We start from the raw sequence: 72,089 nt of genomic DNA on the forward strand, positions 1-72,089 counted from the left end.
TTCAAACCAAGCCATAATTAGAAATAACTATATTGATTTAACTAAATTAAAGATGAAATAATAAGTTCACTTATAATTTCAATTAATTTTATAGTAATTACATGATCAACTAAGTGTTTAGTCTTAAGTAGAATGATCAATTGACCAATTTTAGTTGAAATAATTATATTAAGCAATTATTAATTTAACTAAAATTAAAGATGAATTGATAATTTTAATTACCATTTTAATTAATTTCATAGTAATTACATGATCATCTAAGTATATTCGTCTTGAGTAAAGTGTTAATTGACAAATTTTATTTGAAATGGTTCAAATTAAGACATTATTAGTAATAACTACATTGATTTAACTAAAATTAAATATGAATTGATATTCAATTACGATTTCAATTATTCTCATATTAATTACACGATCATCTTAGTGTGTTCGTTCTGAGTAGAGTGATCAATTGACTAATTTTATTTGAAATAATTCAAATTAAGTCATTATTAGTAATAGCTAAATTGATTTAATAATTACAATTTCAATTAATCTCATAGTAATTACATGATCATTTAAGTGTATAACCTATTGCAACAAATTTAACTTGTTGCAACAGATGAGTCATCTGTTGAAAATTATCAAACAAATATACACATATGTTACAACAAATTGGTCATCTGTTGTAACAAATGTCTTTATCTGTTGGTCTTTTCCAACAGATGACCAATCTGTTGGAACATATGACTTTGTCTATTTGTGATTTCCGTCAAATTACTAATCTGTTGCAATAGATGACTAATCTATTGCAACAGATGTCTTTATCTGTTGCAACAGATGTCTTTATCTGTTTGATCATTTTCAATAGATTACTCATCTTTTGCAATATGTTAGTGATCTATTGATTCATATTAATCATTATATTAGCAAAAACTAAATTAATTTAAGTAGAATTAAACATGAATTAATAAGTTCAATTACAGTTTCAATTAATCTCATGGTAATTACATGATCAACTAAGTGTGTTCGTCCTGAGTAGAGTGATCAATTGATCAATTTTATTTGAAATGATTCAAACCAAGCCATAATTAGAAATAACTATATTGATTTAACTAAAATTAAAGATGAATTTGTAAGTTCACTTACAATTTCTATTAATTTTATAGTAATTACATGATCAACTAAGTGTTTAGTCTTAAGTAGAATGATCAATTGACCAATTTTAGTTGAAATAATTATATTAAGCAATTATTAGTAATAACAAAATTGATTTAACTAAAACTAAAGATGAATTGATAATTTTAATTACAATTTCAATTTATCTCATAGTAATTATATGATCATCTAAGCATATTCGTCTTGAGTAAAGTGTTAATTGACCAATTTTATTTGAAATAATTCAAGTTAAGACATTATCAGTAATAACTACATTGATTTAACTAAAATTAAAGATGAATTGATGAGTTCAATTATGATTTCAATTATTCTCATATTAATTACACGATCATCTTAGTGTGTTCATTCTGAGTAGAGTGATCAATTGACTAATTTTATTTGAAATGATTCAAATTAAGTCATTATTAGTAATAGCTAAATTGATTTAAATAATTGCAATTTCAATTAATCTCATAGTAATTAGATGATCGTTTAAGTGTATTACCTATTGCAACAGATTTAACCTGTTGCAACAGATGAGTCATCTGTTGAAAATTATCAAACAGATATACACATATATTGCAACAGATTGGTCATCTATTGTAACAAATGTCTTTATCTGTTGGTCATTTTCAACAGATGACCAATCTGTTGCAACATATGACTTTATTTGTATGTCATTTCCAACAGATTACTAACATGTTGCAATAGATGACTAATCTATTGCAACAAATGTCTTTATTTGTTTGGTCATTTTTAACATATTACTAATTTATTGCGACAGACGATCAATCTGTTGTAATAGATGTCTTTATCTACTTGGTCATTTCCAACAGATTATAACCTGTTGCAACAGATGGGTCATCTGTTATCAATCTATCTTTAATTTTACTGTATTAGTAAATAATCTTGTATTGTTATTTAATTTTAGTGTATGACCTTGCTCTCAATCAAATACATTCTTTCTTGTAATTGATTCTTTCCACTCCCGAATGCTAAAAAACCTACACCTCACAATATCTTACAAATAGGCAGAATGAAAAAAAATAAGAATAAAGTCAGTCAATCAAATATAGATTTTCTCATTTATTACATAAAAAATATTTACAACATTAGGTAGATTCGATAAAATAAACTACATATGATAAAAAATATATATAACCTAATTATTATTATTATTATTGTCAATCGAAAATCCATTGGGCAGCAGACCCCTCAGCCTTCGAATCCCATGAAGCACCCTTGCTCTCGCAGCGCCCAACTCTCACTCGAGTTCATGAACCAGCCTTTCAAGTTCCTACACGGTGTCAAGTAGAATCGCCATGTACCTAATCAGATCAGTCATATCTAGAACATGCATGAACAAATAACGTAAAACACTAAACCACATATACTACCTTAACGGACGAACAATAAATTTACTTTTGAAAGAAAAGTGATTGAAGATATAATAGCGTTTTTATGCAAGACAAGATTCAAGAGATAGAGCTAAGGAGACCTATTTTTAAAATATTGAATGAGTGAGTAGTGCAGTGTGTTAGACAAAAAATCACGATCGTTTACCTTTTTTTAATAATTATATCTCTTAATTAAATCAAACTTGGTGACTTTTCGATTATTTAAATTAAAAAATAAATTTAAATACAAAAAAGGTGAAAAGTCATAACTTTTCAGATTTTTGGTATTTTAGTTATTTAAATTAAATAGATACAAAATTGTGTTTATCATATCTTTTTCATATTATTTATTTTTGAATTATTTTTTAATTAAATGATCGAAAAGTCATGACCTTGAGTTCTTCCAATAGATGATCTATTTGTTGCAACATATGGTCCATCTGTTACAACAGATGACCCTTCTGTTGCAACATATGACTCATCTGTTGGAGTAATTGATTCATTTTTGCAACATCTAGTTCATCTGTTGCAAAAATTTGCTCATTTATTGCAATAAATTATTCATTTATTGGAAAAATAAATCAATAGCAACATTTATTCAATAGAAATAATAACAAATTATCATTTATCAATACATCATTTTTACCATGAGATTAATTAAAATCGTAATTGAACTTATTAATACATCTTTAATTTTAGTTAAATCAATATAGTTATTTTTAATGATGGTTTATTTTGAATTATTTCAAATAAAATTGGTCAATTGATCACACTACTCAAGACGAACATACTTAGCTGATCGTGTAATTACCATGAGATTAATTAAAACTGTAATTGAACTTATTAATTCATATTTTATTTTAGTTAAATCAATCTAGTTATTACTAATAATGACTTAATGTGAATCAATATATGACTAACGTGTTGCAATAGATGAGTAATCTGTTGGAAAAGACCAAACAGTTAAAGACATCTGTTGAAAAAGATCAAACAGATATAGATATAAACATCTATTGTAATAACTAACTCATCTATTAAAAATTATCAAACAAATATAGACATTTGTTGCAACATATGACTCATCTGTTTGAAATTATAAAATAGACAAAATATATGTTGAAAAGCAATTTAAAATACTAAAACTTAAATATTTTTAGGAGAACTCAAACATTTGTCCTCTTGTCTAAGGTCTTGTATTAAAGACTTGTCTTCAATTTTAATTAAATTAATTTAGTTATTATTAATAATTGCTTCATTTGAATCAATAAATGACTAACTTGTTATAAATATCTGTTGCAACAGATGACTAATTTGTTGCAACAAATAGGTCATCTGTTAGAAAATAATTAAAATACTAGGAAACTCAAATATTTTTAGGAGAACTCAAATGTTTGTCCCATTGTCTTAGAAATGTCTTTAATTTTAGCTAAATCAATTTAGTTATTATTAATAATTGCTTAATTTGAATCAATAGATGACTAACATGTTGCATCAGATGATTCATCTGTTGAAAATTATCAAATAGATAGAAAATCTATTGTAATAGATGAGTCAACTATTAGAAAACAATTAAAATATTAGGGAACTTAAACGTTTTTAGGAGAACTCAAACGTTTGTCCCCTTGATCCTTTTGCATTTGATATATGATATATTATTTTACTTATTCGTTGTACCCCTGTTGAAATTTTTGGAATTTTTTTAGGTCAAATTTTGTCCGTATATCACTTGGACATTACTTCATAGGTGATTTTGTAAGTAAAATTATGATTTTTTGTTGAATTTCTTATTTGGTGTATTTGCTACTATTACAATGGATAGAACCAGCAACATGAATCCAACATATGAGTCATATGTTGCAATAAGTGAGTAATCTGTTGCAACAGATGATCTATATGTTGGATTCATGTTACAACACTGTAATAAAAATCCAACAAATGAGTAATCTGTTGCAATATATATCGCATCTATTGCAACAGATTACCCACATGTTGTTGAAACATATGACTCATCTATTGCAACATATTAGTCATATATGTTGCAACAGATTACTCATCTGTTGTAATAAATTAGTCATATATGTTGCAACAGATTAGTCACATATGTTACAACAGACTAGTCATATATGTTGCAATAAATTACTAATCTGCGCAACAGATTACTCATATATATTTTAACAGATTAGTCATATATGTTACAACAGATTACTAATCTGCACAATAAATTAGTCATATATATTGCAACTGATTACTTATTTGTTGAATTCACATTACATGTTCTATCCATTACTGAAAAAATAGCAGTAGCAGATATATCTAGATGAGAAATTCAACTAAAAAATAACAAACATAAAAAAATAACAAACACCAACAAATCAAGTTCCTCGTTTTCTTCATAACTAAAAAGCCTTAATTTTTTACCTGTAAAAATCGAAAAGAAACTATGAAGAACTCAAAGTTATTGTCGCCGGAATGTTGCAATAGATTACTCATCTGTTGCAACAGATTAGTCATATATGTTGCAACAAATTAGTAATATGCACAATAGATTAGTCATGTATATTACAACAAATTACTAGTCTGGGCAACAGATTAGTCATATATGTTGCAACAGATTAGTCATATATGTTGCAACAGATTACTAATCTGCACAATAAATTAGTCATATATATTGCAACTGATTACTTATTTGTTGAATTCACATTACATGTTCTATCCATTACTGAAAAAATAGCAGTAGCAGATACATCCAGATGAGAAATTCAACTAAAAAATAACAAACATAAAAAAAAATAACAAACACCAACAAATCAAGTTTCTCGTTTTCGTCATAACTAAAAAGTCTTAATTTTTTGCCTGTGAAAATAAAAAGAAACGATGAAGAACTCGAAGTTCTTGTTGCCGGAGAATGTTGTCACGTCGACTGACGGTTGAAAATAAAAAAGAAACGGGTAAGAACTCAAAAATATTTGTCGCCAGAGATTAAAGTTGCACAAGATTGAAGGGGAAAATTTGGAAAGTTGTTGGTTGGGAGAAGTTAGAGAGAGAAACTATCGAGAGAAAGAAAGAAGAGAGATTGATTTGCAGAGAGATGAAAGTTTTGTGGGTGTGGGTTGATTTGTATTTTTGAAAAGATTAAAAAGTTTGAAAAATATTAATCAATTCCACAATTAACCTAATCAAGTTTCTTAATTATGTTTGACCCTTTAAGTTGGTCAATATCACCAATCCTTCGTTCAAGACTTAAAAGTCACCTTTCCTTCAATTTTCTAAACTTACCATAATACTTTATAAATACCTTATAATAAATGGCATTTAATAGTAAGAATAACATAAATCTAACACTTTAAAAATTGATTATCTGATATATAATATTTAATAATAAGAATAAAATAATAAATAATATTTAATAGTAAGAATAACATAAATCTAACACTTTAAGAAATTGATTATATGATAAATAATATTTAATAATAAGAATAAAATAAATGTAAAATAATAAATTATTTATTAATTTTTAAAATTAAATAATTATGATTAAATATTTACACTGTTTAAATTTTCTTATCACATTTTAATTTGACACATATTAAGAAAATAACAATTGATAGATTAACTTTATTATATTATCACTATTAATTGATGTTTAGTAATATGTATTGAAAAATAATTTAAAGAATAAAGAATTAATTTTAAGAATAAAATATAAAAAAAAATTATCTTTTGCTAACTTATTAAAGAAATAAAAATACAAATAAATTTAAAGACAGTGACAGACAAATTTAAACGGAAAGTGTATTTTTAATATATTGATTAAATAAAGATGCAAAGAGGAAATATTAGTGTGAAGGACATTTGGGGGAAATTTAAAAGCAAACGGTGCCGTTTAGTTCGCTAAATTAGGACAAAAATCTGTGGGCCCAAGCTAGTCCCGGGTTTTCTCTTTCTCTTATTGATTGCTTGCGGGAGAAGAGAAGCCTCCATCGTGCGCCACGCCATCAATTCTTGTTATATATCGTAAATTCGTAATCAATTCGGGGTCGAGGCTATAAGAATATTAATTAATAGGGTGTATTAGTAATATTTATATTATTAATGTGGGTATTAATAATATTAATATTAGTCATATAAATATTTTTTTATGCATAATATTTGATTTGATGTATTAAAAATAATATATATTAATATAATTTTTATAAAAAAATATTTATTTATCAAAATATCTTTTTTATATACTATTATCTTTTCAAGCTTAAGAGGAAAGCAGCAGAGCAACACATTTGTAGATTTTAATTCTATACTAAAACCAACACTTTTTCTAACAAAATTAAAAAAAAAAAAAAATGAAATCTGAATGTTTGTCCTGCAAACCAAGACGAATATGAGCACACACCCATGTTTTCAAAATTGAGTGAGAATGCAGCAAGAAAAAGTTAAAAAAAAAAAAGAAAAAAAAAACAACCATCAACCATACTATTGTACTCAAATATTCAATTTTTATTTACTCATTTTCATTGCAAAAAAAAAAAAAAAACTGTGAAAGTTACGCAATCTTGAAAATTTAATTTTTACTTCTTCGCTAAATCCACTTTTATTTGAAAACTAAATTTCAAGTATTCTCTATATCCAAATAACTTAAGAATGAGATTGACGAAATTTGATCGAAATAAAAAAGAAGGAAATCAGAAAACAAGATGTTTGATTAAGAAGGAAATCAGAAAACAAGATGTTTGATGAAGAAGGAAGAAGATGTGGAGAAATGATGGGAAAAGAAATTGGTTATTTTGAATGGTAAATTTATCATTTAATAAATTAGTACATGTATTAAAATGCATTGTATTACTAATACATAAAAAAAAAAAGGTATTAGTAATACATGTAATACCCAATATAGTATATAATTTAATGCAAGATATTAGTTATACATAGACAAAAAAAAAATATCAAATAAGACATTAATAATACCACATTAATAATAAGACATTAACAATGCATGCATTACTTTTCTTAACACACTTTACCATATGGCCCCTTTCAGTTCTCCTACTGCATTTATGGTACTAGGTACTACAAGTGTTGTACTTAGTTGGAGTAGTGTTATATTATAACAAGTGGAATTGGCCGTACTTCGCGTGGTGATAAACTATTTTATTAAATAAAAATGTAATTTTTACTTATTCAAGTGCAATAAATACGTTAAGATTTCTTTTAGTTTTCAAATTCAAAAAATGAAAGTTAATACTTTAAATTCATAATATTATTTATAATTAGTTGTGTAGTTTATTTAAAGTTTTCACTTTTTGAAAATTTATTAGCTTTTAGGAATACTTGATTTTATCTATCTCTATGCAAATGATATAAATTTATATTTTTATTAAAAATTTTATTTAACATATACAAATAATATATCAAAACAAAATAAATATAAGAATTGTAATTAAAAGTTCAAATATTAAAAATATTATTTCGATTTTGTATATGTGTGTATATAATGTTTAAATATAATGCTAAAGCAATAAAATTTTAAAAGACACTACAAAATAAATTATCAGGATTCTTAGATATTATTAAGATTCACATTCTCTGAATTTCAAAAAATATATTAAACTTATATTTGGAAACTCAAACTTTCAATTCTCACCATCAATACATAGATGAAGCTAGGCATTAGAAAAGTGATGTGACATCTCTATTTGGCCAAAAAATTATTTTATTTTTCTTTTTTTTTGGATAATTCCTTCAAATTTAATTTACTTATTATTATTATTATTTTACAAAAATAAATATGTCAATTACCGTTTCCTCTAGTCATTTACATTTCTCAGCAATTATACTAAAATCACGAGAATTGCATTATTTTTCATGAATAAGAAACTGTCATAATTGATATGTGAAAAGGTGGTAGCATTAATTTCTAATTAATTTCAAAATTAAAAAATAATTAAAACTTACAAAATTCACGAATTAACTAATAATGAAATTTAAGGAATACAAAAATATATGCTTGCACTAATACTTTATCATAAAGAATTTGAAGGGGTACACCACATGATTATAATATATATCAACTTAATTGTAAGTACATCTTTTTAATGTTGAGTTGTAACTACCAATAATTATAATGAGAAATATGAAAAGGATAGTAAATTACTAATTGTAATGATTAAGGAATCAATTTTTGCATTAATTACTTAGAAAATAGAAAAAGTCAAAAAATAGAGGGAAAAATAAATTATGTATTGTATTAAAATATAAAAATAATTAATTATTAAATGAACTAAAAGAGATGTTTTTATATAACTTTAAAGAGGTTATATAATTACATAAATATAAATTTATGACCTCATATGCTATTTGTCTTCTTCTTTTCTTTTCAAAACAAAAAATAGTGAATAATGTTTTAATTTCTTTTATTTTTTTCGCTCAAATACCCTATTTTACTGTCAATTTTTTTAATTTAATGCTTGACAAAGAGGGTATTGGATTTTTTTTTCATTTTTTTAAAAAATATCCAATAAACTAAGTGCTAAAGTTATAAGTTGGACATATTCATTTTTTTTTTACTTTTAGCTTATTTTTATACTTTTCTGACTTGAAAATAAATGTTTAAAAATAATTTTTTTCTTCAAACACCAAAAAAATAAAAGCAAAAAAGGAGCGTCAAAATCTAAATAAACGTAAAATAAATTAATCCAAAAACTCTCAAAGTTCTTGAAGTTGTTAAATTTTCGTTCTTCAAAATGCTTCTAACGATGGTTTTTAACCTCAATATCGAATTTAGAAATTAGGAATGCACTCACATGCAAAAAACAATAACATCAAGCACATAATGTTCATTTTAGAATGTTGCAAGAAATATCACAATAAAAATTTACAAAATCTAATCACAACTTAGCATAATGAAATATGTGTGTACAACTATAGTCATATGAAAGAAAGTAAAAAATAAAAGGAGGTCATTTATGTGTTTCAACATTATATTTTGTCTTATCTATCATTCTATTCTTGTCGTCATTATGTTTTTAAAATACAATTTTAAGAAATAAGAAGAAAAAGTATCACAATAAAAATTGACAAAGTCTAATTATAACTTAACATAATGATATATGTGTGCACAATTATAGTCTTATGAATGAAAAAAAAAATAAAAGATCATTTCTCTTTTTCGTTACTATTTTAGTCATTCATTATAATTATTTATTCTTTATTACCTTCACTTTTTTTACATTGACATTAATTTTACAGTTACAACTACATAGTACATAAAAAGAAATTAATTATCATTACGATTATGTTATATAATTTCTCTTGTGTGAATTGTCTTAAGCAAATGGTGAATTGGGTTCTATTGCAAAAGATCTATTTTAAGGATAGTTTTGATTTATTTTATGAATTTTTTAATAATTTATTTATTTAGTAGATTATATAAAAAAATAAAAAAAATTAAGGTGTCATGTCATCTTCTCTATATTTCTTCTTTATATCTATTTTTAGTATAACGACAAATAAAAGTGAACAAATTATGTAGTAATTTAAACTATTTAGAGAAAGCAAAAAAGAATATATATAATTTTTTTTTTTAAAAAAGACATTCATCTCAAGTGATTCTTATGTCCTTCTCCTCAAATCTTTACATAGTCATCATTTCATCTTTACTTCATTCGTTCACTATATGATCTTCTTCTTATTCCTGTAAAAAATAATACATCACAAAATTAATATATTATGAAAAAATTATAAGAAAATAGATTTAAATTATACATGTTCTTGCTTAAAAGTTACAAACAATATAAGATAACATTAACAACAAATTTAATGTAATCTCGTGTATGAGTTTAGTAAATCAATTAAAATGTCAAAGGAACAGTACATGTACAAGAAGAAGAAGCAATAGCATACCCAAAAGAAAACAATAAGAAGTACATTTTAGAAGGTATACAAATGATACTTTTTAAAGAATATATAAAAGTTCAAAAAATATACAGTGAATGAAATATCCTTAGTTTTGATAATGGAGGAAAAAAGACTTATAATACATCTATTTATAAGGCAGCAATATGGAATATCAAAGATATCATGAACATAACTATCAATACAATTTAGGAGTTATGGTCATTAAAGGTCATGAGAGTAATGATAAAGAAATATTAAATTTCTATATTAAAGAATAAAAATAAATGAAGCAGTAGTAATTGATTCATTTATTTTGATTATTAAAAAAAATTGATTGATTAATGAAAAAAAAAGAAGAAAAAAAAAGTTCAAAAACACCACAAAAAAGATAAATAGCATTAAAGGCTTCTAAGATATGCCACATAGGATTGACTATAGTTTTCCTTTATATATATATATATGTATGTATGTATATATATATATATATATTAATTATTTTATCTTATAGAAAAGGACTGCATTCAATACAATGCGAGACATTCTTGGACTACAGTTACAGTAAAATTGAATGTTACTTTTGACAGAATATTTGAATGAAGTAGAAGTTGGAACCAGGATACATGATCATAACCTTTGGTGGCCACCTCGTCATTGTTTTCAAAGATAGAACAAAAGTATTTTCATGGCAAGCGTGAGATATCCTCTCTTCCTCGCATCCAGCATATGAAGTTTCATATCCAGGCTCATCAAAGAAAGGGTTTACATTCAAAATTAGAGCTTGTATCGAAACCTAGACTTGCAGCATGGTTGATGTCTTGGGCAACCACTTCTCATTACCTTTACCACTCCAAGTGTTAAGAAGTCCGAGGCAAACTTTCCCATAATTATACAAGTTGGAATTTAGTCTCAAACCGCCAGAATAGTAGGAAACCATCTAATGAAAAGGGAAAATAAGTAAATAAATATTTTTGTATTTTAATATTACAAAGTAAAGAAAAAAAACAAGAACACCCCAATACTTACTGATGGCACATCAGGATAATTTTGCGGGAACAGGACATCAAAGACAAAGAGACCATCATGGTATGGAGTGCCTTGTGGTTCAATGATGACTGCCCTAAGGAGATCCTTCTTTGCTTCACAGAACCTTACATATATTATATCTGAAAGTGAGAGAGAGTATGACTTCAACATTAATCTAAAAATGGATCAGAGATTGATTTAGAGCAATCTACCAATGAGAGGATATCCCATAAAGTTAATTGACATAATTTTTCTATAATTCCAGATAAAAAGGACAGTGCAATATGCCAAAAAGAGGATACAGTTCTAAATTTAATAGCTGATAAGGGAGTTGAGGTTTGTGGGGTGAGTTTTGGGGCAGGGAGGGATCTGGGAGAGCAAGGATATCAATTCTACCATTTATTTGTGACAAATAGATGTGTCAAAAATACTTGCAATGGATTTCACCTAAAACCACACATATCTTTTCAGGAACCACAAATATCACATGAGCCAATTGCTGCATTTACCATTACAACCAGCAAACGGAGGTTAGACAGAGAAAACAAACCAGGTCCACAAGACTTCTACATCAGGAAACCAACATTGATACATTAACCAAGACAAGATAAGAAACATGAAACCAATAGAAAAACAAATGATGAGTGACTAACAACATCTGACTCACTAGGTAAATCATTTTCCAATATTTTTAACTCATCTTGAACCTTCTTACTCTAGGCCTTAGGTGGCTGTTCGAAAAGTAACACCAGAGGTTAGTAGAGTCACATTTGTGATTTAACAAATAACTAAAATAGCAGAAAATGATCTGCCCAGCACAAGAAATTCCCTTACATACCTGTTGTCCCTGGAAGCCCAAGTTAGTGTAATGATGATCTGAGAAGTCTTCTACCACATCAAAATGCTTAAAACTTTGATATTTTTTCATGAGTTCATCTTCAGTCGCCTCTTTCTTTCCACGAGAATTTGACCATCCATACACCAGAGTACTGCTTGAAGAAGGGACCTGAGGAAAGTTACTACTTACATGCTCAGAATTTATAGGAGTTGACGTCTGACCACTTGCTAGATGACTTGAAAAGCTAACTTGGGAAGACACTTTTGAATTAGAAGCAGGTTCATTTAACCAAGAAACCGTTGCCTCAACACCAACAGGCAAATTAGCATTATCAAATTGTGCCTGCATACTCAAGTAATCACATTTATCATCATCATCATTTTCATAAAACAAATAGTCATCATCATCATCATAGTTTGATACATCATCACAATTATCCATCCCTTCATCTCCGTCATTCTGATCTTCATGAAATGTGAGGTCTGAATCGGAACTGTTGTTATTGCCAGAGTCTGGACATCTGGATATGGTCCCAGCTACTGTATGTGGATTATCCTTAGTTATAGCCTCCTGTAATTCAAACAAACTTAATAGATAAGGCAAAGGGAAATCACTGATTCAATATTTGAATCATAAACTAATTTAGGCATGCTAGAAATTACAGTACTGTATGCTACTCTAGTACAGTAAATTTCTGAAGCAGAGTAATCAACTGATGCATGCACAATTTCAAAATCCCTTTTTGAAATTCTAAACTACCCCAGCCATCTCTTTCCTAATTTCAATAGCTGCATGCATAATTTTAGAATCCCTTTGTCAGAGCCCTCCTGCTCAGGTCATCATCGACCCACCCACCCCCTTTTCCGCTCATTTTGCTCCATTCTAGCCCCAAATTGTCAACCTCTTGATCTCGTGTATTGCTCTTACCATTTAGCAAACTCTCTTATGCACTACAACATACCATATGTAGTCCCACAATATGGAGTCTGGGATGCGGAGGGTAGAGTATGCCAAAACCTTACCCCTTAAAAACTCTTATAGAGAACAAATAAAAGAAAAGGGGCTTCTGATATGCACAGGGACTACAAGAGTTTATTGTATGCTGACTCTAATGGACACAATTTTCAAAATTCTTTTCTAGACCATTTAATTTATTCAATATTTTTTTTTCTCATTACAAAGATCAATTCAACAGACTCATAATTACAATTCTTCGATGATGGATCATACTCATTGATGGATCATGCTCTAATATTCACACAACAACCTATCTAACCACATTATACGAGCAATTCTTTGATTGATAATACTCTAATACTCACACAACAACATATCTAATCACATAATGCAAACAACCCTAGCCAGAAAACTCTACCAATGCAATGCAGGTAGAAGTTCGTAAGCAAATAGGTTAGACTACACAAGCAACATATATAAGCCACATGTTTGGAAAAATAAAACATACTTTAAAAAATAGTAGTGGCAATTATTGACGTATTCAATTAAAATAACAGAATAGAAGTCAAAGAGGTAAAATTGAGAAAATTTACCATGGGTAGATTACTTGGTGAGGACCCAAACCGCATAGACTATACCAGGTAGCCATCCAAAGAGGGTCAGCAAAACACAGATCCAGAGCTCTTCCTATTTTGTTTTTCCAACACAAATACATACACGTACACGTACTCAATAACACTTAAAAGGAAAGAAAGTGCAAAATTTTTAGAAACTATAGGAAATTCGTACCTAAAGACACCATATTCCTTGTCACAACCTTAGCAAACCACGCTTGAAAAATTGAAATTTTTGTGGGATGATGTCGATGTCTTTTGAATCGACAATTAAAAGAAATTGATTTTGATTTTAATCCTAAGCAAAGAAGTTTTTTTTTAGCTGTAATTGAATTGAATGAAAAGGGGAAGGGAACGGAGGAATCTCTCCATTAACTATCGGAAAATCCGTTGAAGGCTATCGCTGGAGACTCTCGCCGAAAAACTCAATTAACACCACCTAGCAACACTTTACCCTCCATTTTCCCAAGCAGTAATAGTAATCGGAGGCCCAACTGCGTCTGAGATCGTGCCAGCGACTCTTGTCGGAGAACTCTATTAACACCACCCAGCAACACTTTACCCTCTATTTTCCCGATCATCAACAGTAACCGGAGGCCTAACTGTGTCTAAGCTCGCGATTAAGGCTTTCACTGGCTGTGAGAGCCCATCGGTGCTTCGGAAGTAGCCACAGTCTAGCCCCCTCTGAACACGCTGCCATACCCCCTGTAAAAAAAAACCAACCCTCCAACGTTATCTCTCTATTAACGATCGAAATTCACCAAAGAGTTGTCTCTTTCCCTTCCTTTTAAACAATTGGATTTCCAGCTGTTAGTGCGCATTTAATTGCATTAAACACTAATTTATTGATTTAATTATTTATTTAATATATTAAAATGAGAGAAGAAAGTCAAAAATCTGACAAAATAGATAAATAGATTTCTTGATCATTGAGGCATGCCACATAAGAAGCCTCCAATGATCCCTTTATATATATATATATAGATTTTTTTGTTCGTGAATTATTATTAATACTAATTTAGGTTACGCACGTTATACGTGTATCAAATATTAATTAATAATAAATATATATACAAAATAAATTATTATGTGAAAGTTATTTTATTAAGTATAAAATTTTTGAAAATATAACGTAAAATTTTGAAGATAAAAAAAAATATAGTTAATTAAAGAGCAACATGATAAATCACCACGTAGACAAAATAAATTTTCATGTTTAAAATTATATTTTTTAGTTTTCTCCTATAAATTGAGATTATTCGAATTAATGACAACCAGAGTTTAGACATTCTATATATTATCTAATCATTATACTTATTTCTTAATTATAAAAGCACTTTATTTTAATGGAAAGTTTTTTGTTTTTTCTCAAAATGTATATTTCTATTAAAATTAAGAGCATTTTAGATTATTATACATCTTGAAGATGTTAGAAATTATTTGGTTGCTGGATAAGAGTAGAGTTATTCATTTATTTAAACTATGTATAACTTATACAATGTCTGATAGGTGGATAAGAAATAAGTTATAGACGTATAAAATTAATACAATATTTAAAAAATATCTTAACTTTGTGGGCGATCTATTACCCCATAAAAATTATAAAGATAATTGTAAATGGGTCATATTGAATTGGGGGTTGCAGCCAAATTTTTAGATTCATGCGAGTCATTTGCGTGGATGCAAACACAAGCTCAAAATTGATCAAAATAGCTCATTTACGACGATCCTTATAATTTTTGTGGGGTAATAGATTGCCCCAAAAGTTAAGCTGTCTTTTAGCAAATTCGAGACAAATTTGATAGTTACTTTATGTCTTTTCTCTAATATTTATTGAGTAATAAGTTTAAAAATAAAAATTAATAATTAATTATATTTGACTCCCAACACTACTAATCCCAACATTATTAATATACTATATTTAATACTATTCTTATACACTTTACTAATCGACCCCTAATTAATAGTTGTACCACTTGATATTTAATCGAGGCAACCAACAATTCATTTACTACATTGAACCCTCTGATGGAGTCTAATTAGTTAGGAGTACTATTAAGTACTTTCTTCATTTTAAAATAGTTGGCTCTTGTTGATTGAGAGTTTATTTGATCAATTTAATCTTATCAATTATGATTTGAGAAAATAAATTTAAGTATATACACTTTTCTATAGTTATTTAATAATAGTGATAGTATTGGAAGAATATAATAAAATTCTCTTGATTTCACAAATGAGACAACTATATTTAAATAAATATTATTAGAATGAGCGCCAAATACTTTGAAATGAAGGGAGTATAAAATTATTTTTTCTAGACATCATTATCTCTTTCTTAATTAAAAAGCAAAAAAAGTGATATGCTCTATGTGCACTTAGTAAAGCGGGGTTCAAATGTTTAATTACTAATTGAGTCTTTGTAGCATACATTGCTCAATCATTTTGACAAAGAAACTAATAATCAAATTATAGGTCCAGTTATATAAAGATCTACAGCCAACTAGAGCCTATTCGGTGTTCTCATATTGGAGATTGATTTATTCAAATTTGTGTCGAGTAGAGCCCATTTGGGGTGATACTCACTCTCCAGAATTTTTTTATAACCACCCCACCAATTCTAAGTAGATGAAATAATAATGAATGACCCTAAACATACATTTAATTTAATTTAATTTTTAAAGAGTGTATTTTTTAAAATTATTTTATGAAAAATCATTATAGTTTCATTAATTTTATTCTGAATCACAATTATCATATTTTGTTTAAAAATGTAATCTTAAAAAATTATGTTATTTTTTGAAAGATACTTTTTATCACAGTTCTTCAAAAATTAGGTGTAGAAGCCCGCGCTAGCGCGAGCCCAATAATGGCGACGTTACTATGATTTATAATCATTAATTTTGTACGTCGCTGTTAGAATTGCATCAGATTTTCACATAAGCATTACAATAAGAAATTGATTTCATCAATCCACTGGTGAAGTAAAGGCATTGCAGCTTTTTGAAGGTTCTGTTGTTGGGCTGGTCTAGATTTGTCAAGCGATTTTCTTTCCGTGAGAAACTTGAGAAGAATACGACCAAAACTATAAACATCACTCTTAGGATGCCAATATGATTGTGTCAGCATATTTGCACCAAATACAGCTTAGTTGTTGACTACTTTTTGTTATAGGAAAAAAGATCCACAATTCAAATAAGCTAATCATCATACAATAAACTACTATACAGGAATCACTATAAGCGGTAAAGAGACCGGTAGCCCATCTCCCGATCAATGTGGGCCTCTAGTGCACTTTAAATCCACAAGATTCAAGTGTTTACTTTCTTGAACACCGTACCAAGTCAAAACTAAAACAAATAAATTGAAACAGAGAGAGTATTAAACTGAAAGTAGCTTTAAATTAGTCCCCGGGAGAATGTCTTCCAAATGGCTTACTCTGCTTTAGTTTTATGGTGATTCCACCAATGAGCAGTGTTTAAGACCAGAATATCAACCCCTCTTTATATTGATGAAGATTTGTCAATCGTATCGATATGCAGGGTCTGCACACATTTGCTGTCTATTCTTGCCTTACCCTCATGAACCAAAAAATGAGTTATACATAGTATTAAACTGTATAGTTCTTGTGGGAGCTCATTAAGATAATGGAGTGCATTGACAACCAAGGACAGGAATTCTTCTCGGCGTTCTATCATGCAACTACATCAGAAGTATCAGGTATCATTGATCAAGTGTTGGATCAATTCATTGCAGATGATATCATTTTTTCTTACACAGTGGAGTTGGGGCTTAAAAAGGACAATTTTTCTTTGGAACTTAGCCGTTGGTGAGTAGCAACTCAAAAGAACTATGTTATGTAGTAGTAGTTTTTAGAATAAATAATGTTTTGCCGGACATATCTATTAGCCCCTTCTGTTTTATCAGTAGCATAAAGGATATGATATTTAATAGATTGGACCAAAAAAAAGCTGCTATGAGATTTAAGGTATGTTTTTATGTATGCTTATAATGTTTTGAGTTGGTTTTAGGAATTAGGTCATCTGTGATGGTGCTATTTGATGCCATTTGGACCACATAAATACCTCTATTTTGGTCCTTAGGTTAGGCCTACTATAAAAGTTCCAATTTGTAGGAAAGAATGATTTCTCTTTGGCTACTAATACTTCATAAAGTTGGTTATTGATAGTTCATAACTAAATTAATGTCAATTTTTGTGTCCACTTTCCAGCTAAGAGGTTGCTGAAACTAACTTGGACACATCCACTGTCAATTTTCACATTCTTTAATTGAGGTGTCTAGATGTGCATTTTCAAAGTAAGAGTATTTAGTTGCCATATGAGGTCAAGTTAAGTATCTATTTATGTATTAAGGGAGGAAACAATAAGGGGCAAAAGTATTAAGATTTTATTGTTTTACCTTGGAATGTCACAATCTTATGCATAGCTCACTCCCCTGTATTCCAAACTTCCTGCAGATTAAGTGACATTGAGGTATGTGCACAAACTCTTCATTTGAGAAATTCTGCATATTGATCACAAGACGACACCAATCAACTAAATTCAGTATCCTAAGTGAGAAACATGATTTCAATATTAGCTGGCTATGGTGTTAGCTATAGCACACTTGCTTTAGAACATTGTGATAATCACTGTAGCCCATTCTGAGTTCATATATAAATGTCATATTTCAAACTTTTAATTCTTAATTAGAAATGGCTAAGTTATATAGTTGAATAGTAAACCATATCAACAATAAAGAAGAGTTTATTAATGAAGGTAGCAACAGTAAATATTAACAATATACTTGAAAGACAATGCGCAGTGTCAGTATATTCGGGAATCTAGTACAACTACCTGAGAAAAAAGATCTACCTAATGTCCTCGTGTGTCTAGAGAAACTGTCCATTACCACAACTACGGATCATTAAAATGAATATCTAAAGTATCACATAGAAAAGAACTGAGCACACTTACTCGAGATGAAATTGTTCTCAATATTTCCCTGAGCCATATACTCATATATAAGAACTTGATGATCAGCTTCACAGCAGTAACTGATCAACTTTATAAAATTTGGGTGCGAAAGTTGGCCCAGAGATATTACTTCAGTCTAGCAAACAGGAAAGTTAAAAACCTTATGGAGAATTTTTCATGAGGTTAATTACCAGCCATTCTCTATGGCCCTGATAATAGTTATTTCCATCATGAATCTTGACAGCTACTGTAATTGGTTGGAAGCATTCCCTCAAATCTTGAGTAATATATCCTTTATAAACTCTTCCAAATCCTCCCCTATCCATCATGTAATCATATCTAAAGTTTTCGGTCATTATCTTAAGTTTATAGAGAATCAAACATTGCATATAAGCATCAAAGCTCACATAAAGAATGAAACATCATATATAAGTATTAAAGCTTTCCATATTAACCGTGCTAAACAGAAGCTACTGATTAAATGATGCAGAGGATGAGTAACCACGTACCATTTGCAGTTTGTTTCTTCAATTTGATCAGCAAGTACAAAAGGTATACGTCTTTATTTTTGGCAATCATCACACTGCTCCTAGGCATTTCTTAGCTGTAAAAAAGGCTGATTCACCTCATTCCGCATGATGTCCAACTCCGAAATGCCTTCACTTAAGGTTTTATTTCTGAATCCAACTTCTCCAAACCCGTATGGTGCTTCATTTTCTAAAACATAAATTTAATATGGTCATTTAATACTACTTTGTAATGCAGAAGTATCAGCATAACACGAGCTCTCTTGTACTTTTTCTCCTTGGATGAGTTGATGAAATATTTAAGAATCGCTCATAGTATCTGAACTAAGCAGATTTTTTAAACCAGAGCTGGGAAAGTTTGGGAGTCTATCTTTTTTCCATTCTTTCTTGCTCCTGTGACATACATGCAAACTCGGAACATTCCAAATTTTCATGGCAGCAAAGTGAAATTGATCGCACTAATATAAAACTCTATCCAATAAGTGATAAAATATTCTCCATTTATCCTAATTTCGATGGAACTTTTCACTTCTCGAGATTCAAATTTTAAGAAATTTTACCTATACTTTAAAATGTCTGTCTTTTCATCATATGAACATGAGAGAACCACCAAAATGCTTAGGAAGAAATGCAGTTCAATTAGCCTGTAACATAGTAATACTCATTAAATGTTTAGAAAGTAAAACGAACTAACCTGTGAAAAATGTCACTCAGAGAAAATTAATGTCCATAAGCAGATATGTAACTTATCCCAAAAAATCGATCAAGAATAAGAAAACATGAAATTTAGAGGACTTGACATCCCAAATAAAATCAATAATTGTGCAACAACAATAGTACTGTGACATTTTTTCTCTCCCGAGGTTGAATCTTAACATCCGAAATCAACATTAATTTTCAACGTCAGAATTATCATAACACTTTAATCTATTACAAAGCTTCAAGTAAAACCGAGGTAACCCTTTGTTAGCAAGAAGAAACATTTTGCAATAGTCTCAACTTTTGATTTTATTTGTTTCTAGAACTTTAGTAAGATATTTTGTAAGGTATAATAAGAGTTCAAGAAACTATTAGAGTACAAAATTTAAAAATCACAAAAGCAACTATTATGTAGTGAACAAAATTGAACATAGAAATGAAAATACGATAAAACGATCACAATAATAATTGTGGACAAATTAATTTACTATAGGCTGATTTAATTGACATACCTGAACATAGCAAATGGTATGATGTTACAAAAAGGCTTTTTGAATGATTTCATCATACACTATATTATATGTACACTGGTCATCATTGTTTCAGCCGTAGGTGGTCGTATTAATAATTTTATACAGTTTGAATTTTTTGCTCTCGATAAAGCCACATACAATTGACCATGAGAGAATACAGGCTCACGCAAATAAATTCCAACATAATCTAATGTTTGTCCTTGATCTTTATTTATTGTTATAGCAAAACATAGGCGTATTAGAAATTATTTTTTTTTAAATAAAATCGGTAATTTTTCATCATTTGAAGATAATAATGGTATTTTGGGAATAAATACATGTGTATTCTTAAAATTGCCACTGGCAATTTAGCACTTATGACACGATTCTTAAAATCACAATATATTAATCGTGTACCATTGCATAAACCTTCACAACGATTTAAATTTCTGAGTAAAATAATAAAGCAATTTTCTTTTAACGTTAGTTTATAGGGAGGCAAACTAGGAGGAATTAATGAATGTAAAAAATCTTCAAACTGACTTTGATGACTTGGTTCAATAGTTTTATCAAGCGAAACAAATATCTTGGCATCTTGAGGAAATTAGTTTATAAGTCTATAATTTAGTTCATCAACAAAGTCATTTTTTGTTGTTAACATAACACGAGAAGTCCAAAAAATAGAATCATGAAAAGAGTTGTAAAAATTGGGGTGTACTATTTTGAATAAAAGATCTAGTGATTCTTTTTCAGTAGTGTAAGAAACAATGAAACATTTTGGGATATTATTGTATCATCGATATTTGTTTTTTCTTTTCCATTTCGGATTCGCATTAGATACTCACAGAAAGAGGGATTAGTTTTTGCACGCATATTTTCTAATAGATGTAGTTTTTCAAGATGATTTCATATTTCTGAGTTTAATATGCTTTCTCGAATGAAGTCTTCTTTTTTCTCACTTCGAACCACAAACAGAGTTTGTCTAAAATCTCCTCCAAACACAGTCACTTTTCCACCAAACAATGCATTTGAATCCATTATATCTTTCAAAAGAGAATCAAATGTTTCAATCATATTTTTTTTTGCCATTGATATTTCATCCCATACAATTAATTTAGCGTCACGAATTAAAGATGCCAATCAACTTTGCTTGCTAATATTACAAGTGAATTTTTCATCAACATTAATTGGAAATTTAAAACATGAATGGGCCGTTCGTCCTCCTGAAAGAAGAGAAGCAACAACACCAGAAGTTGTTGTTGCTAATGCTATGAATCCTTTGGATCTAACAGTTGCTAATAAAGCACAGTATAAAATGTTTTACCCCTTCCACTAGGACCATCTATAAGGAATGCCCCTGATTTATCGCTAAATATTCTCTGAAGGATTGTATCATATGCTTTTTTTTGTTCTGTATTTAGCTTTTTGTGTAATAATAATTCTTCAGTGCTCACAATAATATTTCTCTCGAAATATATGTCTTATATTTCATTTGCGATTTTCGAAGAGGTGATGGTTTCTGGAACAAGATTAAACTCATTGATATCACATTCCATAGAATGTAATATATCATTGATATGGTTTAAAACTGTTAGGTGGATATCTTTTGTTATAATGTTCCCTACATTCTTAAAGTCTTCAGACATTGAATCTTTAAACTGTTCCCATAATTTTTTTCGATTATCAGGGTTACAATATACTAATATAGTAGCAATAAACGTCTTAAACTATAAGGTATTTTATAACATATAGCTTCTAACATACATTCAACTAAGTTGTTATCACAATGTAATAGTCTTCTTTTTTCATTAGATTCTCTAAAAGTTTTGCAACATATTCCATTTACTTTAAGAAGATCATTATATAATTTTGGTGCTTTTACATTCATTAGCAGTAATCGAAGATAATATTTTTCTTCTTTCATTGGATGACAAGTTACAATATGTCCGATAACATTACCACGTATTCGTCGAGTCCATATTTTATAGCTAGGTGACTACACAAAGTGTTGGGAAATCTTTATACAATAAGCTAAGCTCTTTAGCATATTTATTTGTTTGGTTCATTAAGAAAAACTCGGTTAACATAGTTTTCTTAAGCATAGGATTTTTTAAGATGCTATCTATACTATCGATTTTTTTAAAAGAAACAAATTATTATCCTTCAAGATGTAGTTGCAAGTGATAAACACTTGAAGTCATTTCACTGATAGAAAATGCGAACAAACGCCACATAGCTTCTAGTGGAGATACCCATCTAGCTGATTGATATTCTTTAATCTCATCTATTTCTATATTTACGTTCTCTTCATGTAAATGAAATAAAATTTTATCATGTCCTTTGCAGATATATTTATATAGATATTTGACAACTTTAATATTAGAACAAACTTTAACATTTATATGACAATTATATTTGCACAATAGATAAGGATTGTAAGAGACAACCCATGAATTATCTAGCAAATGCTCTCTAACTTTCACAAACTTACCAGTGTTTCTTCTTTTATAAATTGGATAAGTGTTTTTTCCTTTTGATGTATTGTCAACAAAACTCTTGGGGTACTTAAATTTACAAACTTTTTTTTTCATACATGAATTTGTAGGATTCAAGTGACCACAAGGTCCATGCATCATATGTTTAATGACAAGTTTATATAAGTAAGGTTTGACTTTAGGATCAGATATCTCAGCGGAGATAAATTTGTCATAAGCCTCAAGTGTCAATAATTTATAGTCATCATTGAGTATAACAAGAAAATGAGCATGAGGTAATCCGCGCTTTTGAAATTCTATAGTGTACATAAAAGCTGCAACCTTTTCAAATATGTTTCTTTTTAGTATATCTGTTTTTATTTCTTCAACTTTAGCTCTGAATACACGACTAACTAAATCAGGTTGATTTTGAGCTTCATCAGTTGAGAGCATATGTTCTTTTATTTCAGGCCAAGAGGGATTACACGTTATAGCTAGAAATATATCAGGCCTTCCAAAATATTGCACTAATACAATAACATTCATATAACGCCGACGCATATCTCTTGGACCACCTATGAAACTTAATGGAAGGAAAATTTTTTGACCTGTGTTAGAAGCCTCTCTTTTATCGAGTTTTAGGATATCAACAATTCCTTGTAGCACATCAACTTGAAATAAATTTTGATTTAAAGAAGCAAAATCTAATCTCTGAGTTTCTAGCTTTATGAATTCATCGATAGAATATTGTTGAAATAGTCTCCTAGAATGTAAAATAATATTTTGCTCACCATCTCTTATTTGGAGTTTATAACAATAGTATTCTCGACACGAAACAATATTCCTTCTTCATTTTTTTTTTGTAGAATTTGAGCTTTCATATCAAGTAGTTCATCAATTGAACACATGTTAGACAAACTTGGAAGTTGATCATTTTTATAACAAGCTCTCTTTCTCTTTTTTGATTGATGCATTGGTTGTTCAATCTTTTGAATACCACAATGTCATCCATTTTGTCCATAAGAAAACAGAAGTGGATATTGCAAAGGATCATAGTAGCCATAGTAGTAATTTACTAATTGACTCTTATTACTTTGAGTATAAATTCAAATATGTGGTGTAAAATTATTACTAGTTGTTTCTTGTTCTAGCCATAATGCTGCCACTTTTGATACACTCGATAAATTGTATACTCATTGATCTAACTTTGAGTCACAATTTAATGCAATATAAAAGGTTGATAGTTGTGGAGTATGTATTAAATATTTCAAGAAAACACAATAAGGATTTATCTTTAGTATATATATCAACTTCTCAACAACGGATTCTTTGAGTATATCTAATGAAACCATTCTATTATGCCTTTCCGTATTAGCATCATAAAAATATAACTATAAATTATTTGGTTGTTGAACTGATGGAATTAAATCATTAATAAAGTGATACATTTGTCCCTGTATTCTAAAGGTGTAAATACCATGGTCCCTTTTTGTTAGAGCTTTATCATATTTCACTCCAAGTGAAGTAAATGCGAACATTTTATTATACATTCTAAGGTAAGTATGAAAGTGCTCAGAGTCTTCGGTATTTTCTAAATAGAGATTCAACAATTCAGCAGGTATTCTATGTGATGTCAACGAAATTGTACCATTGCCACAATAAAATGAGGGTGATTCATACTCAAATTTTTTTGCACCATAATATTCACAGTTTGGAACTTTTTTTAAAATAGTCAAATTGTTGGGTAATTTTTTAAAGTTTCAGTTAGTTCTTGTTGATTTAGAACCTATGTATATTAGTTGCAACAATGTATAACATTAGTGGTAGAAAGAAATCAATAGTAAATGTTGGTAGAAGATTGAAAAGAAGGCGAACCTATATTTGTGGCAGCCAATATCTCAATATCTGGTTGTTCATGAGGTGGAGTGGATGTTGAACGTGATACACAAATTATTTTATTAATGTATGTTGAAAGACAGAGAGAGAAAACAAGTTATGGTATTGTATTATTGATATTTACCAAGTTCAAAGACAGAATAATGGTTGATAGGAACTTTTTCCTTGATAAAGCTAAGTATCGTCTCATCATTGGAAGATATATTAGTTACTGTTGAAATAAGAAACGATTAGAAAATGATGTACAAATAATTTAAATAAAGCACTTATACATATTAGTTACAGTAACATATAGTATTACCGGTTGATAATGATTAGTAGCAAAAGTTGGTAGAAAAATAAAGTGTGATAAACCTTTCTCTGCAATAGCCAATGCGCGTGAATCGTGGTGTTGATGCGGTGCAGTAGACATTGAAACTAATGTACAAAGCATTTTTGTTAATATATATATTAAAAAAGAAAAAGTTGTTACTATAATAGGTTATTATTGATACTTACCAACTTCAAACACAGTGAAATACTCAACAATAGTTTTTCCTTTGTCAGAGATAGGCTTTGTGGCATGAATGGAGGATATATCAGCTAGTGTAGGAATTGCAGAATGTTGAGCATTAGAAAATTGCGTCTAACTATAATCGAAGAAAAAGAGAAAAGTTTTTCTATTGATGACACAAAAAGAACATAATATTTTTCTCATTTCTAACCTCTCGTAGAAACAAAAGATGACTCACATATTGTCAGTGTTGTTTTTGGATGCAACTCAACTCCAGTTTGGGAACATGATACCCTTGCACAGTGACTTCTTGATTCAAGCCTTTTTAATCATCGACACAATAAAAGAGCCTATTTTTTATCAGGTGAAAGTTTTTGATATAGCTCACGTCTTCTAAAGTTGATTTTAGAAGTAGTTTCCACTGAGTGTTGGCGCTTCTGGTGTTGTGAGCTAAAAATGGTGGTCTTCTTCTTATCTGTCGACATCTATGAACAGAAGAGCACGTAATGAATATGACATTCATAGTCACCATCTCACTTGTACACAAAGTATGATATTTGACACACTAAGTAGTGGAGAAACTCATAATTATATTATTTATTCATATCAATCGTGGAAAAAATAATACTCTCCTCATCATCAATTTAACAGATAAAACTCACTCGTAATCTATTTTTTTCTCATCAATGCTAAACATAGGAAGGCTGAATGTAACTAATGGACTAATATTAATCTTCAACTTCAGCTTCAAGATTTGGTGAGTTCTGTTTTTTTTGGAAAACCAAATCTTTATTATTCAGAAAGATAGAACTCACCATATCGCAGTTCCTCGTTTCTATTATATTGATCTGTGCATTCCTAAGACAAACTCTAATTTGACCTCATGATTAACAATTCTTTAAATATAGAAATAATTTATGTGTGAAACAAACATAATCAACACAAAACAAAGAACAGATCAGGCAAGTAAATTGAATAAGCAAAAACTTCTGGAAAAATTGTGCAACATAATGAATCAGATGTAACTAATGGACTAATATTAATCTTCAACTTCAAGATTTGGTGAGTATTGTTTTTCTGAAAAAACCAAATCTTTATTATTCAGAAAGACAGAACTCACCATATCGCAGTTCCTCGTTTCTATTGTATTGATCTGTGTATTCCTAAGTCAACCTCTAATTTGTCCTCATGATTAGAAATTATTTAAAGATAGAAATAATTTATGTGTGAAACAAACACAACCAACACAAAATAATGAACAGATCATGGCAAGTAAATTGAGTAAGCAAAAACTTCTGGCAAAATTATGCAACATAATGAATCAGTCACAACATTTAATGCCTAGCGGTATACAACTACATAGAACACATTCACTTTAATGTTGAACATGAACATGTAGCAAATAAGGTTAATTCAGATTAATAGAGTGTTTTGATGCCTTTTTTTAGATCTATATGGAAGTCTGTGCGCCTATATCTTACCAACTTAAGAAGGATGTATATATGCAGAAATTATCTATATGCAACTGCAATTCACTCAATCTATGCCAACACTTAATTTAGTTTGCTTTGGCTTGATGTAATAATATGATAAAGACCAATATGTATGCTTCTAGTTGCAAAACTTAATTTCAAGAATGCAGGTGCATTAGGAATATGTTGTTCGAATTAGCTTTGGAGAGTCAGATATATTCCCCACTGCAGAACACATGAAATTACTCTAGCACTGCATAACCAACATTCAGACTCACACATAACCCATATACTGCGGGTTGATAGAAAGCTTGTAAGATACATAAATAGAATTCTAGAAAGAAAAAAACTATTTCAATACAGTTAATGGTTTCAAGAGTCAAGTTAAAGATTAAATTATTCAATCTTCTAATGACATTCACAAGTGTTCTATACATAATGATAACTTCATAAATACACATCACGCTCAAGATTTTCCTTGAAATTGCACCAAGTTGGAACCCCCCCTCTACCCACCTCTTTTTTAGCTAGATGTAAAGTCCATTATGAATAAGTATAAGTGTACAAATCGATGCAGGATATTTTTTATATTGGAATAAAATTTTATTAGTACAAGTGAACAAATACAAAAGGTTTTCACTTATAAATACAACAAAGGAGATCAAGAATATGATCATGTTGAATCAATTAGCTAAAACAAAAAATTAAAATTCATGACGATCATTTGAGGAGAAAGGAGAAAATTCAATCTAGGAACCACATTTTCTTCCATGTGATAAAACAGGACAGTCAATAAAATTTGATGCAGAAGAGTCCACACAAAGGGAAACTTGGTATAATTGGTGGTTCCCTTGTGAATGAACATTACACTCTATGAAAGATGTATGTCCAACTCCTTCTTCAATTGCTTCTTTAACGCTTTCTAAACTATAATGTTCTCCACTCCTTGGATAAATTCCCATATTGAACCAAATTTACAGTAAAAAATTCTAAATTTGAATTTCAAAATTTCAACTGTGACATATAAATTAGGACAGAGAGACTACTATACATGCAAGCACACACACAAATACATATTCTTTCCGTGACCTTAGAGGTTGCGTCGTTGGAGAATTTTCACAAACACCTACAAGGCAAAAGTTCACCCAAACAATAAATTTTCAAATCACACAAATAAGTACTGGTATCAATTTCCAAATATGCTTTCCGTAAATCACACATAGAACGTTAAAATAGTTCAGAGTTTTTTTTCAAAATTTTCTGAAATTTTTCAATTTTTTCTCTTAAAACACAGAAACAAAAGACCCATAAAAATCAACAAACTCGACATTAAATTACTTGAAATTCAACTCAAAGCACCAAGAAATAAATAGCTTACAGGATTGTGAAGAGGCGGTGACTTCGATCAATTTAGTTTTTCAATTGTGGTTTTATCTGAACCATAGTACCTTGAATAGAGTAAAATGAAGCTTAAATATAGCTATCCAAAACTCAATTCCACATTTAAGAATTTGTAGGCATAAGTTTTAACTTTTGGAGATAATTAAAGCAAATGGATATGATAAAGAACATCCAGAAACAGAGAAGAGAAAAAAGCATACGTGTCGTTAGGAGTAACTGCATATTTTGAATGACACAACACTTTTAGTGAAAATACTAAATTGCCCTTAAAAGCAGGCATGGCGACCATCACCTGCTTCCAAAGCTCTTCTATATATTAGAAAATTGCCAGGCACTTTGATTTTTTAAAAATATAAGAATGGATAGATAAATCTTTCAACTTATATAAAAATAATAACATATTGTTCAAACATTAGAAGTAGAAGTATTTTTCATGAATTTTATGTCTTGCATCTCGTTTTTATTGCGCAACCTGTCGATTAACATAATATAATAACTGCACCAACCATTGTAATTTAATTAAGAGAAATTAAGTAATAAGCAATTAATCAATCACCTAACCTTTTTGGGGTAAGATAGATCTAACAATAGAGAGCCGATCATTGAGTCTTTTTCTTCTCCTTCTTTCTGTCATTAGAGAAAATATACCATATATACCTTAAAAGTAATTGTAAACATTTATAAATAATATAATTATTTATCAAAGAATATTTGAATGACCTCTCGATCCTATCTGACTCTGCCCTTGTTGCTTATTCTTCATACTACTTTTCACTCCCTTCTAATGTATTTAGAGATGAATAACAAATCATTTTCTGCAAGACATTCTATACCTATTTGTAGCACATTATTTGAGGCCAATAACAAGGCTACTATTTTACCTAAGTTGCTTGTTTCTTCGTCAAAGAAAAATATAGAATAGGCAAAAACAATCATTTCCTTGTTATTTATGATTAGACCTCCACCTCCATATGACCTTGAATGCAATTACCATCACTTTTGAGTTACAACTCTATTTCTCTTTATTTAGATTATCAAAAAAATATTGAAACCACTGAGCCAAGCAAAGGCATTAATGGCGCTTTAAAATTGACTAATATATAAGATAGTAGAGGAATAATAATAATGATATTAATGATAAAGAAAATTAGATAATACTCGGCGACGTATAAACCTTCTACCTTAATTTTTGACCTTCTTACCTTTCTATCTAAGGTCATGTCCTCAATAAGCTAGCAACAAAAATGTCATGGTCTATTTAACTTCCTCTCTCAAATACTTTTTTCGACCTACCTTTATCTTTTCTAGTCCTGAATCAAAATAAATTAACAATATCTTTCAAGGATAAAAAATTTCACAAAATTTCATAATTAAACATGAAGTTTATACACTTTTATCTTTCAAACATCAAACAACACAAATTTAGGTAATAAAATCATAAGATAGAAATATATTTGTAGCCAAATTTCTTGACAATTGATTGACCAGAAATTGTGCCCAAAAATTTATTATATTCTAGGAAATGACTTTTTCTTTATCTTGTGCTCAAATGAATGTTATTATTCCTTTTGTTATGCTTTTTGGAAAAGAAAGACAAACAATCTAAAATAAAATTTGAATGAAAAATTTTTTCTCATATAAATTTGATTAATTATGAGTCTTTATATAGACACACAAATAAATTTATTGACTCCTCCTACAACTAAAGTAGTAGACTCTTACTAAAATTTAAAACTAAATATTCTACTAACTTAATTATTGGTCTCCTATAAAAAAATAACTAATTGGACTCCTCCTATAATAAAATATCTAATTATTTCAGAATACTGTAGCAGTAACAGATGCAATATCCAATGCTCCTCATTGCTTTTGTTGCTGCAATCTAGTAAAGTTGGTCCTCACTTTCTTTTTCCACAAGCAGTGCTTTTGAATTATCTTGAGTGTATTTAAACTTACAGACTTTTGTGACATGACCCTTTTATTTGCAACTTTCACATAATGCATCAGATCTCTACCAACAAAATTTTTCTAAGTGTGTTTTCTTTTTTCAACATTTGCAAGGAGAATAATCAACTTTTCTTTTTTGCTGGTTTACATAAAAATATATTCAACAACTTTTTCTTCTCTGTAAGCTCTTCTTTGCTCATGTGCTTGAAGAGCGCTTATCAAGTCAGCAAGAGATACGACAGAAAAATCTTTAGACCCTTTCAAAGAAAAAATGTTGGACTCAAATCTCTCAAGAATAGTTACCAATTTTTTTCCAACTATTCTATTGTCTTTAAGATATTCACCAAGCAACCTGATTCTATTGACAATAAAACAAATTGTCTCATCTTCTTGTATTCTAAGAGATTTAAAATCTCTTTTCAAATTCAGAATTTGATTTTGTCTACCTTGTTCACTTCCTTGGTACTCATTTTAATTTTTTCCAAACTTCATTTGTTGTTTCACATGCAATGATTTTAGAGAAAATTGAATGAGAAATTGAATTTACAATTTTTGCTTTATGTTTTTGAATTCCTCTTCTGAGTGAAGTTTGATTTTGGCAGCAGAAGGATTTGTAGGGAGTGGTTGTATAGGTTTGTCTTCTTCTACAACTTCCCACAAATCATAAGCTTCAAGAAAAGATTTCATCTTAGCTGTCCAAATTTGATAATTTTCACCAATGAAGGTTTGTGGGGCATTGAAAGAGAGTATTGCTTGTCATGGTTTGAAAAATAAAATTTAAAATAATATGGGTTAAAAATTGATTAAAAGATAAGCCTATGTTAAAAATAAAAGTAAGAGTTAAAAATACAAGTAAGGATTAAAAGTAAGTTGAAAATAGGTATGGATTAAACAATGGTTGAAAACTTTTCTTGAATGAATTCACAGATCCATGAGGATCGATGAAGACCCTTGATACCACTGTTATACTTTTTGAAAGAGAAAGACAAACAATATAAAATAAAATATCAATGAAAAACTTTTTCTCATATAAATTTTATTAATTATGAGTCTTTATATGGACACACAAATAAAGTTGTTGACTCCTCCTACAATTAAAGTAGTAAACTCTTACTAAAATTTAAACTAAATATTCTACTAACTTAATTATTGGACTCCTATATAAAAAAATAACTAATTGGACTCCTCCTGTAACAAAATAACTAATTATTTTAGAATACTGTAGCAGTAATAGATGCAATATCCAACACCTTTCTTTTTGAAAATATAATAATATATCATAAAAATATGATTTCTTTTAAATTTTCAATCTTAACAAATGAAATTTACTAAATAAAAGATTCAGATTATACTAACAAAAGAATTTCAACACTAACACAAGCATGTATCTTATTTGAAAACAAAAATTACAGAATAAATTGAATTTAACTTCAAACGTTAATATTTATTTGATAATTTTTTTTATCACTTTTTAAATTTGAATTGCGTATTTATTATAGATATATAAATATATAAATACATTACGTACATCCAGATGTTCAAAAAAATAAATAATACTAATCATTCAGTGTTCAGATCTAGAAATAATATATTAATTATTCAAATGTTTCTTTAGATTCAAATATCTTAACTTAAAAAAAAAAACAGATACAACCGTAGCATTGAATCTCTAGCAACACATTATGTTTTTTTTTTATGTAGAAAAAGAATCACCTGACATGGACGCCCAATAACGCAAATAAAAATAAGAAAGCACACTCCAACTTCTTCCAAGTTCAATTAATTCTTTACCTTTATGGACGTTTTCTCTTCCGCCTTAAACCAATTTTTTTTTAAACTTTAATTAGTACTCATATGTAATAAAAATCTCCAAAATTTATATCACTAATTGCCATATATCAAACCTTAGCATTGCTTCAAACAATGTTGCTGAGGAGGAGATTCAACACACCAGTTGCAATGCACATGAGGACCCCATTTAACCGCCAGTTCCTTTAAAGACATTGCATCGTATAAGGGGGAAACGTGAAAATACTAAGGCCCTCTTTGGCCATGAAAATCATAATTTTTTGGAGTTGGAATTGAAGTTGGAGTTGAAGTTGGAGTTGTGTTTGACCATGAATATAAATTAAATTTAGTTTAAAAATTTTATGAGAGAAGTATGAGTAAAAAAAATGAAAACACTTTTCCAAATACAATTTAAAATTGTATTGAAATTCTCATGGCCAAACATATATTGTTTTCACTTTTTTCAATAATTTTTCAAAAAAAAATAAAAACTTTCATGACTAAACAACTATTAAAACTCGAATATGCTCTAAAGAACAAGAAGATCAAAACTAAAGAACAAAGGTATCCTCATTATTAAATTAGCAAAATGCTTACTCTAAGGGCAGTACATATATTTTCAATTAACTATAAGTAGATGATCGATTAAAGTAACAAATATCGACTAATTGGAGCAATTTAATTGAAACCTGAACTCTTAAAACAAACAATTCCTTAGACACATTTGATACCGTGTCACAATTTGGCCGACTTATTCTAGTAATTTGTTTTAAAAAATTTAATTGATTTTAAGGTCCAAAATTTTAGGTATGTAATTCAAATAAGGTAAGGTTTTGTATAAAATTTTAGGTATATAATTCAAACAAGGTAAGGTTTAATAATTAAGTTTTAATTTTTACATATTTGAAAAAAGTAGTAAAAGACGATTTTATCTATTGCGGAGACTTTTAATAAAGGGTAAAAAATTCGATTCAATTTTTAAGGGTCTTCACACTTTTAATAGATTATAGATTATAGATATATATATATATATATATATATATATATATGGTGTTTTAGATAGATCGATTTAGGAGTGTCTTGACTATATTAGAAGAAACTCTAATGAGAGATTTTATTTTAAAGAAAAATTTATATAATATTTATGTATTTAAAATTTATTATTTTGATTTTTTAAGATGAAAAATTATAAGTAATTTTTTATAGTCAATACTTTCTGATAATTCTTTTTCAATTGACAATATAGCTAATCTATTTAATCTCTTTTGCAAAATTGCTGATCTTACATGATCCCCAAAATATTTAGTTTTTACTTTATTTTTAACTAATTCTTGTATTTCTCATGTCCCAAACGATCACATCACAGTAATAATGAGTTGAGTTGTTCCTTTTTCTTTTTATGCTAACGAAAATTACATGTAAAACTATATTTAGATTTATTTTTTCTCTCAAAAAATATGAACTATTTTTTATGCCAATATAAGATTTCGATAAATCCTTTTATTTATGGTATATATAAAACTATTTTTACATAAAACTATGGGGCCTCCATTAGTTATTGGTCCCTGGGCATTTTCCTAAGTGGTCTAATGAATGAGACACCCCTGGATCAATAGTAGCTATTTTGCAGTGAATTTGTTAAATAGTTACTCAATTTTTGAAAATTTTCTTCAAATATCACTTTTGTTCATTTAGGATCACAATATCACTCAACTATCACAATTTCCAAAAAAGATACTAAACACCTCAAAAGTCTTTTTCTCTTTTAATTGACATGTCCGTCATTAAAACTTCTTTTTATTTTTTTAAGAAAACTATATTCTCATTCAAACATATGTAGCTCATGAAAATCATTTAACCAAAATATAATTATATATATTTTTTTAAATGCAATATTTTATTAAGAAGAAATTTTTATTCCTAAAAAAAATTTGTCGGTACTTAAACTTTACATATTTTTTCAAGGGTTATCTTTGTGAATACAACAACAACAACAACAAATCTAGTGTATTCCCATAAAGTGGGGTCTAAGGAGGGTAAGATGTACGCAGTCCATCATATTTTTTGGATTTCTTATAAAACCACTTTTTTTTTTTTAAAAAAAAGATGATACAACAACAACAACAACAACAACATACCCAGTGTATTCTTACATAGTGGGGTCTGGAGAGGGTAGAGTGTACACAGACTATACCAATACCTCAAGTGAAGTAGAGAGGTTGTTTCCAATAAACCCCCAACTTAGGACCGATAACAGCATACCAAACACAAAAAATAAAGTGCATATAAATTAGTACGGTACGCAAAATAAACTAACAGCAGAGACGGAGCCAGGATTTCAACTGAGGGGGTTCAATATTCAAAGAAAACTTAGTCGAAGGGGGTTCAACACCTACTATAACCACATAAAAAATAATTTTAATCATGTATAAATAGTATATTTTTCATCGAAGGGGGTTCGGCCGAACCCTCTAAAGGAGGCTAGCTCTGCCTCTGACTAACAGTATAACAAACACCAAAGATAAGTGCATAAAAACTAGTACGGTATGCCAAATAGCTATACGATAATACTACATCCACAACACCACGAACAAGAAATTCCAGACACAAAAGAACGCTCCCATACAACTACTGATGCACTCCCACCCCCTAACCCTCTACTCGAATCTGTGTCCTCTACACCTTCCTATTAAGGGTTATGTCCTCCGTAAGCTATAACTATTTCATATCATGTCTAATCACCTCCCTTCAATATTTCTTCAGTCTACTCTCCCCCGCCAAAAACCATCCATAACATTACTTAACTATCGCTGTTTTTCTCAAAAAAAAATTATTAAATAGCTCAAACGCTATTTTTCTAAAAAAACACTGAATATCTCAAACGACTCTTTCTCTTCTTATTCAAACATTTCTTAAATATAATATACCTATTTAACTAATCAAACTTATTTAGTCAAGATTATATTTTTATTCTTTTCTTTTTAAAAAATATATTAGTTTATTAAGAAGGAATTTTCATGCTTAAGAATCTTTTACTATACTTAAACTTTTTATTTTTCATAAAGTTATTTTCTTGATGATTATCCATCTTTTCAGATGTGCCTACAAAATTCACTTTAATTTTTCTAAGATAATAATTTCACTCAACTATCAATACCCAAAAGATAATGAATACCTTAAAAATCTCCTTCTCTTCTAATTGACATGTTATATTAGAAAACCATCATTTAAAAAAAATAAAAAATAAATCTATACCTATTAAAACTCAGTTGGCATGTCATGTCACTATTTTTTTTCTTTTTACAAAATTGCTAATTATATTCTCATTTAAACCTATTTAACTCATCAAATTCATTTAATCAGAGTTAGTATCTTATTTTTTTTTTTTTTTATGAAAAAAATACCAAAAGCTTATTAAGAAGAAATTCTCATAGTTAGGTTACACTTTTTTTCCTTGAGTTATTTTCCTAGATGATCATTCATGTTTTCATATATGATTGCCTACAAAAAGATCACTTGTTTCTTAAAAGCAGTAATATCACTAAATTAAACAAGTTATTTAGAAATTTGATTTTCATGTAAAATAATATGGTAAAGTTTAAGTGTGGTAAAGAATTCCTAATAAGCATGAAAAATAAACTAATATTTTCAGAAAAAAAGAATAAAATTATAATTTTGATTAGGTGAGTTTGATGAATAAAATAGTTTAGCTTTTAAAGAAAAATGATATTTTAATGACATGACATACCAAGTATGGAATACGATGATTATTTCAATCTCTGGTTAATTTAAAAAGATTATTGAATAAGATTAAAAAGAAATATCTTGATTAACTCATCAATTTCATTTTCTACGAGTGTATCTAACTTGTATTATTATTGTACCACTCTGTAAGTGATGAAAAATAAAATAAAAAATTCATTATATACTCAAGCGTGTGTATAATTGATTAGAATTTGAAATAATTGAAAACTAAAAAATCTCTTAAGAAACTTTTAGGACTCAAAAATCTAATTAATGTGCGGATAAATACACTAGTCTAACAATAAAGTTATCATTTAAGTTCACCTTACAATTACCCACTCTAATTGCAAAATAATGACCAACATTAGTGCATATATTATAACAATTCAAATTTTTTGTTACAATAAAATGAATTAAAATAGATAAAAAAAAGTCTAAAAAAAGGAGACAAAATAAAAATAAAAATAGAAATGGAGGCGATTGAGAGGTGCCACGTCACCGAATCTTCATTCTCCTTTATAATTATACTAGTGAATGTAACCGCGCTTTGCGCAGTTAAAAAATTTAACTTATTAAACAATATTATAATCTATCTAATGGAGTAAGTTTTAGGAAAAAAAAAATTCTTACTTGGCTTTCTATTACATAGAGTGGTGAGTATCACAAACTTTTTTCTCTTCATGATAAAAGTTGATCGGTAGTCAATTAAACAATCTAATCGAGAATAATATAATTTGTGAACTCTCTCTCTCTCTCTCTCTATATATATATAAATATATATATATATATTGTACTTGATAATGAGACTGATAATTATTTTCATATTGCATTTTAAAAAATCATTGCAAAAGTAAACTTCCTTACAATTAAAGATACAAAATAGTAAAGTTATTTTAATTTTCGATAAAGAAATCAAAATTACGTCTAATCTTTCAACTCTTCCATTTCTATAGACAAACAAATTAAAGTGGTAAAGAATATTGAGAAAAATAAGAAAACTATGCAAATAAAAGCTTAAAGAGGTTTATACTTAGCAGTTGAGCCCGTGTATTCCTAGCATAATGAAAATATCTATACTTGTAAGTCAATTGAATAACATAAAAAAAAAATTAACAAATATAAATGTCAAAAAGAGAAACCAAATCCAATTAATTTCATTACTCTTCCTGTCGTTTCCATTGAATGATGTTTCATCTCCTTCCTCGCTTGTAAATGTAAAGTGACCGACCATGTTGTGACCTTTGATATGCCAAAAGATAAAGTGTTCAGTGGAAATAGAAAATTGAAACTTAGAAAGCGACTCCATCTCTCTAGCAAATTATCTTTCACAAAAATGATTCATTCGGTGATGTTACTTTTGAGTGTTGTTACAGTGTTGGCATATATACAATTAAGAATATCTTCAAAACAAAATTACTCAAATTCAACATATTCACACATTGATTAGCCTGCAAAAAACAACAAATCTAAAATTAATGGTGAGAAACAATTATAAACACAAAAGGTTGAAAGAAACACCAAAAACTAAGAAATCTGAGAATTTGAAAATTTTTAGCTTCACCGTTGTCCATGATTTTTACGAAATACCTCTTATATCCGCAATATACAATTACTCCGCGTTGATGAACTAAATTCTAGACAAGCTTTTCAAAAAACCTACAACATGAATCTAAGTATTGATGCTTAAATAACAAAAAGATAGTAAGTCAAAAGGATGATTAGATATGTGTGGCAACTGACAAGTACATGAAAATGAACTCAAACAATTGAACTAATAAGAATAATAGTAGAAAGGATATTTTTTTTTTCAATTTACTTTGTCCAAGAAGACAAAGATAACAACATTATCTCCATTTCTTCGTCACTCCATTGCCTTTGATATATATAGAGAGATAATCCAAACTACAATAAACAAAATGAAATTGTAATAATATCTTTAATTTCTCCCAAAACTACAATAAACAGAATGAAATTGAAGCTGCTTCAATATCTTTAAAAAGCTCCCAAAAATTTGAATACATCTCACTTGTTAATCATGCCTGTGCTCGATAACTTAATTGCTCTATCAAATTATTTTATTTGACGAAATAAGTTTGACAAATAATTTCATCATATAAATAACTACTATATTATACTGTTACAATATTAGTGAATAGAATAGGGGAAGACTAAAGGCCATCATGTTTAATTTTAGAAACGGTTCTTCCATTTACTCATACTATGACTTTAGGACTTTATCATGAGTTCATGACTACCGGCCACTTTTCAACTTCTTCCTATTTATTTAGTTATTTAAAATTTAATATAACTTTCTTTAATGTTGAGTATAATGTTAAAGTAAATTTTTAATGTAAAAAATGATCAAAAAAATACAAAAATGATAAATAGAAATGGATATCATAGAGAGATACCACATCACATCCTCTATATTTCTCCTTTATATATATATATATATATATATATATATATATATATATATATATATATATATATATATATATATATATATATTGATTGATTGTTGATTTATTTTTTATGGAGAAGAACAATACATAATATGAATAAGTGGAGTAGTAAAATTTGATACATTTAAGTTTTTGCAGTAAAGAATAGAAATGTAGGAAAAACTGCCAAAAAAATAAAATAAAAAACAAACTATAAATGGTAGCTTTAGAAGTATACTACATCAATATATATATATATATTGTAACGACCCGAGATTACCCTGTAGTTGTTACACGGTGCTTATGATCCCGAAGGACCACAAGCTAATCCATTAATGATATCTGCTGTGAGCACTGAACAATAATACTGCAATTAATGCGGAAAAATAGGTTGAAATGCTATATATATATATATTGTAATGACCCGATACTACCCCTAGTCATTACACGGTGCTTACAACCCCGAAGGACCACAAGCTAACCCATGAATAATATCTGCTGTGAGCACTGAATAATAATACTGAAATTAATGCAAAAAATGGGCTAAAATGCCATAAGGTTCAAAACATCTGAAATACTGATAAAATAATATATCTGTAACATTGAATACTATCAGTAAATCTAGTCTGAAAAGCCTCTAACTGAATCTGTCTGAAAGTGAAGTTGATGGGACAATCCCTCAACTAACTCCATCTACTAAAATACTGCTAAGTTGAAGTACTGAAATAAAAGCATATCCTTGATAGATGAGGACTCACTGCTAAATCTGCTACTGCTGGCTGAATCTGGCTAAGCGCGGTCAAGAACTTGAGCATTCAAACCTATGATATGAAATATCATAGCGTAAGAAATGGGTATGCGATCAGTACGTGAAAATATACTGGTATGCTAAATAAGGTAAGACTGAATGCATAAGTTTATATGCATGAACAATAACTAACTGAATGATATGTAAGAGCTGGATTAACATACATAGAGGATATGTAACTACTGAACATACTATGCGTACTGTGACTCAGTAAAATGGAACTAAATCTGATAACTAATAACTGAATATACTAATAATCTGAGATCACTGATAATCTGAATTACTAATAACTGAGTGGCTGTATCTGACAGTCCTGATTCTGTAGAACTGAACTGAGTCCTATTCTGAAGAATGAGACTGAAATTGAAATTATAGGAGTTCTCACTTAACCGATATGCCCCTGAGTAAACTGAGTGGGGTCCAACCTGTAACCCTAGATGGAAGAGTACCAGTACTGTACTACGGGTAAAGACAACTGCTCTGGTCAAGCCTATATAATGGGTGCCCCTGAATAGAAAGTCAAACCTAATCTGATAGGTTACCCATGGGAGGTAGCTAAGCCTTAATCTAATGGGTGAATCCTTACATCCTATACTGGCTACATAGTTCTGTAGTGTGAGACTGCTACTAACTTCTTTGCCTACCTGAAGGGAGAAGTCATCACCTCTACACTCGCTCGGTGCTAGTTCTTACTCCCAACTAAATGACATTGACTAAGTATATTGAGCTGGACTGGGCTGATACTGAGATTTCTGAGTTTTTTCTAAGTTCAGTGACTGACTGAGTTCTGTAACTAACTGAGAGGAGTACTAATTGTGACATGACTGATACTATTCGTAACTAACATTGGCTCTAGGTAACAACTAAGTTGTTGGGTATTAAATATCTCCAGGACTCAATAACATGAAAAGTAAAGCAAGGCATCATCTTGAATAACACAACAATGTTTACTTAGTCATAATTCATTCAAAGAGACATTCCATCAAACACTTGTAATGCATTAACTTGTACATGAATAGGGAATACATGTTTGCATGCTATAATGGCATTATTTCATTCTCATAGACAATTTATCAAACACATGGGAAATATACTTGGTTCATTAAATCATAAACACTTAGGGTTAACATGGTTACAACAATTAACTTGCAAATTGAAGGGTTTATCATGAATATCATGTAATTCAACACATACTAGGATCAATTCTTGGAACTTGTAATCTAAATCATGAATTAAAACTCAAACAACACCATGAACATAAATTCAATCTAATTCAAACATGGAAATTATAAATCATAAATCTTATAATTTGAAAAGGGATTCTTGGGCTCCATGGAAGGTAAGGATCCATGGATGAACATCTAACATACCTAAGAAAAAGAGTTCTTGAAGGTTCTTGGAGAGATTCTTGAGGATTGACCTTGATTCTTGAACTAGGTTTTTTTGCCTCTTGAGAGAGAATGATTTAATTTGGGGAAAAACTAAATGAATAATGGTGTAACTAGGTTTATTAGGGTTGATTTTCATGTTAAAGGCTGACTAGGATCGTGAAAAAAGACTTAAATACTCCTGGAATGATTTAAAAGCTCAGAATTTAAAACTGGAAATTAACTGAAAAATCCCGATCTTGGCCCTAGGCGCGACGCGGCGCTATCGCGCCGTGTCACTGGAAAAAGGACAACTAGTAAATTACTTGGTGGTGCGACGCAGTGGTATCACGTTTTCACTTTGTTTGTGAACTGAAAGTGCACCGTGACGCAGTGGAATCACGTTGGTACACTGGAAATTGACATTTTAAAACTACGTCTATGTCATGACGCGCCAATATCGCGGAGCAACACTAGAAATCGACAATTGCTATTTTGACACACTCTGCGATGCGCTACGGGCCTGAATGACGATGTTTAACGACTGAAACATAAATTTTCCATAACTTCTTACACGGTTATCGAATTTAGATGAATTTTATATCATTGGAAAGCTAATTGAATTTCCTACGTAATGGCAGGCTCTAATATGAAAATTACTGAGTATTTGAAAATTTTTATTTAGGATAGCCCATGTACTGAGGGTTAATATAGGCTAGGGAAATACGGGGTATTACACACGCACACACACGAACACACACACACATATATATATATATATATATATATTATAAAATACTATAGTTATTGTGTTTGTCCTCTACTCTAAGAATTTACTCTCTCTAATCTTCTTCATGATGTATAATTACTCATCCACTACGCCACACACCATTATGGATGTAACTCTTATAACTTTTAACTCCTTCCTTCATGATTAATGTCGTGTTTATGACAACCTTTTATATGACTATATTCAATACTATAAAATAGAGGCATGTCAGGATCTAATTTCTACGGTCATGATGACACCTACTATAATCCATTACTAGGTAAGCCAACACTTCATTAGGAACAACTAGAACAGTACATAAAAAACTAGAACAGTAGTAAAAAATAGCAGAAATGAATCTAAATAAAAAACTAATATAAAATACAACCATTAAGATCTGATGAAATTAGTACAAGAGCTTCTAATATAATCAGTACAAAGCAAAATACAAAATAAATGTACATATGCAAACCAACTCAGAAAGATAAGTCTAATCAATATGAGGGGGAGTAGAAATACTCCAAACTTCAGGATCTCACCCTAAATCCCCAATCCATAGCTGCTCCGCACGATGCATAGTGTTCATCGTATCTAAGAAGCTTATAAGGAAGAAATATAACTACAAGAAACTATCTAAGAAACTAAACAAAATAATAATCATAATGGAGCAATAAGGATAAACTATCTTATCCTAACAGTGTTTAGGAACTAACGTACAATACCATATATCACTAGTCAATACAGAAATGAATAGTAAAATAAGAATACATAGTAGTAGTACAAGGACAAAGAATGCATATACAATATGAATATACATGGAAAGAGAGAGACATATAGTAATACTATATATATATAAAGGACTAAATCAAAGGTAATAACCTGAGGGAAGCCAATCTAACGCCTCAAGGAATCTTAGCCATGAAAGAAAGCTAATACTAGTATAATTAGGGTCTCTAATCAAAGGATGACTAAATACGAGATAATCTAACAATAACATAAATTACTATGAGAAATAAAAAGAATCATAAATGTACCAACAATTTCGGGGATCAGTCTATAACCATCCTGTCACAAACTAACTATAATAACCAATAATAAAGTAACTGACTAGTCTGGACAAATGATAACCTAATCGGGCCTTCATAAGACTGGATGGTGCAAGTAAGCACTCAACAAACAACAATCATAGCTTATAACTATACACCCTCATAAGACCGATAGAGTAAATACTAAATAATTATACTGGCGATAGGCAATGCATATGAATAAATAAATTCACAAAAACTATTAATAAACCATAACTGATCCGTAAGCCATAATGTAACAAGTGTACATGCCTCCTCCAACTCAGTAGCTCATAAAAGCAGGACCTATGAAGACCATCCTTGTCTGACACTATGGTTCACAGATGAAGGAGCCCATAGGGGACCTAAGATATCCATATACACTATTTGATCCTAAACCAAGATTTTCAATAACCATCATAATCAATCTACTATATATATAATCAGTATGATAGCATAAAAAGGGTCAAAATATCATTGATTGAAGTAAGTGGTAGTGGTAAAAGAATGGAATAGTAATGGATCAAAATCAATCTTAGACTAGTTACCAAAATAGTACATTTAATTTCAAAAGCTCATAAATCATTAAATGATTTGGTGCAATTTATGTTTTACAAGAATCCATTTTAAAAGTAAAAAGTGGGAATAAATCTCTTTTTAGAAAACCATAGTAAAATCAATGATTTGTTTGGAATCATACCATCAAGTGAGCATGAATGCACCTAAAAGTATGCATGCTATCATCGGTATCTAAACTGCTATATGTAGTTTTCATGATGAGCAGCTAAACTTCAAGGGGCCAGGTTTCTAGATGTGCAAGGTATAGTATAACAGCCATGCGTTGTCTGCACATTTTTGCCCTCTTATGTAACAAACTTGCTGGTGCTATTTTGTATATATTAGGATAGCTGGTCTAATGATCTTTCAGTGCTAATCACCACTTATCTATAAAAGGGAAGAGATTCCTCTTTATTAATTATTTTTTTTCACAAAATTACAAAGAGTGAAGTGAGGTAGCAAAAACCCCATTTCAACACTGCACAAGTTCTTAGTCACTTATGTGTCCTTAAATAGAAATTATTCTTGAGTGAGTATTGATATGTAACTGAACTACTCATATTATAAGAGTAGTGTTTTCACTTATTGAGAGAAGTGCTTAGGTAGAGTTGCCTAAACTTGTTGCTGGTTAGAGTTACTTGTTTTTTGAGGAAAACTTGGTAGAGGTGTCAAAGTGTTCTTGCAATAAAGGTATTTCAAGTAGGAGGAACCTAAAGTTAGGTTCACAGTCGAGTCTGTAATCAAGAAGTTGGTTATAGTGGACTATTTTGGTGCTTTTGAGGGCAAGCTGTGGTTTTTACCTTCCCGGGTTTCCATGTAAAAATCCTGTATTTTTACTTTCCTTCATCGCCTTTAAATTTCCAGCATCTCTAGATTCCTTACTGTTCTATAGATTGAGACAAACCTTGAGGGACCTGGTCCCTCACTGTGTGGTGCAACCCTTAAGGGTTCTAACAATTGGTATCAGAGCGAGGTTCACTCTAAAAGGTTCATACCTGGAGTATTCTGGTCATCAAGACTGGTATAATTGAACTAAGGATGGAAAGAAAAGAAACAAAAAGGGATAGATTCCTAACCTTAAAGTCTTTAGAATCTAACCCAAGTGAAGAAGACACTTATGTTGTACTTTTGGCAACAAGAATTGTTAAAGCTATAAAAAGGGGTGGTCAGCTATGCAAAATAAATGGTAAGATTGAAGGCTGTCACAAAAATGGTAGTTCTGAAGCATTCATGAGAAACTACCAAATACAAAAGAATAACTAGGTCCCTAAAAAGTCAAAAAGGAAAACTGCAACTGAGTATGCAGTAAAGCAAAATCTGACAGCATAGAAAGACTCTTGAAGTGAACCTGATGAGGATAAGAGGTATGGAAATATTTCTATGCTAGCAGTGGAAGACAACTCAGTTATGTATGATAACTTGTTTGTATTCATGACAGACAGAGGATAAAAAAGAAAAAGAGGTAACTCTATCTGATATTAAAGGGAATCTAGAAAATTACACTGCTAGGAAGATTAAAAGGCTTGCAAGTCTATTTATAGACTATGTATGTGAACTAATTGCTGAGAAGAATGCCTTAAAAGACAAAGTAGGAATTAAGAGCATAAGCTGATTGCTTTAACTCTCCAAATTTCTAAAACCGAAGAGTTGTTCATAAAGATAAAAGCTGAAAATTTTAGTCTGGTAAGTAATCTAAAGAAAGCAAATGATGTAAAGGGAAAAAGGAAGAAAGAAACTTTAAGGATTCAAACTGATCATGAAGAAAGACTTAGAGAGGGACCTGGTTCGCTTGAAAGGAGAATTGAACAAGTCTTTTAAATGGACTGCTTCTTTACGGATCCTTTCTAACTTGACTAGTCAAGGTGTTAATGATGGTAGAGGTTTGGGCTATCAAGAAGAATTCCAACCTGTTGAGTCTAAATGAATGGCTACTCATCATGTTGGAGGCAAAGAGTACGAACTCCTGTGTATTCAATATGGAAGAGATAGACATCTGAAAAAGTGATGTCAGTACTAGATTAAGGTTAAATTTAATGAGTATTAAATGCATTCAACAAGAGAATTCACTTTCTAAGGGCTTCAAGTCATTAAAAAGGAAAAAAAGGAAGCTATCACTGCTTAGATGAACTAAGAAGAATTTGATCACACCATTTTTCTCCTACCGGGTATTCAAATTTAAGTGGGTTCCCAAATCTAATTTGTGATCATGATCTTAGGCAGGAGAAAAGGGATTGAAGCTAGGAATAACTCATTGATTAAAAGGGTTTAAAACATAATAATAAAAAGTCTGATTGTGTTCTCTCTCTCTCTCTCAACACTTCCAGATAGAGGTGTATTATTTTGAAATAGATGATTTCAAATGACCAGATCCCTAGGAAATTCATCTCAAAATATTCTTCACAAGAATAAATAATATGTGAATTATTGTCTCTTTCAAAATTTAGCTAAGTTAAGGAGACAAGTATCCATGATAAAATAGGTGTATGCTAGTCTAATTCAGTATCATACATTTGCAGGTATACACCCAAGGGAACAACTTTGGAAGGAAACAATTGACTCAAACATAAGTTGAAATTTCATTAAAAAAAGAAAGGGACCTGGTCCCATATCTTAGATGAGTACAAAAATAATGTACCTTGAATATTTATAAAATTTCAATTGAAAAAGGCCACTTGTCTCATTCCATATGAACAAAAGCTGTCAAATTGATTCAAAAGTAAAGAGTTACAACCGTTGTCAATAGATGCAACAACAATAATAACAACAAGCCCAGTGTATTCCCACATAGTGGGGTCTGGTAAGGGTAAGATATACGCAGTCCATACTGCTACCTCCAAAGAAGTAGAGAGGTTGTTTCTGATAGACCCCCGGCTCAAGATAAAGAACAGTAAACAAAGTCATGATGAAACGTGAGGCAGGATACATGGCTTAATAGGAGTAAAGAATTAGAAATAGTAAAATAGAACTCAGAGAAATATAGAATAAGGGACCTATGAGCCATAAGCAATAAGAAATAAGAAATACGAATTCTGAAATGGGGCACTCGCCTAGTAGTAACCTACTCTCAAAGACCAAAGCCACCGACCACACCTAAACTCTCCTGACTAGCGACTCCTACCTATTGACACAGTCCTACGATTACTAACCCGACTAAACAGGGACTCTCCTAACTACTTGCTATAACCCATGCACTCACCCTAGTCTTCTAAGCTTATGTGCGACCTCCACACCTTCCTATCTAGGGTCATATCCTCGGTAAGCTGAAGCTGATATATGTCATGTCTAATCACTTCCCTCCAATATTTATTAGGTCTATCTCTACTCCTCTTGAAGCTATCCAAAGCTAGTCTCTAATACCTACGAATTGGGGCATCCATACCCCTCCTCATCACATGTCCAAACTATCTCAGCCTTCCTTTCTGCATCTTGTCGTCCATCGAAGCCACTCCCACCTTCTCCTAGAAAATCTCATTCCTAACTTTATCTCCTCTTGTAGGTCCACACATCCAGCGCAACATTCTCATTTCCGCCACCTTCAATTTTTGAATATGGGAGTTCTTGACAGGCCAGCACTCTGCTCGATATAGCATGGCTGGACGGACTGCCTCTCTATAGAATTTTCCTTTAACCTTAAGGGAAACCTTCCTATCACACAACACTTCTAATGCGAGCCTCCAGTTTATCCAAAATACTCCAATATGATTAGAGACATCCTCATCAATCTCTCTATTCCCCTGGATTATAGCCCCAAGATACTTAAAACTATTCCTCTTACAAACATCTTGGGAATCCAACCTCACCACCACTTTGTCTTTCCGCCTTAAGTCACTAAACGTGCACTCCAAATACTCTGTCTTGGACCTACTCAACTTGAACCCCTTAGGGGTCGTTTGGTAAAGTGTATAAGATTAATGCAAAGATGGTGTATTAGTAATGCTTGTGTTAGTTATGCTTGCATTAGTTATGCTTGTATTTTTATTATGCAGTGTTTGGTTCGATATATTAAAAAAAACATGAATTACATATTTTCAATTTATTTTTTTGCATAATACCCTCAAATATATGTTGGAAGGGATGCAGAAATTTTTTTGAGGGGTAATAGGGTCTTTAAGTATGTTAATGCATGCATTAGATCCATTGCATTACAAATGCCATGTATTTTGAGGTATTAGTAATACACACTTCAATACATAATAGAGTGTATAACTAATGCTTGCATTAGTTATACATAGGGTAAAAAGGTATACCAAACAAGGTACTACTAATACACATTAAACTAATGCATGCATTAAAATTTCAATACAGTCTACCAAACGACCCCTTAGATTCCAGGGTTTGCCTCCATTCCTCTAAATTTTCATTCACACTCTCTGCATCTCATCAATCAGCACTACATCATCTGCAAATACCATACACTAAGGAACCTCACCTTTAATACTTCACATCAACATGTCCATCACCAATGCAAATAGGAACGGACTAAGAGTCGAACCCTAATGCAACCCTATATCGATCGAAAAATGCTCTAAGTCTCCTCCTTCTATTCGCACCTGAGTCTTCCCTCCATTGTTCATGTCCTTAATAGCTCTGGTGTACTCCACCGGGACCCCCCTCACCTCCAAGCATCTCCAAAGAACCTCCCTAGGCACTTTGTTATAAGTCTTCTCCAGGTCGATGAACACCATGTGCAAATCCCTCTTTCTTTCCCTATACTGCTCCACCAATCTCCTCGCCAGGTGGATTACCTCTATCATTGATCCACCAGGCATAAAACCAAACTAATTCTCTGATATGGAAATGATCCTACTCAATTTCCTTTCAACCACCCTCTCCCAAATCTTTATAGTATGACTCAACAACTTAATACCCCTATAGTTGTTGTAACTCTGAATGTCACCCTTGTTTTTATATAATGGTATCATCGTACTCCATATCCAAGCCTTAGGCATTCTCATAGTCTTGTAAATATCATTAAACAAATCAGTCAACCACCTTAAGCTTACCCCACCTATAAACTTCCAAAAATCCACCGAAATCTCGTCGGGCCTCGTCGCCCTACCACTCTACATCCTACGAATAGCCTCCCTGACCTCCTCCACCTTAAAACGTCTATAGTAACTGAAATCATGGATCTCCTCCGAGTGATCTAGCTCTCTTAACTCAATGCCTCTATCCCCCTCCCCGTTCAAAAGTCTATGGAAATATTCCTGCTATTTCTTCTTAATATGAACATCCTCCACCAAAAATCTACCATCCTCTTCCTTAATGCATTTTACTTGGTTGAGGTCACGACCCTTTCGCTCCCTAGCCTTACCAATCCTATGCAACCTCTTTTCCCCGTATTTCTCCTCTAACCCCGCATACAAGCTCTTAAATGCTGCTGTCTTAGCAGACATAACTGCTAACTTAGCCTCGTTCCTTGCTACTTTGTAAACCTCCCTAATCACCCGCTTCTCCTCTTTATCTTTACTCTTAATCAACTTAATATACGCCCTTTTCTTAGTCTCCACTTTCTTCTTAAGTTTTTCATTCCACCACTAGTCCCCCTTATGCCTTTCTTCTCGCTCCCTTGAAACACACAACACTTTTCTAGAATTCTCCATAGTGTAGCTGGCAGCCTTATCCTATCTAATATCCACGTCCCCCCTACACTCCTACACCTCCAACCCTGCTATCTTCTTCCCTATTTCTAGCACACTAATTAACGTCAAGCTACCCCACTTAATTCTTGGTCGACCCTCCCCAACCCTTCTCTTCTTGGTTTTCTTTATAATCAAGTCCATCACCAGAAGCCTATGTTGGTTCAAAAGATGCTCACTCGAAATGACTTTACAGTCCTTACATAAAACCCTATCCCCCTTCCTAAGCAGCAAAAACCAATTTGAGTCTTGGCTATCGCACTTCTGAAACTAATCAGGTGATCTTCCTTCTTTGGAAAGCTTAAATTCACCACAAGCAACCCAAAATCCCTCGCAAAATCCAATAGAACAGCTCCCTTGTTATTAGATGCGTCTGTTTTAAAAAAGTAGCTCTTAAATAATTATCTTTTTACTTATAAATTCAAATCTTATTAATTCATTACCTTCTCAATTAGCTCAGAACTTTATAAAAACTGATCCTTCTTGATTTCTTCTCAAAAACCTTAAAATTCCTAAAACTCCCTCTTCTTCTTCTTCTTCTTCTTCTTCTTCAAACCCCATGAAAGATCTATCTTCAGATCATTCTCAAGATCCACAAAAAGCATTACCTGTCAGTCCTTCTCGTGTGACTCCTAAAACCCTAAGTGAAATTGCTCCAATCAAAATTCTAAACCCTAATGAATATTCTATCCAAGTGGATAACCTAAATAAATTTTTGGATCTCCAATTAAATAAGAGATTCTTCAAATTAAAGGACCTCTTTCCTCAGAAAAACCAGAGTCTTCCAGTGCCCCTCAAGCCAGGTTCCCTCTGAGGAGTTAAAAGGTATCAAAATTACAAATACTGTACAAGAACCTAGTTCTTTTACCCTTTATGAGTCAAATTCTATATTTACTAATCTAGTTGACGATAATATTCCTCTAAGGAAATCTGATTATCTTAGTAGCATTAATTTGGTAGCTAAAAATTTGATTTTACTTGGAAATGATCCCAAGGAAAGTGTTGCTAGTGGGGAAGAGCAAATAGTAGGAGAAAAAGATGATCTGAAAGAGTAGAGGGAGTTTGTATTACCACCAAATTAAGAAAATGAAGAGGATAAGGATGAAACCCCCTTGATATTTAAAATAAAGAAACTCAAGGAAAGTAAAGGAAAAGAGAAATTAATTGACTCTAGTAAAAAAGTTACAAGGTCTTACTCCACTAAACGGTCTGAGATGAAATTGCTAGCAAATGCAATAAAGAAGAGTAAGTCCTCTACTACTAAAAAAAAAACTCAGGAAATCTATTGCCAATGCAGAAGAAAATCTTAAAGTTATGGAGGTAAGAGAATATAAGGAAAATGAGTCTAATATTGTCATTGCATCTAAGAAGAAAAGACTGGAAGTTCATGATGATGAAAGGACCAGGTCCTCTGATCCTAAGTCTCGGAGTCATGGTGTAAATAGAAACAAACATATAGCTATGAAAAGGAAGAGAGTCTCTAAGGGACCTGGTAGAGAAAAAATAATGAAAAATAAGAGCCAAGTGATGAGCCCAAGAGAATAAAAAAAGAGGAAGAAAGGAAAAATATGTCCAAAGAAAGAAGGATTGAAAGACTAAAGACACAAAGGTACTTCCAGGAAGAATGTTTGATCCCAAAATCTATGATAAACCAAGAATGGTGGAACTGGTAGAATATGTCAGGCATCACATATGTATTCATTTATTATAGGAAGAAGCACCAATGTTTTTTTGAAAATAAAGTGAGAGAGTACTATTATTCAATAGATTTTCAGAGGATAGGTTGAGTCTATCTGCACAGGTGCAAGGAAAAAAAATGAGGTTGGATAAAGAAACCTTGGGAGAAATTTTGGATGTACCAATTGTAGGGGTGAGGACAGTTGTGAAGCAACATCCCACAACTGAATGTATGATTGAAGCTTCAAGAGTAGGTAGGACCTCAATAGCTGCAGTAAAGAAAAATTTCTAACGAGTGAGTTTCAATATGCATTTGAATTTATTAACAAGGTCCTACTTCCAAGAACAGAGTAAAGAACAATTGCCTCTGGTATTGATCTATTTCTAATTGAATATCTGAGTAAGTTTGAGTTAATGAGCCTGCCTACTCTAATGATAGAGCATATGCACAAGGAGGTTCAAAAAAAGGAAGGAAGGAATGCGATCCCTTGTGGTTACTTATTGAACAAAGTCTTTAATCATATTGGAGTGATTGGGACTAGAGGAACACAAGGAATAGTCAAACATAGGCCAATTTAACTACACTGGTGGAAAATAGATGCATTGAAAGAAAATTGGGGACTGTATCCCAAGTATCTAAGCTACTGGATTCTCAAAAAAGTTTAACTAAAGAAATGGAAGAGTTGAGGATTGTGCTAGTAGCAAAATACACTGAAATAGTGCATCTAAAACTATAGATTCAAAAGTTATCCTTAGAGGGACCTGGTGCCATGGAAGAACTTGCAGCAGAAAATGCAAAACTCAAAGAAAAATTGCAAAATTGACTGGTGAAGTACAAAGACTGAATGTTGAAGTAAAAACTCTCACCAAACAATTGCTAGATACTCGTGCTTCTGTAGCTATAAGAATGGACATGTTGCTAAACTCATTCTCTCCCAAGGTCCCTTCCACCTAATTCCTAGTGTGTCCTGTGTTAGTTTCTGGTTCTTAGTTCTATTGTGTCCTTTGCAAATAGCAGTTTTATAATTTTCTTTTGGTATATTTTATTGGTACTTATCCCAATTAATTATGAAAGAATCTTTATTTGTGATCTTCATTTGTTCCCTTCACTTTAAAGTTGTTCTACATGTTATTGTTGCCCCAATGGCCATGAGTTAATTAGCTTAAGCTTGTATTTACCTATGGTTTACTGTTATTCCTTTTCAATGATGCCAAAAGAGGGAATATTGACTTCATTTGTTAATGACTAGGTGACCAGGAATGTGTGTGCGTGCGCTCAGATATGTAGGCATGATGATAAGAGGAAACATGAAGGCATAGTGACAGGGGGAAGAAAACAAGAGATTCTTGCTACACATAACAATAAGGGACCAGGTCCCTGTGTTGAATAATGATAGGGGTAAGCATGATTATAGGGGGAACATTTATCTTCAGGTGGTAATCACACTAATTAAATGTGATGAATGTGTAATGATGCTAAACTGCAAGGGACAAGGTCCTTGGATGTTTAAGGTACAGTACAGTTGGCACGTGTTGTCTGCACAATTTTGTCCTCTTGTGTAACAACCTTACAAGTGCAATTTGTAATGATTAGGATAGCTGGTGCAATGATCATTCAGCCCTAATCATCATTCAACTTTAAAATAGAAGAGACAACTCTTCATCAAGTATTTTTTTCATAAATTATAAAAAGTGAAAAGAGTTAGCAAAAACCTCATTTCAACACTGCTCAAGTTCTTAGCAATTTATGTGTGTTTAAATAGAAATTGTTCTTGACAGAGTACTAATTTGTAACTAAACTACTCATGTTATAAGAATAGTATTTTTGTTTATTGAGAGAAGTGCTTCGGTAGAGTTGCCTAAGCTTGTTGCTGGTTAGAGTTAACTAGTTTTTTGAGGGAAACTTGGCAGAAGTGTCAAGGTGTGCTTGCAATAGAGGTATTGCAAGTAGGAGGAACCTAGATTTAGGTTCATAGTTGAGTCTATAATCAAGTGGTTGGTTATAGTGGATTGTTTTGGTGCTTGTAAGGGCAAGCCGTGTTTTTTCCCTTCTTGGGTTGCTACGTAAAATCCTATGTTCTTACTTTCCTACATTGCCTTTAAATTTCTATCACCTCCTAGTTTCTTTATTGTCTATCAATTGAGACTGACCTTCAGAGACCTGGTCCCTCACTGTGTGGTGTAACCCCTAAGGGTTCCAGCATAAACAATAAAATTATAAGCATCTATACATTAATAACTATAACCACGTCGTTTCTAAGAATAAAACACTAACCTGGTATCCAACTAGTACCATAACCATGGCTCAAACCTATAATATATAATTCGAGATAACAGTAACACCATAACCCATAGACTAAGGTAAACAAGGGTATAAAACTAATGCAGGGGTATAATCGAGAAATATCATCCAAAATTCCAAGTCAAATGATAAGTCTTATACTAAAGGATCACTAACATCAATCTATGGTTAATCATATCTATAATAAATGGTGATAGGATACTAATGCCATATCAAATATTCTATCTAAGGTTTGGGTCATATTTCTACCCCAAATTCCTTAAATAGGTTGAGTCAGGATATACTAGTCATAATCTCATCCTAAATTCCTAGCTAGCATGCAGTCTGTGCACTACATAATTTTAAAGAGAAAGGTAGACCAAAACCTACCTCGATGCCGAACCATAATCTTGAACCATCCACAAGTCGCTCTCCTTTGCTCCACGATCCCAAAAGTGATGTTGCGCTATAAAATAGTAATCTATACATTAATAGGAGTAAAATGATATTCGTATTACTAGATAAAACTCTAGGCCCCAAATCAAATCAATAATGAGATCATGGGGTTCGCTAATGGAATTTTAAAATTGAATCCATTAGGAGGTCCCTTGAATGACAAAGAATGTGTGTTCAAAATTTGAGCACAAATGGAGTATAAATTAGGGCCTAAATCATCCCCAAATAATAATGAAAAAAGAGGAAAACATCAGAGTTAAACAAAGGAATTTAGGGCGAGAACTTACAAAGAAATTAATGGGAAATGGTCACTTCATCATCCCCTAAACATCTCTAACTCCAATAAATGATTTTCCATAATTTTCTTGAGCTCCTAAGGCTAAAATAGTAGAAACGGGCGAGAGATAATGATTAAAATAGGGGAAAATAAGTATATATACTTCCAGTGCAATGTCCTTCGCGAATGCGGGGTTGAAGGGTAGCGAAAATAAAGATCATAGGAATTTCTGTTACCAAAAGTAGGCACTGTGCAACGAATGTGAAGGCAAACGAGCCTGGTTATCACGAATGCAACACTAATGGTTGTGAATGCAAAGAAGTAGAAGGGATTGGTCGGGTTAAACCTTTATCGTGAAAGTAAGATTTGGACTGCGAATACGATGGTCAAGCTCTTCCCCATTTGGAAACCCAGCCTACCCCTCGTGAATGCGAAGGGTAAACTACCCTTACATCAAATGCTGCATATCAACAATTTCCTAAGTCCAAATAGACTTTGACAAAGTTCTCGAGATTCATTAAGAACCTCATGCGCGTAAATGAATTATGCTACCATAAAAATTTGACATTACAGACTCATTGAAATAATTAAAATTTCTATCTGAGGTCGTTTTAAGGAAATGTGGGTTCCACACCTATAGTTTTATTTTATCCAAATTTTATCCAATAGCCCAAAATGGATTTAGAAGCCTTGGGACCTGAATCTAAGGTCTCTCTAGCTAAAATCAATGCTTCGGAGCTGATGGCGCTGTCGGATTTCTCATCAAGGAGATTTACTAGAATTTTTGGTCTGATACTAATTCCTTAATAGCAAAATCTCCAAAATAGGAATTGAGCTTAAAATCTAAGAGAACTACTCGATAAATGGACTGATAGTTTTGGTACGTCATAAATGACTTATTGCCGCTGTGGGAAGGATAAAAACGTCAAAAATACAAGAAAATTAAGAAAATGAATGAAAGGATCATTACAATATCAACTATTAAAAGGACTTTCGTTAACAAAAGTCAATGGATAGGTAGGGCCTAAAAGTTTGAAAGGAGGAGGTACCGGGCCCCCTCGCATGTTTCGAGCAAGTTTCCTTAGATAACATATATGAAAAACTAATGATTTCAGGGAATTTCTCCAAAGGTATCCTTTGTCACCAACTTTCTTACTTCACTTTCCAAATACTAAAAGCTTAACCTCAACAACCAACTGGCCTCCTACTGAATCGAGAACGATTGATGCACATAAACCAACCATAATACACTGATATCACACTGATACAAGCATAAACGAGCATAAACTTAATAAAGCTAATGTCAATCCAAGGCATGAAATATGAAACGAACATCAAATTCCCAAGTCCAACACCCTCTTGCCTTTTCTATCCTGCTATCTACTCTGATTTACATGCAAAACATCATCCCAATCCTGCCTGTGCAATTACATCATACTGACCTTGAAGAAATGAAGCTGATCCATAAGAAAATCCATAATGACAAACATAAAAATATGCTTATAAGGTGCTACCTGAACACATAAATAAAGATGATCAAAGACTGTAATCCCTAGCCAACGTTACAACTGGTCTGAATGACCCTCAAAATTGATAGTCAGGAGTCTAAAGCACAAACTTTCAAAGCAAAATGATCCGTTCTAGAAAATCCCACCAACTATGGGTAAAACTATGCTAAATCCAAGTCGAACACATTTCTTTTGTTGAGCAGAAAATCAAGATTTTGACCAAAAACTAAGAACCAAGGTCAAAAGCAATAGAAACCAATACTATATGCCAACAAACCCTCCTCCGATCATATATAAAGCATAATCTATCTAAACGGAATAAAACTAAGCTAGTAGGTACTGAAAAGACCTAGTCAACCTATAGATGATGTATTACCTTAGTCAAATATTAGAACAGAGGCTGCAACCAACTTCTATAACTCATAGCTAAAATCTCAACACCAAAGTTGAACCGCTCAAACTCAACAATCCAAATCAATTCTATTGACAATTACGCCCCTAAATTCCAAAATTTGTCATAACCTTCAATCCGCCCTTTAAAGATTCAAATCCAACACTTGAGTCAATAATGCCAAATCAACCTCACTATCAGAAACTAGACATATACCCGACGATTCCTGCATGGGTCAAAACTGAAATATTATCGAAGTGCATAAATATAACTGAGGAAAACCACATAATGAAGATACGACTAGTCAAATCCCAATCTACTAAGGTCATAATACATCAAGCATAACCAAGAACTCACTAAGGCTGTGAAGGATACTACTGGTAGCAAAATCCTAAAAGTTACTATTTTAGCTAGAGTTTGGTCAACCAATACCGAATCCATGGTGATGGATACTCTCTCCTAAAAGACACCTACTTAGATTACCGACAATGATACGTAAGCACATGCCACCAAGCAGAAGCATCCCATAAAGTCATACTAGGCTAAATAAATATCAAAGATAAGGAATTTCTGAATTCACACATGAAAACCAATCCTGGCTCAACTAAATTATGAATTACATTGTACGAGGAACAAAAAACTCATCTCAACACCAATACCAATATTAATACCATCACCAGGCAACAAACCTGCCACACCAGAAGGGCAAACCTCAAACTGATCAATCTTTGGAATGGGCCATAGTAATGCATTTCCAATGTTTGAATCATAACAAAACAACACAAGGCCAAGCCTACCTTCACTTTCACAACCCACTCAAAAATAAACCTTGACTCGCTAATAGAAACAAAAACCAACAAACTAAGGCTCTAGGTCAAATGGATAAGATTCACAAGAAGGGCAACACTTACTAGATTACACTAGTCTAGCCATTTATCAAGTAAAAATCAATAACAATGAAAATAATAATAATAGCACAACAACATAAGGCACTGGAGGCACCAAAAATAGAAAACATAACTAATACCACTCTAAGATCATAATAAGGATAATATGCCAAAAAAGAACTTTAACCCAAATATAACTCCCTAATGAAGTACCATACTAATCCTCTTAATGTAGTACTAAGAGAAATTATCTACAGGGGTAGTCAAGTTTGCATAAATCTACATAAAAAACTTATGATAATCGATACTGTAATATTAAGGCATGTAAAAACACCAATGGGTATGGAAAACCCAAATCAATCCAACTAGAAACTAAAGAATTTAAATCAAAATTATACCAATATTGATGGAGTCCAAAGTCATAGTCCATACGTTCCTGAAGGAGTATGAATTTGAGAGTGTCCAAACTAGGACTGAGTATCTAAATTACCAACTGAGGCACTAAGTGCACTACCTCTAATTGAAAATGCCACAACTTTATGAGACTTATCTGGATAAGCTAAATGACTAATAATCCCATATTGGGGACAATCTTTAGACAAGTGATCGGTCTCTCTAAAGTTGTAACATATCACTGAAGCTCTAATTTGGTGAGAAATATGAGTTGTTCCCAAATGGATGACTAGTTGATGCATGATATAGTTTCTACTAAAATGATCATCCTCCCCATAATCATAACATATCTTAGGAGATCTAGGATGATGAGAAACATATACTAGCCTTGTCTGAACAACTAACTCATGCCTGCGAATTCCCTAAATCAACAACCAATCTTTATTAAGTCAAACATACCTCTCAAACTCACTAGCACTATATCTATTAATCTAGAATAAATGCTACAACATAAAGGTCTATACCAAATACTCTATAATGTATAACATACACTCTACCCATTGTGACCACCACGGCTGATCTGAGAGCCACCTATAGCCTAAGATGCTACCTATATGAAATTAGTAGGCTGTAAGTGATGTTGATTCCTACTGGAAGGATCCCTACCCCTAGAGGAAATATTTATAAAACAATACTAATGACATAGCCTATTATCACCACCTGTATTTAGTACTTGGCTTCTCTGTGATACGTGATCAATAACTTAAGATAAAGAATACTTGGCTGCTATGAAATGCTCTAACACCAAGTAGAGTGGCAAAGCTAACGCTCTAAAAAATCCATGCACCATCTCATGCTCTGAAGGATAGCTCAATATATGTCCCACTTGAAAAACCTAAGCTCATACTTTAAAACAAATAGCCTACTGAACTCCAAAAAACACAAATCTAGTCAGAGAATCCTTCTATGTACCTGACATTATCTCTGGTTGTGAGGTATCCACTAAAATACTCAAATTACCTAAGTCCAGATCATGAAGAACTAAGGTAGTCACGAACTCAGCCAGAGCTTGGGCTAGCCCTAAATTCTCTGGCTGACGCTGAAGATCTTTGACATTATTCTCTAAGTACCTACCCCAACACTGAGCTGAACCTGTGGAAACATATACAAATATATCATCAATATCTATTAATAACCTTGAGCCATTAATCTAGGAAAGAATGGAGTCAAACAAAGTACTAATAGGTTCATAGAAATACATACACTTGATAGGGAGTAAATAATATAATTTCCTAAGAATACCTAGTAGCCTCTTAAAGCTAGGATACACCGAACCGATCTGTAGGACTATACTAGACACTTAACTCTTGTACCAACACACTAATAAGCCTTTGATTAATACTAATTTATCACAACCCAATTAATCAGCTCATGATGGAATCTACTATAACCCACCATTAGGTAAGCCAACCCCTAATTTGGAACAACTAGTAATGGACTATCAAGAGAATAAAAAGAAAATAGAAGAAATAAATCTAAATAAAAAACTAATATAGAGTTGATAAATAGGGTGTTTAAGTAGTACATGGACATGTTCGTTATTGTCTTTATTGATGACATCCTTATTTATTCTAAGAGTAAGGAGGAACATGCAGAACATTTGAGGATTGTCTTGAATACTCTTAAAGATTGCTAGTTATTCACCAAGTTCAGCAAGTATGTATTCTAGTTAAAGTTAGTAATATTCCTTAGTGATATTATTTTTGGTGAAGGAATTCGAGTTGATCCTTAAAAGACCAAAGTAGTAAGGAATTAACATAGACCTATCTCTCTATCAGGAGTTTCTTAGTGTCACGACCTGAAACTACCCCTAGTCGTAACACGGTGTTAAGGCCACCCAAGATAACCCATGAACTGGCATAAACTGTAAATACTAAAAGGAAGATACTGAAATATTGTACAGAAGTCATTTAATAAAATATTAGAATAATCAAATCCATAAGAAATAGGTATGAAACACATCGCATAAAAATATCACCAATTGTCTGACTTTCTGAAAGACTCTAAACATGCTGAGTTGTTGGTACAGGTCCCCAACTAACTCTGGCTACTAAAATAACATAAATAATGATAAATAATATTACTAGTCCTCGACTAATAAGGACTCACCAATGCTGTAGCTGAGTGATACAAGAATAGACTATGTACGATCTGGGAATTGAGCATCTGAACCAATATTGTGAAATCAATACAACGTAAAGGAGAGTATGCAGTCAATACTTTGAATATAATGGTATACAAGACAAGGACTAGCTGATATGTATGTATGTAATGGTACTGAACATGAATGCATGAACATGAAAATCAAATGAAAGACCAAGTAAAGCATGCACTGAAATAATTTCTAAAACTGATTAACTAAATAATTGATAGACTGGACACTTGTTCATGCAAACCTTAAATGGCATAACCTGAATACCGAGCTGAGACTATGAGAGCTAACTAAAAATGACATATGCTAATATGAGAAAAATTGGGGTCCAACTAGTAACCTTAGTTGGATAGGTATTAGTACCTTTCCAAGGGTATAAACACTAGCTGACGTGGATATACTAATCTAATGTCTCGAAAGAAAATGATGTCATGCCTCTACTGATAGGTGGCCCCTCAAAATCTATGATGGTGCCATAGGTCTAGAACTTAGGTACCACTACTCACAACTCATGCCTAACTGACGGGGGAGCCGCCATCACTACATTCACTCGATGCTAAGTATTACTCCCAATTGACTGACACTAGTATTGTTATTCATTAAACATGATCTGGTACTGATAAATGGTCATTATTATAATATTATGAATTTGATGATGCAACCATGGAATGGATGTCTTGTAACATGAAAATTATGACATGCATGAATATCTAGGTATCGGATATTCATAACCTACCAATACTATCTATTGCAAACAAATTTTGACAAATATTGAACAACCTATGCTATGGGAAAATCATGAATAATACCCCATATTTCAATAACTAATCATGATGTAGACATTTGCATTATCAAACATATGGAAACACAATTAGTATAAGGGAATATATTTTCATAGCTTAGAATCAAAGCAATTGAGAGGAAATTCATAAGATTCATTGTTAACTTGGAACCCCATAAAAGAGAAAAGAGTTTTACATTTGCAAGTTTATAGAGTTCTTAGGACTCAATGGGTGGAAGGGACCCACTGATGAATATCCCACATATCTAAAGTAGAAGCCTTGAAGAAACCTTCTTGAAAATTGGACTTGCTTGAAGAACCCAAATTTTCTCTTGAGGAAGAAAGGAATTGCCTCTTTAAGTTCTCTTGGTTGGAATTAATGACTATGTTATGAATTACGGCTTTGGGTCCTTTATATCACCCCTTGGGAATTCAAAAGTCATGGGCTTGACTTTTAAGAAAGTGGAAAAATACATAAAATTCCTTGAAAAAATGTGCTGAAAACTGGGTTCCCAGTCATTATGACGTACCCTATGACTCGTTGGAACTTACTATAAGTTGTAGTCTGAGTCGTAATCTAGAATCTAGGGTCTGAGGTCCCTTTTTGTTTGACTATGACTTCTACCTTATGATTCGTCATCACTGACTATGAGTCATAAGATTAAGTCGTAGTCTGAAGTTTGATTCTTGGATCTAATACTGGTCAGGCTACGGGTCTCTTCCTACAACTCGTAGTCATTGATTATGAGATATGAGGTTTTGTTGTAGCCATTAGGATCAAAGCTTGGGGCCTTCGCTAGAGTGACTATGACTTACTTTTAATGACTCATCATGAGTGGTAACGACTTATTACCCGAGTAATCGTCACATAGTGTCCTACACCTTTAAAGGAAATTTCCCTCAACTTTTTGCCATGACATTGGATTGAGGAAAGACTTGAAATATTGTAAAGCTAACTTAGTGGTCTATCTTTTGAGGTTGTCGATATCTTAAAAATTTGAGGTATTATAATATCTCTCCCTTGGGATCATTCATTCTCAAATGAATCTAATTAATCTTGAGTACTAGGAAGATAGAGATCATGCACTGAAGACTTATGAGCTGAATCATAATTAAATGTCTGAATCTGAAAACATGATGTATGGAATGAATTGAATTCATGAATTCATATTATGAGATAAGGATTATTAGATAGCTGAGATACAAATTGAGAGAGTGAATCAAAAGAACCATTACCTCAAGCTGAATCTAAATTCATAGAGAAGAGATAGCGATACTTGGCTCGCATATCAGCTTTTGCTTCCTAAGTAGCTCCCTCAATAGATTGATTTCTCCATAGAACCTTAACTATGACAACTTCTTTATTCCTTAACCTGGGAGTCTGATGGTCAAGGATCTCAATTGGGACTTATTTATAGGAGTGGCTATCTTCCATGCTCACACTTTCTAAAAGAACGATAAAAGCTAGATCATCAATGCATTTCTTTAATAGAGAGAAATGAAACAATGGGTGCACTGATTCTAACTCCGCAGAAAACTCTAACTCATAGTCTACCTTCCCCAAATAACTCAAAATCCTATAAGGGAAAACATAGTGGGGATTGAGCTTCCCCTTCTTACCAAATCTCTTCACCCTTTTCATGGGTAAAACTTTTAGATATATCAAATCACCAACATCAAATTTAAGATCTCCTTTCCTTATATCAATATAGGATTTCTGATGGCTTTAGGCTATTTTCATCCTTTCTCGGATTAGCTGAACTTTCTTCATTTCCTTATACACTGACTCTGGCCCTATTAGAGCAGCTTTAATAGCCTCAAACCAACCAACAGAATATCTACACCTCCTATAATAGAAAGCCTTAAACAAATCCATCTAGATACTGGAGTGATAGCTATTATTGTAGGCAAGTTCAATTAAAGGTAAGTGATCATCCCAACTACCCTTGAAATCTATAACATTAGCCCTCAATATGTCCTCTAAGGTATAAATGGTTTTCTCTGCCTGACCTCTCTTTGCAGGTGAAAATCTGTATTGAGATAAACTTGGATAGCAAGAACCTTTTGCAAAGCCTTCTAAAAATAATAGGTAAATTAGGTACCTCTATTTGAAATGATGGCCAAAGGAACCCCATAGAACTTTACCAACTCTCTAAGATAGAGTCTAGCATAATCCTCGACTGACTATGAGGTATGGATTGGTAATAAATGGTATGACTTGGTCATTCTATCCATAATGACCCAATTAGAATCATGTAGACGACGCGTACGGGGTAAACCTTTAACAAAATCCATATTCACCATGTCCCACTTCTAAGTGGGGATGCTTAACTCCTGAAGCATATCACTAGGCCTCTGATGCTTAGCCTTTACCTGATGATAATTTGGACATGTAGCCATAAATTTTGCAATATCCTTTTTATACCATTCCACCAACAAACTTCCCACAAATCGCGGTACATCTTAGTGTCTCCTGGATGAATAGAGCATGGCGAACCATGTGCTTTTTCTAAGATTTACTTTCCAAATCATCCACATCCAGAACATATAACCTACCTTGACAATGAAGCACACCATCTTCCCCTTGGGAGAACACCTTAATTTTTTGATCTCGAACTACCTTTTTCAACTTAACCAAAATAGGATCTCAGTATTTCTTTTATTTTACCTAAAAAACCAAAGAAGATTCCAAATAATTCTGAACCCATATACTACCTTCAGCCATATCAACTAACTGAACACCCAATCTAGCCAGCTAATGATCCTTATAATCTAACTCCTTATCATTCTCAACATTGATAATACTTCTCATAGACAGTCTACTAAGGGTATCGTCCACAACATTCACCTTACCCGGGTGATATAACATATTTCTATCACAGTCCTTCAATAATTCTAGCCACCTTCTCTGATGATGATTTAGGTCTTTCTGCATGAACACATACTGTAAACTCTTATGATCTGCAAACAAATCAACATGAAAACCATAGAGGTGATTCCTCCAAATCATTAGGGCAAAGACAACCATTTTCGACTTGAGATCATGAGTCGAGTAATTCTTCTCATGGGGTTTAAGTTGTCTCGAGGCATAGGTTATGAACTTACCTCACTTCATCAACACACACCCAATACCAACCCCGGAGGCATCACAATAAACTATAAGCCTATTTGAACCCTTCAATTAAAGTCAATACTAGATCAAAAGTGAGTCAAGTCTTTAACTCCTAAAGACTTTTCTCACAATAATATAACCATTGAAACTTGAATTTATTCTATGCTTGTTCATACATGGGAAAGAAAATAAAAGAAAACCCCTTAATGAATTATCTGTAGCAACTGTTAAACCCAGGAAACTTCTAATATCTATTGGAGAGATAGGTCTAGGCTAGTTTTCTACTGCTTTGGTCTTTTGGGGATCAACTCGGATACCATCCCTAGAAATGTATGATCAAGGAAAGATACTAATCTTAACCATAATTCACACTTACTAAAATTTAAGAATAATTAATGATCCTTAAGGGTTTGCAAAACAATCCTCAGGTAGTCTGCTATATCACCCTTACTACGAGAGTAGATGAGAATGTCATCCATAAAGACTATAATGAACATGTCCAACTAATACTTGAACACTCTCTTCATTAAGTCCATAAAATCTACAGGAGTATTCGTTAGTCCAAAAGACATCACTACAAATTTAAAGTGACCATACTGAGTTTTGAAGGTTATTTTTAAAATGTCACATTCTCTGACTCTAAGCTGATGATAGTTGGATCTAAGGTCTATCTTAGAAAAATAATTTTCACCCTAAATTTAATCGAACAATCATCAATCCTAGGGAGAGGATGCTTATTCTTGATTATGACTTTGTTCAATTGACGGTAGTCAATGCACATTTTGAGAGAACCGTCTTTCTTGCTTACAAAAAGGACTGAAGTGCCCTATAAAAAGACACTAGAAATGATGAAACCCTTATCTAAGAGATCTTTCAACTATTCTTTCAATTTCTTAAGTTCAGCTAGATCTATTTTTAAGGTAGAATTGAAATAGGCTGGTTATCTTGAAGGAGATCTATTCTGAAATTGATTTCCATCTCGAGAGGAACTCTGTTAAGATCTTCAGGAAACAGATTTGGAAACTTATTTACTATTGGAACTAACTCAAGACTAGGAGTTTTGGAACATGAGTCCATGATTCAGATGAGATAATAGATACACCCTTTGGAAATTATTTTCTTCACCTTGAGGAATAAGATAAATTGGCCTATTGGGACTAAGATACTACCCTTTCATTCTAAAACTAGCTCATTAAGGAACTGAAACTACACTATTTAGTTTCTATAGTCAACTGAGGCATATCAAGAGTGGACCCAATCCATGCCAAGAATGACATCAAAATTGGTTATCTCTAACTCTACATGATTAACTAATGTGATTTTTAAGATGGGCATCTTTCGTATATAGGGCTAGATAGGATAGAATTATCGACTGGGGTAGATACTGAGAAGGGTTCTATAAAATATTCTGGGCTGATGCCAAAATCTATGGTTACATAATGAGTCACAAAGGATAGTGTGGCTCTAGGATCAAATAATGCATAAACATGAAGGTGGAAGACTTGTAACATACCTATAAGAGCCAGGAGAATCCTCCAAATCCTGTCGAGTTTGGAGGGCATAAAGTTAATTCTGGCATTGTGCACTAGTTGCATTAGAAGTGGCACCCTACTGAAGAATTAGTCTAGCCCTGCTAATGATCTTTCCTGCCCTTCCAAATACCCATTGGGAAATCCCTTATACTGTGGCCTATCTTGCCACACTTAAAACATGCATCAGTGTCAGCCATACACTTACTCTTATGGTCCTTACCACACTTTTTGTAGACTAAATTTATGTGGTCACTATTTACACTACCCTAGGACTTAGAGCTGGGAGCTCAATCACAAGTATCTATCCAGTAGTTTGACACTGGAGTGCTAACAGATAATGGGTCTAGGTCTGAAGGTTTCTCGCAGAATTGAAAATGATTTCCACCATCATACCTTTGCTGCGAGAAGTTAAAGCTACCAATTCTAGCCCTCTTATTTTTTTTTATTTTATTTGAGTTTCTCTTCCTTAATCTGCTAAACGTGAACCATAATTCTAGAGAGATCCATCTCCTTAATCAATATAGCTGTTCAATACTCTTTGATAATATCTTTAGAAACTCCCTACATAAACTTACTCATTTAGGACCTAGAATCAGCCGCCATAGTCGGAGCATACCTCGCTAACTGGGTGAACTTAAGTGAATAATCCTTCACACTCAGGTACCCTGCTTCAAATTTATAAACTCATGTACCTTGGTCTTCCTCAATTTGAGTGGAAGAAAATATTTAAGAAAGCAGTAGTAAACTCATCCCACGTTACAGGCCCTACATTGGCACCTCTATCCTTCTTCCATTGCTTAACCCAAGTATAATCTACCCCTTGTAATTGGTAAGAATCTAAGTCAACACTTTTATGGTAAGTGGCACCCATGATATCAGTCACTTTCTGCACACAATTAAGAAACTCTTGTGGATCCTCCTCAAACTTGGATCCAGAGAATGCTAAAGGATTCATCCGAGTAAAGTCTTGCATTTTGGCTACTTCCATATTTACTACTATATTGGTTAGGGCAATAGCCTACTGGTTATTCTGGGAAGCCATAGACTAGGCCAAATCTATGAAAGCAACCCTAAATTTGGCATGGGAGACATATTCGTTCAAAGGGTCTTCTTGAACAAGTGGTGGTGTGGGATGGTCCTCATTTCTCCTTCTGTAAAGCATTTTATGTAAATGGATGAAGGGCGATTTAGAAGAGAAAATTCAATAGAGCCCATAGTCCATCGTATGACATGAAAATTAAAAGAAGAGAAAACTTTCCTAAAACATCTCATAGCCTCTCTTCCATAAGTGTGGCATGCTTTGCACCATGAACAGGTCTCTATTTAATGAACCTTTCTAAAACCTTAGGACACTTTAAACCTTATGCTCTAATAACAAGTTTGTCACGACCCGAGACCACCCCGTGTCATAACACAGTGCTTAAGGCCACAAGTGACCCTAAGCTAACCCAAGAACTGGCCCATACTGTAAATAATGAAAGGAAGATAATAAAATACGGTGCGAAAGTCATTTAATAAAATATCATAATAAGAAAATCCTTAACAAAGGGTTTTGAAACATATTGCTGAAAAATATAACCAACTATCTGAATGCCTCTAAACATGATGAGTTGTTGGGAAAGGTCCCTAATTAACTCTGACTACTGAAATAACATAAACTAAAATACTAAAAAGCATGATGTATAATATGACTAGTCCTCGAATGATTAGGACTCACCAATGCTACAGTTGAGTTATACAGGAATGGTCTAGTACAATTTGGGAACTGAGCTTCCAAACCTATATTATGAAATCAATATAGTGCAAAAGAGAGTATGAAGTTATTACGTTTTATATAATGGTACGTGACATAAGGGCTAAATGATATGTATATATGCTATGGTACTAAACATGAATGTATGGACATGTAAATTGAGTGCAAGAGCAAGTAAAGTATGTGTTGAATAATCTATAAAACTGATTAACTAAATAATTGATAGAATGGACACTTGGTCATGCAAACCTAAACTGGTATAACCTAAATACTGAACTGAGACTGTGGGAGCTAACTAAAATTGACATACCCCAATCTGAGCAAAATATGGGTCCAACTAGTAAACCTAGTTAGATGGGTGTTAGTACTTTTCCAAAGGAACCAACACTGGATAACGTATATCCACTAATCGAATGTCCCAAAGAATAAGGGTTTTATTCCTCTACTGATAGGGGACCCCTTAAAATCTATGATGGTGATGTAGGTCTGGAGCTTAGCGACTGCTACTAATGACTCATGCCTAACTGATGGGGGAGCCTCCTTTCCTGCATTCACTCGGTGCTAAGTATTGCTCCAAAGTGAATGATACTAGTATTATTATTCATTAAACATGATTTGGTAATGAAAAATGCTCATTATGATAATGTTATGAATTTGATGATACAAATATAGAATAGATGTCTTGTAACCTGAAAATTGTGACATGCATGAATATTTAGGTATCGGGTATTCATAACCAACTAACACTATCTATTGCAAACTAATTTTGGAAAATATTAAACAATCCATGGTATAGGAAAAATCTTGAATAACACACCATATTTCAATAACTAATCATGATGTATCATTTGCATTATCAAACATATGGAAACATAATTATAATGAGGGAATATATTTTCATGGTTTAATATCAAAATAATTGAGAGGATATTCATATGATTCATGGTTAACTTGGAAACCCATAAAAGAGAAAAGAGTTTAACGCTTGCAAGTTTATAGAGTTCTTAGGACTCAATGGGTGGAAGGGACCCACTGATGAATATTCCACATACCCGATGAAGAAGACTTGAAGAAATCTTCTTGAAAATTTGACTTGCTTAAAGAACCCTAGTTTTTTCTTGAGGAAGAAAGGCATCGCCTCTTTGATTTCTCTTTGGTGGAATTAATGATTATGTTGTGAATTAGGGCTTTGGGTCTTTTATATCACCCCTTGGTAAGTAAAAATGACTTGGGGTTGGCTTTTAAGGGAGTGTGAAATGACATTAAAGTCCACGTCAAAACATAGTGAAAATTGGGTTCCTAGTCTTTACGACCTACTCTATGACTCATTAGGACTGACTACAAGTCATAGTCTGAGTCATAAGCTGGAATCTAGGGTCTGAGGTCCCTTTCTGGTTTGACTACAACTTTCCTCTTATGACCCCTCATGACTGACTACGAGTCATAAGATGAAGTCATTATCTGAAGCTTAAATCTTAGGTCCTTTACTTGCCAGGCTATGGGTCCCTCCCTATAACTCATAGTCACTGATTAAGAGTCATGAGGCCTAGTCATAGCCACTAGGATTAAAGCTTGGGGACTTCACTGGAGTGACTATGACTCACTCGTGAAGAGTCGTCATGAATGGTAACAACTCGTTACTTGAGTTATCATCACAATAGTGTGCTAGGCCTTTAAGGTAAATTTCCCCTAACTTTTTGTCACGACATTAGATTGAGGAGAGACTTGAAGCATTGGGAAGCTAACTTTATGGTCTATCTTTTGAGGGGGTATACAACTTTAAAATTTAGGGTATTATACTTGGGCTTAGCTTACTATTAAAAATTGTTTATTAAAGGATCTTCCTCTATTTCTTATGTTATGTCCAAGCTGACTAAAAAAGTCAAATATTAGTGGTTCGATTCTTGTGAGAAGAGTTTTCAGGAGTTAAAGACTCAACTCACCACCACTCCATTTTTGACTCTGCCCAAGAGCTCAGATGGCTTTGTGGTTTATTGTGATGCTTCTAGATTTAGACTTGGCTGTGTGTTGATGCAATAGGTCAAGGTTATAGAATATGCCTCTAGACAACTCAAGCCTCATGAGAAGTTTTTTCTTTAAAAAAATTTGGGATTTTAATTAATCAATCCCAAAGAATATAAAACATAGGCCAAACAGCACTACAAAAATATGAAACAAACATATACTACATGCCTACCATAGGTTAAGACCTAGCCCATTCGCTCTTATTACATATAAAAATATTTAGGTTTCGTAGTTTATCCATTACTCTTTTCTTCCCTAAAACATCTAACACTTGAAGAATGATGTCTCCGAGGATCAACTAGTCCCTTCTTCTTCTCTTACTATGGATTATCAATATTGTTCCCTTATTTCTTTTCTTTACTGATATGTTGTCTTTCAAGAATACATAATACAAATCCCTCCTTTTATTCAACAACTCTTTCTTTATCCTCTTACATCTTTTATTTTTAGCTGTGTTCTCTTGTAGATGGTTGTGCTTATTTTGTTTTGCTGAGGGTCTTATCTATTGATGTTGACATTCATCATTATGTAAGTCTCCTTCTTATTGCCTTTTCTTTCTTTAATCATTTTCTTATTATTTATTTTTTAAAGGTGGATTTAGAGTGGAGTACATGGGAAGATCTACACTTCCACCTTATAGTGATAATGTAAACATCCACATTTCAAGTTTCAAATATGACCCTAGACCCTCTCATCTCGTCGAGTCCTTTTTGATGGCTGAAGTAGAATAGGCTAGATAATATTTCACTCTTTTTAAGCCTCTGGGGCTTTTATAGATACATGCCATGTGAAAAACCATATGCTTTAACATTCCTTGCCCCTTTATCCTATGATAGGTGATACTCTTAAATATGGGCACTTTAGATTTTCACTATTTATTATCCTTCTACCTTTTAATTCCAAGCTTTGAAAATGGACAAAATTATAATTACCTATATATATTACTAAATTTGCAAGGTAATCAACTAATTGGTTTTCTTATCTCAGAATATGTTATATTATGACTTGGTTACCCTAAAAGACATGCTTCATCTCTTCTATTATGCCTTCAATATTCCATGGACTTGAGCACTTCCCTACAACACTTTTTATGATCATCAAATCAGTTTGAATAATAACTTAACCCTAACTTAGTTATCTGTAATGTTTATTGGCTTCCAATATTATTGTTACTTTTTCTACGGTGTTTGTGGTGTTATCTAATTTAGCAGCTTCTGCATGTATTAAATCTCCATTATTATCCCTTAGAAGAAAGTATAAGAACTAAGCTCAGGAATTCCCCATAATACTCCAACCGTGGTGTATTCACCCATCCTTAGGGTGGAAATTCCCAATGAACTTTAGTAACTCTCACCCCTAGATTGAATTCCTCTAACTCCTTAAGCATTCCCAACTAGTTTAAAGAGAAACTCCTGCTAGTTTTCCTTATTCTTAGTAGCATATGCATAGGTGTCACCACATTGTGAATAGTCCTTTGAGTAGAGATACTCCTTCTATCATGCTTGTTGGTATTTCTTATCTTACATAATTCCATTTTACTACACTTCGCAAAGACTTATTGTAATACCCCGTACTTTTTCCAAGATAATTTCATCTTAAGAATATCTAGTATTATCTTCTAAATTTAATGATAGTTATTCCATGAGGAATTTTTAAGATTTTCACTTTTTGTCATGTGGAAAATTCAATAAGCTTTCCATTGATATAAGATTCACCCAAATCCAATAACCGGGTCAGAAGTTATGACTATTTCAAGTTCCCGTCATAAAATAATGCCAAATTAGTCAGTGGCGCGCCGCTCCACAAAAGGTATTGGAATTTGGAAAATTCTAGTAGGGATCCGTGATTATGGCACGTCGTGCCAGGGCCTAAATTTAGAATTGTCTGTTTTCCAGTGTCTCAGTGTGATTTCCCCCACATCGCGCCAAAGTTTCAGGTCATAAAAGAAGGGGTAATGAGATGGATCCGCATCGCACCATCCCTCAGTTTTCCAATTGTTAAATTCCATTGACATGGCGCGATAGCGCCACGTCGCGCCAGGATTTCAGTTCGAAAAATTTTTACTGAAATTAAATGACGCATCCAGGGTTAAAAGGGTCAACTTCCCACCCCTATATAAGCCCTTTAACACATGATTCAACCACTTTTCACCCAAAATATACGAGTTTCTCTCAAGTTTCTCTCAAGAAGAAGCTAGGGTTTTCATAGAAGATCTAATTTCAAGAAAGTTTCACCGTTAATCTTCACAAAATCACGAACTAAGGCATGCATAGTATTTATTCATGGACTCCTTTCGTCCATAAAGCCCAAGAATCCCTTTTCTAAATTTAAGTTTATGGATTCTCTTATGAATTTCATGATTGGGCTGCTCTTGTTCATGTAGATAATGAGAAATTGAATTCTACTCCATGTTGGGTGATAAATTCTATGTGGGTTAAATTATTATAGATATAGATTCATGCAAACCTATGACTAAACCCTTGAATGATGAAATTAGAATTGAACCATGATGTTTAATTATTGTACAATGATATTTACATATACCATGCCTACAATATGTTTGATTAAATGCCTAGATGAAGGAAAAGTGCGTAACTAGCATGATACCATGAAATCCCCACGTATGTACAAGTTATGCCTATCACATGTTTTGATGGAATACTTCTATAAATGTATTATGGATTATGAAGTTAGTTATATGTTCAAGTAAATTATGCTTGGTAAGTTTTCTTCCATCAAGTCCTGGGGGTACTCGTACCCGAAACATTAGCTATGCGCCTAGAGCCATGTCATGTCTTCACGTTACTCTCTGTCAAGCTATGAATCCATAGACTTTAGAAAATCTTATGACTTAGGAGATCTCCATGATCTTATGAACTCAGTCAGTTGTCAGGTATCAGTAGTATTCCGCCAGTCAATATTATTCAATAATTCAGCCTATGTTTAATTTTGTAAATCATGTTCAGAGTCTATTCATATGGGAGTAGGAATTAGCACCGAGTGAACCCAAGGATGGGAACACATATAATCAGATGAGGGTGTGATCCTTCACAGTCATCCTTACATTCCAAAACTATATAGCCAGCATATGTTGAGACATCAACGCTATCAATGAGGGTTGATGAGGTAGATAAGCCCTGTCAGATAAGGGCCTCACTGTTCTCGTATAGGGGACACTATCAGATGAGGGTCACCTACAGCTTGTCCTTACCAGAGGCGTGGTATTGACACCCTTCCAATTGGGGTTATAGATTAGACCCCAACTCATCCAAAATGACATATTAGGGGCATGTTGGTTAGATAACTACTTCCCACAGTTTCATGTTACAGAATTAGGACTGTCAGATAAAGTCAATCAATCTCACTAATGGAACTTAGATAGTTTATTAGATCTCAGGACTGTCAGATATGGTCAACTCAGATACAGTACGAAACTCAGATAGTTCCATAAGATTTAGGACTGTCAGATACAATCACTCATGTTATCAGTTATATTCAGATTCAATAATCATATTATCACAGTCTTATTGTCAGTTGTTATGTCTCATGCATGTATTCTCACACTCATGATAGTTTGTTAGTTATTATTATTATTCATGCATATAAACCCCATGCATTTAGCCTACCTTATATGTATACTAGTACATTCAAAGTACTGACACATTTACGCTATGGTGTCTTATACTATAGGTTTAGAGACACGAGCTGTAGAGCAACAATAGATTCCAGATATCTGCAGACAGAGTTAGAAGTGAGTCCTCATCTTTTGAGGACATGATTATTTCCTTATTTCCTCATTAATCAGTTTATTAGTTTGAGTTAGTTGGGAACATGTCCCATCAACTCCTTACCGAGATAGTTCAGCCAGTTAGAGGCTTTCTAGACTATCATGTTTCAGACTTCAGTATGTTTAATTTTTCTTGGGTATTCTACTACCCCACATGGATATTATATCATTTAGATCATGTTCAGTATTGAACCTTATGGCCTTTTAGTTCATGCTTCTGCATTATAAAGTATTTTATGCAGTATATAGGTACAAATATCAATCATGGGTTAGCTTGTGGTCCTTCAGGGTCATGAGCGCCGTGTAGCATTCTGGGTACCAGATTCATGGCGTTAAAAATTTGGTATCAGAGCCTAAGGTTCAATAGAGTCCTAGGAAGTCTGAAAGCCGCATCTAGTAGAGTATTGTACATGGGTGTGTTGCACGTCACATTTATGTGAAAGAGGCTATAAGATGTTTTAGGAACAGTTTGCCTTCTTTTAGTAGTCACGTCATTCCAAAAAGCATAACCTCAAGTCATTCTCTTAGTCTAATCCGTTTCCCCCTTTTTTCTATAGAACATGCCTCCTAAAAAAGAAATGGAAAT

General features: G+C 32.0%; 1 long non-coding RNA gene and 1 pseudogene across 1 annotated transcript; both read right to left on the reverse strand.

Annotated features, from left to right (window-relative positions):
* Positions 1 to 10,995: 10,995 nt before the first annotated feature.
* On the reverse strand, positions 10,996 to 19,185 carry LOC107844245 (annotated as a pseudogene).
* A 6,059-nt stretch (positions 19,186 to 25,244) lies between these two features.
* LOC107844954 lies at positions 25,245 to 28,454 on the reverse strand. The gene is made up of 3 exons (XR_001666641.2): positions 28,281 to 28,454; positions 25,436 to 25,915; positions 25,245 to 25,354 (listed from the first exon to the last, which is right to left on the reverse strand). It is a non-coding gene; the product is annotated as an uncharacterized LOC107844954 (long non-coding RNA).
* Positions 28,455 to 72,089: the final 43,635 nt, after the last annotated feature.

Source organism: Capsicum annuum, chromosome 10 (assembly GCF_002878395.1).
Source record: "Capsicum annuum cultivar UCD-10X-F1 chromosome 10, UCD10Xv1.1, whole genome shotgun sequence".
Lineage (NCBI taxonomy): Eukaryota > Viridiplantae > Streptophyta > Magnoliopsida > Solanales > Solanaceae > Capsicum > Capsicum annuum.